General features: G+C 37.5%; 2 protein-coding genes across 2 annotated transcripts; both read right to left on the bottom strand.

The window, feature by feature from the left end:
* Positions 1–5,631: 5,631 nt before the first annotated feature.
* Positions 5,632–6,330, bottom strand: LOC143538903 (zinc finger protein ZAT11-like). The gene has a single exon (XM_077032345.1). It carries the CDS (start codon positions 6,233–6,235, stop codon positions 5,699–5,701), a length of 537 nt encoding a protein of 178 aa, XP_076888460.1. The 5' UTR covers positions 6,236–6,330; the 3' UTR covers positions 5,632–5,698.
* A 43,362-nt stretch (positions 6,331–49,692) lies between these two features.
* Positions 49,693–62,456, bottom strand: LOC143538912 (ABC transporter B family member 6-like). Its single transcript, XM_077032351.1, has 11 exons — positions 61,777–62,456; positions 58,727–58,781; positions 58,478–58,653; positions 56,710–56,910; positions 56,371–56,630; positions 55,204–55,514; positions 54,881–55,101; positions 53,790–54,130; positions 52,052–52,836; positions 51,727–51,968; positions 49,693–51,187 (listed from the first exon to the last, which is right to left on the bottom strand). The coding sequence occupies exons 1-11, from the start codon at positions 62,149–62,151 to the stop codon at positions 49,958–49,960; spliced, it is 4,197 nt and encodes a 1,398-aa protein (XP_076888466.1). The 5' UTR covers positions 62,152–62,456; the 3' UTR covers positions 49,693–49,957.
* Positions 62,457–72,089: the final 9,633 nt, after the last annotated feature.

Here is a 72,089-nt window from a genome sequence, read left to right as displayed (position 1 = left end):
GGGTGACCCTGGAAATATCGTCTTAACCTGCGTGAAGCGTGTATAAGTGCTAAGACTAATTTTTCGAGGGTAGAGTACCGGGCTTCTACGTCTGTTAGTACACGGCTAACATAATAGATTGGCATCTGGATGCCTTTTCGTTCTGTTAGCAGTACTGCCCCGGTTGCTCTATCTGTTGCGGAAAGGTATAGGATTAACTCCTCTCCCGCTTGTGGTGTTGTAAGTGTTGGGAGTTCGATCAGGCGTGACCGAATCTCCTGAAAAGCTGCTTCCGCTTCTGGTGTCCAGCGGAAGTGCGTTTTCTTTAAGCAGTTTCTTAATGTTGACACGAAAGGAAACGACTTATCTGCATGGTTTGCCAGAAAGCGATTAAGTGCGACTAGTCGTCCATTCAGTGTCTGAGCCTGTTTGATGGTGGTAGGTGATTCCATTTTAACAATGGCTTCGACCTTTTCAGGGTTCGCTCTGAAGCCATCTTTAGTAACAATGACTCCCAAGAACTTCCCTTCTTCCATCCCAAATGAACACTTGCTCGGGTTGAGCTTCATGTTTATTTTTCGGAGCGTGTTGAAAGTTTCTTCAATGTCTTTCAACATCGCTTCTGGCTCGGGGCTTTTGATGACCAAATCATCCATATAGACTTCCAAGTTTCTCCCGATTTGGGCATGAAACTCTTTGTCCATGAGGCGTTGGTACGTGGACCCTGCATTCTTAAGTCCGAAGGGCATCATTTTATAACAAAATGTACCATCGGGCGTCCGAAACGCGGTTTTGTCCTGGTCATCTACGGCCATGTGGATTTGGTGGTATCCCTTATACGCATCCAAGAAGCATTTAAGGCGAAATGGTGCCAACGAATCCACCTTAAGATCAATTTCTGGTAAAGGATAACAATCTTTGGGGCATGCTTTGTTCAAATCTTTGAAATCTATGCACATGCGCCATTGTTTGTCATTCTTCGGTACCATTACGGGATTTGCAACCCATGTTTGATATTTACTAACGCGTATGATGCCTGTGTCAAGGAGTTCCTTGACTTGGGTTCTACACGCATTAGTTTGTTCAGGCCCCATTACTCTGCGCTTTTGTACGACTGGCGTAACAGCCGGATCGCATTTGAGCTTATGCTCCGCCTTACCTCGGGGTACACCAGTCATGTCAGCTGGTGTCCACGCAAAGATGTCAGCGTTTTTCTGCAGTAGGCGTTTGAGTAAGGTGCGGGTGGGATCAACGATTGTTGGTCCAATGGTAACGGCCTGGTCGGGGTATTTGCCATTGAAGGCCCATTTTTCCGGTTCGGTAATGGTTGGTTTGGCCATTTTTGGTTTGGGTTTAGATGAGACAGATGCGATGCATACCTGGGGAATGCCAGTGATCATCGCTACACCCTCAGCTGTTGGCCATCCCATCATGCCGTGGACTGAAGATACCACGGCGTTGAATCTTGTCATCCCGTCTCTTCCGAATAGGATGTCGTACGTGTGGTGTGGCTTTCTCATCACGACAAAATCCACGTCTTCTGTGCGTGAATGATTCCCATCGGTAAGAGTAACGGGGAAAGATAGGATACCCAGGGGGGTTTCTGTGCTGCCATCAAACCCTTCCATTGAAGCGTAGACCGTTTCCAGGCGCTCTTTGTCTTCATCATCCAGCTTGTCAAAGAACTGCCTGTACATCACCGTCGACGAAGCGCCGTTGTCAACAAGAGTGCGGGAAGTGATGTAATGCCCCAGCTGGCTTTTGATGACGATGGGGCCTTCTTTGCTGGGGCCTCCTGGCACTCGCGGGAAGCGCACCTCAGCTTCCTTCCACGCACATGGTTCTGTCGCTCGTCTTTTTCTTCCTCCGACCTTGCCATGAACCATGTTGATGCTGATGTCGACGGGCTTTCGTCCGTTACCTCTGTACCGGTTGTCATTTCTTCCTCCCTTCCTGATTGATGCCACGAGATGTGCAAGTCTCCCATCCTTCACAAATGTCTCAACAATATCCTTCAGGGATGTGCACTCTTCAGTACCATGACCCTTTGTCCCGTGGAAATCACAGGATTTGCTCTGATCCGCATTAGGTTTCTGCCGGATCAATGGGGCTTTTGGCCATGGCAATTTTTCCGTGGCAAATATCTCCGTGACGCTCTTCGTGAGTGGCGTCCACCGATGTTTTCGGTTTGAAGGGTGTGTGTTATCCCTTCCGCCAACAAGAGGGCGAGAGCTGGATGAGGTGTCAAAGTTTACCCTTGACTGCCAAATACCTAGCCTCCTCTTTTTGTTCTGCCGGGCGATCCGGACATTGTTCTCTCTTGTCCTCTGCGTGTAGAGGTGTGTAATCTGGGGAAGATCCCTTCCCAGTTGCTTTTCCGTCTCGGCAAAGCGCTTTGTCGCCGTCATGATGGCATCCCAAGTTGATGGCATGCCATCCTTACCCGTCAATGTGCGGATAAGTTCTGGGTATTCGGCGCCTTGGATGAAGGCGGCGCGAACCAGATCCTCACTTATGTTGCCGAGACTAAGCTTTTTAGAGTTGAAGCGAGTGATGAAGTCCAGTAAAGATTCATCCTCTTCTCTCACGCAGTTGAGGATCGTCCACTGCTCTTCAGTGTACTTCCTCTGTTGGCTGAAGTGCTGGCTGAACTTGTTCTGAAAGTCCGCCCAGTCATATATGTGGTGGATCGGTAAACGATCGAACCATGCCCTGGCCGCTCCGACCAGAGTCATTTGGAACATGTAGCACCACGTGGGTTCCGTCCAGTTGCTGACGGTAGCCCCCGCAATGAACCTGTTCAAATGGTCGTCTGGGTCGGATAGACCATCATAAGTGCCAATGTTGGACATTTGCTTGGCACTTCTCGGGGCGATTGCTTCCGCAATGTCCCTTGCAAATTTTGACTTTCCTGCATTTGTAGCAGTTGGTCTAAAGGTCTTGGAGAAGTCACGCGGGTTTCTCTCCGCGATTGGTTTAAAAGCTTCCCCAAAATTCCTTTTTGGTTGGACGTCCGTTTCCTTACGCTTCCCTTTCGCCTTATGGCGAGGGTTCGCGTCGGTATCGGACTCCAACTCGTCTTCTGAGTACTCGCAGTCACTGCTCATATTGAGGTGTTGGCGAGTACTGCAGAATTCATCGGCCTGTTGAGCTGAACGCAAGCGTTCATCCAACTCGACTTGGAATTCTCTTTGTCGTGCTTCGGCCCACGCCTTCACTTGATCTAGTGTTTGGCGAGGGACCCTCGTTCGTTTTTCCAGCTGGGTATCGGTGAACCCCAGTGGAATATTTACTGCACTTGCCCCGGCTTGGGTAGTCGGGGTAGTGTTCGTAAGGATTGTATAACCGCCGGTGTTCCCCCCAGTTGCTGGGGTTGTTATCGGGGTTTCTTGGTCGGTTACAGGCCTTTGGACCGGAGTAACGTTAACCATTTCTTCAGAAATTGTGAAAAAACTAAAATAGTTCCAGCTTTTATGCACGGATGGCGCCAATGAAGAAACACTAAGTGACCCGGTACAGATTATAGATAATCTGGGGGTTAAGTAATGTTTCCCACGGATGAGATCTAGCTGAGAAGGCTGTTCTTCAGGAGACCTGCAAAACAAACACCGTAAGCTCGTCACTGAGAAGGGGGGGTTCCTCCTTGTGACCACCCTCCGGCGTGAGAATCAGACTAGGTTGCTCTGAATATAAGTGTATATTAAGAGATTGCTAGATAACTGGATAACAGATGATCTTACCATTCCAAGATGTTGGAGTATTTATAGCCGAAGGTAGGTTTCCTAGAAGGTACAGCCGGCTGAATAGTATTCCTGTTCTACCAACAGCGGACTATGCACAGACCATACTGGTTGGTGGATAGATTACGGCCAACAGTAACTATGTCGGCTGCACTATTCCTCCAACTGTAGATTATGCACGTCCTACCTACTGTGGATTATACGCAGGCCATGCTGGTTGGTGAATAGGTTACGGCCAACAGTAACACTATTTCACCAACTGTAGGCTGCGCACGCCCTGCAGTTAGGGTTGGTGAGTAGGCAGCGGCTAATAGTGACAAACAGTACTAGAGGGTGCTCCTCCTCGCACTGTTGTCGGTGAGCTGTCACCCTGTGATTGGCTCATGGGCTGTTCTGGTCAGATCGTCTGTCCTATCCATACCTTGGTAGGTATAGTACAAAAGATCTTTCAGAATCATACAGACTGGCTCATTTAGGCGGGATTGTTCCCGCCTTGCTCATTCCTTCATGTGACTACTGAAGTATCTATTGTCTTGTGCGTGTAGCCCTGCTGTCTGCGGGTAGCCTTCCCTGATGGCTTGTATCCGCAACTGCGGGAACAGGCGGGGTACTTCACCATTGGGAGGCTTTCCCTGCGTGTACAGCTTGCGTACTGCGCGTAAGGTTCTATGAGCATGGTGGGTCCTGCGGAAGCAGATGGCCTTTGCGCAGACGTCCCTGTTTAAGGTGAGTCTTGCGGGACCAACTGGGCTCTGCTGGGACTTACCTCTTCAACCGCCCTCATTTACACCATCAACAAATTTAATTTCACGAATAATAGTTTTTACACCATCAACAAATTTAATTTCACGAATAATAGTTTTTTACTTTGAGCGTAAGTAGGTCGATTTGGAAAAGTTGTGTCGATCGAAGTTGTCTTTATCATCTAATTATCTGTAACTACTATTCTACTTGACGCGTTGCGCCAGGGCAGGTGGGTAAAACTTGGGCGATGATAAAGCTAAGCCTTACCGATTTCGGGCGTTGAGGCGACAAGTCGATGCTAATTCAGTCGATTTCAGTTACGTGTGTTATTATACCGGAACTAAAATCCAAAAAAAATAATAATAAAATAAAAATTGAGGATGGTGTGACGTCAGTTGGTAAAACTTATACGCTTTGGTTGATTTTGTTAAGTTAGTTACGCTACCGGAGTTATAACAATATGCGATAAGTCAACACGAATTCGGTCGATTTCCGTCACGTTTGTTACAATACATAAACTAAAACAAACAAACAAAAAAACAAAATTGGCATTCAGCCTTTTTCGTTACGGCACCGGAAGTGAAAAAGAAAACAGAATAAAATAGAATAAAATGTGTGGACTAATACGGTGCCGTCAAGTGGCCCAATAGAGTCCTTGCGACGCCAAACTTATTAATATATATTATACTTATACTAATACTGATTACATGAGGCAACGGGGAAGGACATATAAAAGGTGGCAATTACATATTAACAATTAATCCTCATATCTTCAAGCTGTTGGCCGGATTATTAAAATATTTAGATTGAAGTACAACGCGACACTTAATAATCGCAAATCTTAGTCTTACAACATAGACTTAAATTATAATATAATACCACTCTCCTATAATTATAAAGAGTTGAATATTTTTAGTCAACATGATGGCTTATTAAAAAAATGCATGTGATTTAGTTCGCTTGCGCATGTATTCTGCCTCAACTACGTAATAAAGTTTTAAGATAAAATGTCCACATTATTAGCATTTGAAAGTCAACTTAAACCGTCAAGAAAAAATAAATTAAAAATAATAGTAATAAAAAAATAAGAAATAAAATCATCATCGGGTAAATAAATTATTGTATAGTAAATACTTCATAAAATCTACAAAATGTGTAATTAATCTACATATAAGAAAAGAAACATGAATAGGGAAATTTTCTATAGCATTAATAATTACATCTAAAATATTCCATCAAATAAATAATTCAATTGTGGTTGGAACCACCTTTCTGAAATGGAACTCCAAATCGTTCTCTAACGGTGTTAAATTTAAATCCAAACTTAAAACATTTTTAATGTTAACTTTATTCATCATCGAAGAAGACGAATCATCCGATACCGAAGACTGGTTCTCGTTGGTTAAAGCTGTTGCCCGATGCCTTCTCATGTGTCCTCCCAACGCTTGTCCTATCGAAAACTCTAGCCCGCATATCGAGCACTCATGTGACTTAGGCTTCGGAGGCACCAAGTTGGCACCCTGAGTCAAGTCACCATGCTCGGTATTGAGCCGTGGCTTCTTGTGGCTAGCCCTATGGCCACCTAGTGCTTGAAAAGACGTGAACTGACGGTTACATGTTTTACACTCGAAGACTCGACTTGGACCAGGTGTGTTGTCATACAACTCGGTGCTTGTTGGACCCCTTGAAAGTAGCATCAAGCAATTAGCCATGTTCGTTAGGGCTGTGTCTAGCTCGGCTTCTCGTGATCTCTTCATCGGTAGATACTTCATTTTTCTTAAACCAACAATGAAGACCTAGAAATATTACCTTAAAAAGATAAAGATTTGTGTGAAAACAAACAAACAATATTATTTATATTTTGTATGCAAATTGGAATAGAATGAAGTAAGAGTTGTGTTGAGGGGTGGGATATATATAGGTGACAAAGTGTTGACTTAATTAAGTTTGACCAAAGAGTGTGGATCACGAAAGTGACACGTAGTTTCTTGTGGGAATGGAAAAGGGATGTTAAACACGTACAAATGAGGGTAATAATAATAAATTAATAATAATAATAATAATAGTAAAGTAAAAGGTCAAAGGTTAGAAGCCGACTGAGCCGTCATGGACCACGTGTGCATGACAAAGAAAACGTAACTCATTGGGCCGCCGATAATTCAACGGATGCCTAAAGTAAGACTTTGTACGGATTCTAGAACAGTCACGCTTGGAAACATCAAACTGTTCCAACGTTTTTATCAACATTATCATTACCACTTGTCATTTAATAAAACACCTTACTAGTTTAGTATTGGTGGAGTCTAATTTCTTTTTTTTTAATGGCGCTATTAAATAAACGAAAAAGTAAACCAACTAGCTAAAGGTTTGAGGCAGAGTACAACACTACAACTTACACATTTACATAATTACATCATACCAATTATATGACTTTCACCTATATCAGTTTAAAAAATTAAATATTGATATCTAATTCAATCAAATAAATGATTCTTTCTTCGTCTCCTCAACTATTTTGAACATGAGGTTCTTTAGTTGTTGAAAACTGTTATTCATAATTTTCCAAAGCCTCCAAAAGAAACACTTTTATTACGCTATTTGGTACCGCTATGCTATAATTTTAATTTTTTATTGATAATAATTAATAAAGAATATATATATTCACACTTAAAAAAAGTTAACTTTAACATTCAAAATGACTCCAAAACAAAATTTTGAATAAGATTTACCTACCTATGAAGAGATGCGATATCAAACACGGGTCAGAGCTGAATCTGAATCAAACAACAAATGGAGGAAAAGCCAAAAGGGAACAACCCTTCTGAATGTGCACCCTCTATGTAGCTTCTGTTAGGGGTGGTGGGGTAGGTACAAGTCGATGGTTATAAGAGCATCTACAACAACAAACATCTACAAACCGCCACGTCAGTGTCACATCAGATTTCAAACTTTTCTCAAAAACCCTACTTTATTCTACAACAACAAACCTTCAAAAACTCATCATATAATATTAAAATATTAAGAAATATATATATATATACATGTTATATATATGTGTGTGGTTGAGAGAGTGGCCCCCACCTTTTGCCACCAATGAAGTTTGGATGAAGTTTGTAGTCACAAACTTTGTGAAGCAAACTTTTAACCCACAACAACAAAAGTTGGTGTCCCTCTTGTTTGAAGCCATCCACATCATTCAAACCTTGGTATCCACACCCCATTGTGGATGCTCTAGAACAACTCAATTATTAGGTAGATTTATATAGCAACAAACAAATTAATTTGTAAAAGAAGACCACGAGAGTTATATCTGTTAACAAATTGTAATAACTTTTAACTATTAATATATTATTTAAGAAAATTGTAAATGTTAAATTTAATGACAGTTTAGTTATGTTGACATTTTATACACATACAACTATAACCGAACCATAGCATTCATTAAAAGTAATAAATAAATTATTTGTTTCTTAATGAATTTATTATCATTTACATTTTTCCGGCATAGCTAAAGGTCCAAATGTGGACTGATGAATTAGATTTAAAATTTATACACCTATCTATCATGACGAAACAAGATGTAATAAATATATCAACACTTGAGATGAATTTAGGGTTACATCCTTTTGTATTAAAGCCTTTGGCTGTTCTTCCCTTTATGTTTCTAGTATTGACACTTTTAACCCCTAAGGCAGAGTATTTATATTTCACACGTTACTTCAATCAGTGTGAACATTAGGTAAGAGAACCGAAATTTCAACATTTTACTATCCTCTATTAATTATATGTAGCTTACGTAATCAAATAATGGAGTTGAACTTGATACAAATCAAGTTAGTAATGATTTGTTTACAATAAAAGTTCTTTTGTTAAATGTACGTTAGCCAATTCGTTTGTAAAGGCATGTATTTAGAATTTAGATGTTATCAAGGTTGGAGAGCCCGTTTAACATCGTTGAAAGATTTTTAAAAAAGACATATAATCTGGGTGACACGAGTGGATAAGTCCTACAGTTAGTACATATATATTATCTAGCAAGGCATGAAGTAAATCATTTTTGACATCTTGTTGGTAAATAGGTTAGGAGCAAGATACTATCAAACTAAGAACCATATTTGATGGCACTAGAAAAGGATTAGTTTAGGAAGAGAGTTTAAGGGATAAGAGACAATGCTTGGAGCAATTTTCTTTGATTAATTTTCAAATGAAAAACAAACTTGAAATTTAAACATGCTGGGAATGTAGGTCCACCACCCATATTCCTTATTTGATGCCACTACTTCCTATCATACAATAACTACCCTATCATGCATTCAAAAGCAATAACTAAAAAAAAACATGCAGTAACTAAACTAGTGCAAACGTGGGAACATTCAGCTTGAAGCTCAATCCTTGTATCTCACAGGCTTATGGATCTCTCTTCTGGGCCGGGCTTGTGTTATCGGGCTATGGACCCGTTGGGCTGCATCATCCCCTTCTTCTTCAGAATTTACATTGTCTTCAATGTAATCAAGATCTGGGAATTTCAACCTCAGTGAATTCAGATTTTCCCAAGTTGCTTCTTCCATGTTCCATTTCACCAAAACTTCCGGTTCTCCTTGTGAGTTGACACGTGAGTTAATGATGGTTTTCGGTAAGTAGGCCAAGTCTTCCTTTGGATCAAATTCAGCCAAATTACCTTTAGGATCATTAGCAGATCCATAACATGGTTTTAGCAGTGAAACGTGAAATACCGGGTGGATTTTCGACACCGTTGGTAGCTCCAACTTGTAGGCGACTTCTCCTATTCGCTCGATAACTTTGTAAGGGCCATAAAATCGTCTTGAAAGCTTCTGGTTGCCATGGTTATGGACTGAAGTTTGCATGTACTTGTGCAAGCGAAGATAAACAAACTCACCAATTGAAAAGTGTTTGTCAAGTCGTTTTTTGTTAGCTTGCTTCACCATTTTCTGCTTTGCCATCTCGATGGAATATTTTAAGGTAGTCATAATTCTTTGATGTTCGATTAAAGAATCTTCAATCGAACCTGTGGATGTTGACCCAGGTACATAGTCATGAATAGAAGTGACATCCCGACCATACAAGGCTTTGAAAGGGGGCATGTTGATTGATGAATGATGACTAGTGTTGTAATAGAATTCAGCCAAGTATAACAGACGTCCCCATGCTCTTGGTTCATCATAGACAAATGCACGTAGGTACATTTCAAGACAACGATTAACGACTTCGGTTTGACCATCCGTTTGAGGATGGTATGCACTAGAGTGTAGCAGTTTTGTGCCCATGAGTTTAAACAATTCCTTCCAAAACCGACTGAGAAATAACGGGTCTCTATCCGAGACAATAGTTTTTGGAAGGCCATGCAAACGTTAAATCTCATGCATAAAGATTGAAGCCAAAGTAACAGCAGTGAAATTTGGAGACAAAGGAATAAAGTGTGCATACTTGGATAGCCTATCAACGATAACCCAGATGCAGTTTTTCCCTTTTGCGGTTGGTAGATTGGTTATAAAGTCCATGGAAATATCATTCCGTGTTTGTAAAGGTGTTGGCAGTGGTTGAAGAAGGCCATATGGTTTATGATTGGGGTTCTTAATTGTTTGGCATACCTCACAACTCTTGACAAATTGTGTGACATCTTTTTTTAAGCCCAACCATGTGAAGGTACTCGAGAGTCGTTTGAAGGTTGCATGGATCGCCGCGTGACCCCCGATAAACGATGAGTGAAATTCTTTAAGTAATTGTTCTCGGATGCTCGATATTGGTGGTATAAACAACTTCCCATCAATAAGAACCAACCCGTCTCGAAATACATGGTTAGGGAAAACCGTTGGGTCAGCCGTTATACTGTTTGCAAATTCTTTGCCCGTTGGGTCGGTGCGATAGTTTGCTCGGAGGTCATCAAGCCAAGTTGTTGTGGGGTATGAGATGGCTAACATGGACGAAATATCTACCCTGCTAAGCGCATCAGCAACGGTATTTTCCTTGCCGGGCTTATATAAAACTTCAAAATCGTACCCCATAAGTTTTGTGACCCATTTTTGTTTCTCCGGCGTTTGAATCGTTTGCGTGAGGATGTGTTTTAGGCTATGGTGGTCTGTATAGATGCGAAACCGCCGACCCAAAAGATATTGACGCCACTTCTTAACTGCCTCGGTGATTGCATATAACTCTTTCGTATAAGTTGACTGACCTTGCATAGTTGGGCATAATTTCTTGCTGAAAAAAGCGATTGGTTTGTTTTCTTGTGAAAGGACCGCTCCGATAGCCATACCAGAAGCATCCGTTGTAACATCAAACGGTTTTGTGAAGTTTGGGAGAGCTAGTGTGACCAGCTGTAGCATGTGAGCTTTCAACTTTTTAAAGGTTGTATCAGCTTCTTCCTTCCATTTGAACTCTTTCATCTTCAAGATATCTGTTAAGGGTGCCGCTATTTGAGCATAATTCTAAACTGTAACATCCTAAAATTTCGTATTTAATAAAAGAAAGTCGTGTTTAAGTTATTGGGCCTAAATAATTAATTAGTATTATTAAAGATCATGGACTTGGACTAATTAAGATGGATCAAAGGGTAATGGGCCTTAGGTCCATGAGCTTTAAGGGATATAAATACCCCTTAAACCATCCTAAAACCCTAACTATCATTACCATCTTTCATAAATCTCTACACACTCCAAACACACACACCACCTCATACGGCCGCGAGGGAGAAAACGGGATTCGAGTCCAAAATCAAGCCAACCGTTATTAGATCTTCAATATACGAGCTAGATACGAGATAACCAAGCAAACCGCGACCACACCGAACGCATAAAGATATGCCTTTTACCTTAAAGTTTATGTTTTTAGGATCGGTTAGCTTTGAAACTTAAACCATAGAGTAAATCGGGTCTAAATGAAACGTAAAGTAGCAAACTTGACATTGGAAACGAACCTAATGAACCCGTAAGCACGAACGGCTCATTAAAATGGAACCCTAAGATATAGTTTTGAACGTTTTAGCTTAAAGGTCCAAACTTTACGCTTGTCCGGGTCAAGTCTTATCCGAAGTTGGCCATGGGAATGATTACAAGAATGGTTAAAAGGTGATTAGTGGGATTGAAACCAAACCAGTGGTCGTCGCTGGATAACTTCGCTGTAAGCAAGTTCGCAATAGGTAACTTCGCTGTAAGCAAGTTCACAATAGGTAACTTCGCTGTAAGCTAAGTTCGCTTAACGCTTAACTTCGCCAACATAAGTTCGCCCATTTGTAAACTTCGCTACATGCTAAGTTCGCTGGTGGCCAACTTCGCTAGTATAAGTACTCTTATAATTAAGTTCGCTTGTATATACTTCGTTGTATATAAGTTCGCTGATGTTAAGTTCGCTTGAAATAAGTTCGCCACTGACATGTTCGCTTAACAAATCAGATAGCGAATCAGACTTAATTCGTTAGGAGGAATAAGTTAACGAATTAGAAAATAAATTAAAATCCTAATGGAAAATGTGTTAAGACAGTTAATGTAAATAAAATTTTTCCAAGCTGACCTGGCAGCTCGACCCCAGCCAGGGCTCTGCCCCTTGGACCCTGCTAGGGGCTGCCGCTTCTAGACCCCGCTGCTAGGGGCGCTGCCTCCGGACCCCGTTCGTTGTGGGTAATAGCTAAGACTAAAAAGATGATATGAGTAGTGATAGTTAATTGATACGTGTAATTATTATACAGTCAGTCGTGCACAACTGAAAAAACGGATTACCATTAACGGTGAACATAACCACATTCAGGTGAGTTTCTAGCCCTACTTCTGTGCTATGTTTTCGGGGCTGTGTGCATACTCGATATGTTTGTTAATACACTTATCCTAAGTGATAAGTGTATGCCTTGTATGAATGATGTGAAATGTATGAATGATTGCTTGTTAGTACGTGAACGATCTTCGGATATTGCACGTACTGTCGGGTTGTAGTGTTATGTATAAGGTAAGTATAATGTATATGCTTATATGTATGAATGCGATAAAGCTAACAAACGAAGGAAAGACATGGTTGTATGGTAACGAAGAGGGACCATATCCTAATAATATCTGTGATGTTAGGGACCAGACCCTAATAATATCTGTGATGTTAGGGACCAGACCCTTATAATATCTGTGATGTTAGGGACCAGACCCTTATAATATCTGTGAGGTTATAGGGCGAAAGGCTCTTTAAAACGTATGATTATGTATGTAAAGAAAGTATGAAAGTAAGAATGAAAGTATATGCACTTATGTATGTATGAAAGAAAGTTAAGAAGGTTAAGTATGAAATGTAAGAATGTATTGTATGATTATGTGATTAACTAGAACTCACTCAGCTTAGCTGACTTTTAGTATGCACATAGGTGAGTAGAATGAGGCAGCTTGCATGAGGGGAAGCACATGGCATGATCTTGGAGAAACTGGCATCTCGAGAAATGTTATGTTATGTTATTTCAAAAGACAAAGTTTTATGTTTAAATAATTTGAATGCTCGATAAGACAAGAATTATGGTTATGGAATATAATGGTTTGAATGTTTTTAATGTTCCGCGAATGTTTTAACTAACTATGATATTTAGAACTGCGTTTATGAGTAAATCCAACACGAAAGTAGGGCTACCGGTAATGGGGCCTTACATGAACGAACCGCCGATAGTAGTCGATGAGTCCCAAAAAAGCACGAATGGTCGTGAACGAGGTTGGTTGTGGCCACTGTTGTATGGCTGCTATCTTCTCGGCTTCTGGTGCTACTCCCTGGCCCGAAATTCTGTGACCGAGAAATGAAATATCTGTGACTCCAAAAACGCATTTAGAAGCTTTTGCATGGAAGTGATTTTGCTGCAGTTTTTGGAATACATAGCGGAGATGTGAGTAATGTTCTTCTCGCGTGCCACTGTAGATAAGTATATCATCGAAAAAACAAGTACAAAGTGGCGAAGTACTGGACGAAAGAGATCGTTCATGGCTGATTGAAAGGTGGAAGGAGCATTTGTAAGGCTGAATGGCATTACTAGGAACTCGTAATGACCATCGGACGTTCGAAAAGCTGTCTTGTGAATATCCTCTTGAGCTACTCGGATTTGGTGATACCTGGAATGCAAATCAATTTTGGAAAATACTGTTGCACAGTGTAGTTCATCAAGAAGTTCATCAATTGTAGGGATCGGGAACCTATCTCTTATGGTGACCGTGTTTAAAGCGCGATAATCCACGCAAAAACGCCACGGCCCATCCTTTTTTTTCTAACAATACCGGGGACGAAAAAGGGCTTTGGCTAGGTCGAATAATACTGTCGTGTAACATTTCGATGATGAGTTGTGTCATGATTTGCTTTTGGAAATGAGGATAACGGTATGGCTTGACGTTGATTGGTTGGTTGTTGTTGAGTAAGGGAATATGGTGGTCATGGTATCTGTTTGGTGGAAGAGTGTGTGGTGCTTCAAAAATTGGTTGAAATAGGTCTAGGAGTGCAGTAATATTAGGGTCTGTTAAGGGTTGTGATTGGGGCTGCTTGGGTGGGTTTGGTTCCATGGTGAGGGTATGAATGGATGCAACGAACCCATGTTTAATCATGGTGGAAAACGAGCTCGAAGAAACTTGTTGAGTTCATGGTTCGCCTTGTAAGGTGCAAAGATGCCCATCTTTAATAAAAGAAATTTTTGGTACCGAAAATTCCGCTGTGATAGATTCGAGTGAACCTAACCATGAGACGCCTAAAACAACATCGAGACCCTCCACCGGTAACACAAAGAATGGAATTGTGAATTGAGTGTTCTGTAGTTGTAGTGTAACGTCTGGGCAGTAGCTTGAGAAATGAATGAATTGGCCATTTCCAACCATAACCTTAAATGGTTCAAGGGTATTGGAGGGTAGATTTAATTGTTTTGCGATCCGTGGTTGAACAATATTATGCGTGCTGCCACAGTCGATCAACACCGTAACTGGGCACGATTTGATGAAGCCTGTTATTCGTAAGGTTTAGGCTGAGGACATGCCAAATTAAGCAGCGGCGGAGAGGGACCAGAGTTGTGGTGTGGGTTGTTCTTCTTGAGAGGCGGTTACGTTGGGATAGTGCATGGAACTGTTGGGATCATGCATGGAACTATGTTCTTCGTTATCCACAATTAGGAGGAATTGTGGTGGTGAGCACTTATGTCCAGGTACGAACTTCTCTGGACAACGAAAGCACAGGCCATCTTTACGGCGTTGTTGGATAGCCTCTGGTGATAGTTTTGTGAATGGCAAGGGTTTGGGTGGCGAATGAAGGGTGGTCGGCGTAGGGTTTTGGTAGGATTTGTCGGTGTAGGTAAAGGGAGGGTTGTTTGTGTTGGTGGATGTACTAGATGTGGTTACAGTGTTATTTTGTTTAGCATAGAAAGGGAATTTGGGTTTAGAAGCAAGGCCCAGTTTGTCTTCAACGAGTTGGGCCAAGGCACACGCATCATGAAGTGTAGTGGGTTTAAGGATCGCTAATTCCGCTTGAATTTTTGGTTTAAGGCCTGATATAAAACAATTCTTAAGGGTTTGTGGAGATAAACCCGTGACGCGGTTACCGATTCTTTCAAATTCAGTTTGGTATGCTTTGACCGTTGTGGTTTGGCGTAGCTTTAGGAGGACTGCCTCATGATTTTCTTAGGTTGAAGGACCAAAACGAAGTTCGACTTCCCGTTTAAACTCGTCCCAGGTTCCCAAGAGGTTGTTGTTGTCTAAGTGTTGGTACCATGCGAGAGCATCACCAGTGAAATGGAATACTGTTAAAGATATGCGTTCCGCCTATGGAATCTTATAATAGGAAAAAAAATTTCCGCTTGGAATATCCACCCAAGTGGGTTTGTACCATCAAATGGTGGAAGTAATATTTTGGGTGGTTTGGGGGTTGTTGTGGTGGTAGTACGATGAAGATGATGAAGGGGTTTCATTGTGTTTTGGAATTTTTATAGATGGGGATTTAAAGGTGTCGGTGGTGTTATGATCCGAAAGGTTGGTAATGTGTGTGACCAAATTGGCGGTGGTGGCGGTTTGTGAATCGATCTTGGTGTTAATGGATTTTGTTGCTTCAAGTAGGGCGGTTAAATGGGCGGTGTTTTTGTCGGCGGCGGCGTTGGTGGCTGAGATGAGTTGGGTGATAAGGTCGGTAAGTGGTGGTTGATTATCATCACTCCCGGTTTCCCGGCGAGGCGGCATGGCGGTAGGTGAGTTGAGAATGAAAGCACCAAATGATGGCACTAGAGAAGGATTAGTTTAGGAACAGAGTTTAAGGGATAAGAGACAATGCTTGGAGCAATTTTCTTTGATTAATTTCCAAATGAAAAACAAACTTGAAATTTAAACATGCAGGGAATGTAGGTCCACCACCCATATTCCTTTTTTGATGCCACTACTTCCTATCATGCAATAACTACCCTATCATGCATTCAAAAGCAATAACTAAAAAAACATGCAGTAACTAAACTTGTGCAAACGTGGGAACATGCAGCTTGAAGCTCAATCCTTGTATCTCAAAGGCTTATGGATATCTCTTCTGGGTCGGGCTTGTGTTATCGGGCTATGGACCCGTTGGGCTGCATCAATATTGATGGTCGATTAGACAATTTGGATAAACGTCTCAACAAAGTCAAGAACTACTCGTTAGGTTTTCCCATTAGCAACCAGCCAAACCTTATCTAGAACTAAAGACCCATAAACGGGAATATTGTGTTTATATAACCATGTCAATCTAACCGATTTATCACATGAGAGTCTAAGGATGAAAATTCAAGTATCGGTTAAGAAAATTGTATTCATTATGCATTAAGGCATACCAATGTGGATCATATAATGTACGGGTAAGGGACCAAGTGGTAGAGAATGTGTTGACATGAAAGTTTAACTTTATTAATTGGGATAGTAATGTCGTATGATGCTCGAGTTACCATAGGATGAGCATGAGGTAGATGTCATGGCTAGGGGGTGATGTATTTATTACCCTAGCTGATTGGGATGACAAGTTAGATGGTTGAGTTGGTGGAGGGTTTTGGACATGGAACCGAATAATGCCACCCCAAAGTAGATAGTTTAAGAAGACGCGACCTGAGAAGGTTCTGAGGTCAGCGAAAGGATCAAATGGAGAATCTAAAAAGTCATTGATGTAGTATGGGAAAACGAGGCAAATGATACCAAATACTTATAACATGATATGAAATGACAATTTTTTTAATATGGTAATATCTAGATATCAATAGTCACGATGATAAGAAAGATAATCAATGAAGACACAGGGGATGGATTGCTTTCTATTACTAATCTGCTTAATTGTTAGTTGTTAACTAGAATTTGCAATGACTTTGAATATTAGGTTGACACTGACTTCATTGGTCATGGAGTCGTTTATTGATCAAGCATGGATGTATCAAAGGACCAATCGTGATGGATCAAGTGGTTAGACTTTGTCTACTCCAAAGAATCAATTTTGGATCGAAGGGTGACTAATCGTCGTAAAATAGTAATTGATATCAAATGTCCTTGTTTAAGATGTCAAAATGGCATCTACATAAATTGATAAACCGTTCAAGAACACTTGTTTAGGGTTTCATGCCTCATTATTACCCAAGGTGTGAACATGGTAAAACTTCCAGCTGCGAGGTAGGACAATCGTCTACTACTAGAAAAGTTTTTAGTAATGATGAGGGTTGTAGACGCTTGGAGTTGGTATTCAAGTGGTTATGATCCAACAACACATTCAAATCTAGATTCAAATACTTTTGAAGGAGATATACCGATTTCATGCGCAATGAAATTCTATGACATGTTCTTACAAGTTGTTGATGGGCCTGTGTGGGAGGAGAAAATGCCACAGATTGTTCAAAGTTACAATCGCCACAAGTTTTTGAATTGGAAATCACTTTATAACACATCTACCGTATGTTACAACCACAACATTTCCATGGTAAACTTTTACGATACAAAGAAGAGTTTAGAAAAGCTTGTCTTTCTTTAAAAAAAGGAAGTGAGGTTTGCCAAAAATCATTGCATGCTATTCTATAAGCAAGACAACATATTGACAAATGTAAATGGTGCGGGGATCATGTTACAAGATTGGGAAGAAAAAAAGGTACCTCATTTGGTGATGACATACATGCCGATTTGGTCCCAGACTTAAGAAGTTGTATGATATGACTTGGCACCATGATCATAAAAACGAACGGTAGCATGGCACATCCAAGTGTTGGTAAGGCTTGGAAGCATTTTGACTCGAAGAATCCTAGCGTTGCAACTGAGATTAGTAATGTTTGTCTTGGGTTACGCACTGATGGCTTTAACCCAAATAACACAAACTCAAGCTCTTATTAACTATGCCATGTCTTTCTTATATTCTATAACTTACTTCCATGGATGTGTTCAAAGACTCATTTGTTTGGTTATTCCTAGGCAAAAGAGTCGGAGTCAAAACTTAGATGTGTTTCTAAGGCCGCTAATAGACGCGCCGGAAGAGTTGTACGAGGAACGCATTAAAGTTTATGACGTTTATCATAAAGAAAATTTCACTTTTAAATATATTCTTTGATGGAAGGCCAATGACTTCTCAACGTATGCAATGTTATCTGGCTACATGTGTGCTCACACTTTATGAAAGATACATAAGCTTTATGGTTGCATGATGGAGGGAAACCAAGCTGATTTGGCTATCATCGGAGATTTTTACCTGATCGCACCATTTTCTTAGAGATAGAGATGGAGCTCAGGCTAATAAATCTATACCATCATTTGGACATCCATTTGATTTAAATGGTTGGAAAATATATGAACAAGTATGTGATATTCCTGTTAAAAATATAGTCTCGTTTCAATTTAATTTCAAACATATTATTAATATAACTCTATGTTTGTTTGGTTTCATATTTCTTACTTTGGGCTTCTCTTTGGCTCAATGGACTATCAAGATCTTGCCTTGTTCAAGGCCCTTTTTATATTTGTCCAAGCTCTTGTCCAGCCTTCTCTCCGCCTCCTTTCTTCTAGAAGTTACCAGTGATATCCCAAGATTTGCACTCAATCTCCAGGCTGTCAAAGATTAATGGTGATTCCCTTGATTAAGGGTGATTGATCTCTTTCCTTGTTTGCTTCTTGTGGATGGCTATATAAACAAGCCTTGGCTGCTGCTCCAGAATATAGAACATACAATAGTTCACTTTATTATATCTTGTATTTCAAATCATTGGGTTATTGTTCTTATCAATCATTCGATCGGTTGTTCTTGTATGCTTTTAATCATTCAATAAAAGTATTTTATTCATCTGATATGGTATCAAGAGCCGATTAAATTGGTCTCTGGTTATAAACCCAATTCGAGTTCCTATCCCAATCAAGGTTCTGATAATCAGATTTCGTTTCTCAAATCAAACCCTGGCGGCTTCCTGTAAGAAGTGATCTAGGCTTGAAATATTCCGAGTTGAAGTTTTGGGCTGCAAGATTAGGGCTTTTATCTCCGCTGCATTTCCGGTAACCCGGTTCTCATCTCTGCTTGTTGGTACTTGGTAGGTACAACTTAAATTTTTTGTCAACCCTATTCTTGCTCTTGGTTACTGTAAGTTCATATCATCTCTTATTTTCTGTTTTATATATTATACCTGTTACTTTAGTTAATATTTAAAAAGGCCTCCATCAATTTTCTTTTTCAAACATTAGCGTTGGTAAAGATTTTCTCAAATAAAAATCAATTTAATTTTGTTTCTCTTGAATAATCTTCGGTAAGGTTTTTTATAATATTTATGTAAGATTTTTGGTAATAACCATACTAAGGATTCTTTCCAAGAGAGTTTTTTTTCCTTATGGGTTCTCATGTTAATAACGAGACTTCGATAAACAAACTTGATGCCAGCGATCCGCTATTCTTACATGCTAGTGACTCTAGTAATTTAACTATCATTAGCATCAAGTTGAACGGGTCTGAAAACTACACTGTTTAGTCAAATGCCATGAAATTGGCTCTTCAAGTAAAAAACAAAATTGGCTTTATTGATGGAACCTGTTTAAAATCTACTAGTAATAATGTTTTGGCAAACCAATGGGACAGATTTAACTCAATTTTCCTTACGTGGATTCTTAATTCAATTTCTGAGGAGTTATATATGGGTCAAGTCTTTTCTAAATTTGCTTCTGAAGTATGGCAAGACCTAAAAGAAACATATGATAAAATAGATGGTTCTGTCATTTTTGGTCTTCATCAAAAAATTAATTCTTTGAGTCAAAATGGAACCTCTGTGTCTGAATATTATCATAACCTTAATACTATGTGGAAGCAATTTGATCAAATGGTTCAACTTCCGTCTTGTACTTGTCAAGCTTCAAAAGATTTTAATGACTTTAATCATATGATAAAATTGATGCAATTTCTTATGGGTCTTGACGATGTGTACCAACCAATTAGGACAAATCTTTTAACTAGTGATCCTCTTCCCTCGGTAAAATCTGCTTACTCAATCATTTGTAGGGAAGAGTCTCATAGAAACTCAAAAAACATTTCTAAAGGACAAAATCTAAATATGGGGTTTGTTTCAAAAAGTAATCAATCTTTTGAAAATAAGAACAAATTTTGGGGTCCTAATCCTAACCTAAAATGTACACATTGCAACAAGTTGGGGCACACGGTGGACAGATGTTATGAAATTGGTTGCTATCCACAGAACTCTAAGTCAAGAGGAAATCAGGTTGGTAATCATGGTACCAGGCCGGTCGCCTCTAATAATTATGTTTCAAACAACGCGGATTCTTCCTCCGCCTCTATTGCACCCGCTCTAACTACTGAGCAAGTTTCAAGGCTGTTAGGTCTTCTAAATGAAAGAACGGGTGAAAGCTCGCAAAATTCTAACATGGGAGGTAATGTTTTTGATCCTTTTTGTGCTAATAATTACTGCAAACGTATCTTTGGTTTCTCAAGCAGTATTTCTGAACCCAACATTATCAATTGGGTAGTAGATTCTGGTGCAAACCAACACATGGTCATGTCAGAAAAAGGGATTTTTAATAAAATTGATGTGTCTGAATTCAACATTAAAGTTAAACACCCAAATGGTTCTAATGCCACTGTCACAAAAATTGGCAGTTATAAATTAAGTGATAATGTGATTTTGTCTGATGTGTTTGTAGTACCAGAATACTACGTAAATCTTATGTCTGTTTATAAACTTGCTAAAGATAATAAACTAAAGGTGCCATTTGATGACGATAACTGTTATATTCAGGATTCACACACAAAGAACATCCTGGTGACTGGTAATCAAGTTGATGGTTTATATTTTTGTGGAGACACATCAAAAAATATGAAGGTGTGCTTTAATAGTCACGACACTCTAAACTTATGGCACTCTAGACTAGGACACCCGTCAGACCCTGTCCTAAGTGTTTTAAAAGACACTTTAAATTTAAAAAACGTGACAAATAATTTTCCATGCGAAGTTTGTCATAAAGCCAAACAACATAGGGTTCCTTTCCCTTTAAGTGATCACAAGTCCTTCTCATTGGGGGTTCTTATTCACCTTGATGTCTGGGACCCTACAGGGTTCAAAGTAAAGAAGGTTATAGGTATTTTTTATCAGTTGTGGATGATTATTCAAGAGCTGTGTGGGTATACTTAATGAAAAGCAAAAATGAAGTTTTTGAGAACATCAAAAGTTTTCATAGCATGATTAAAACTCATTTTGAGAAAACCATTAAAGTTTTTAGAAGCGATAATGGTAGCGAATTTGTAAATGGTCAAATGAAAATTTTTATTCTAAACAATGGTATTAATCATCAAACCCCGTGTCCGTATACCTCACAACAAAATGGAATTGTTGAAAGAAAGCAAAGACATCTCTTGAATATTGCCAGGTCTCTTTTATTTCAAGGAGGGATTCCTCTTCATTTTTGGTCTGAATGCGTTCTAACTGCCTCTTATCTTGTTAACAAGACACCATCTTCTATTCTAAATGGTAAGTCTCCATATGAACTGGTTCATGGTTTTAAACTCTTCCTTAAACATCTTCGTAACTTTGGTTGTCTTTGTTTCAGCACTGTTTTAAATAACTTGGATAAATTCGGGAGTCATGCTGAAAAGTGTGCCTTCCTAGGTTATTCAAATAAAAAAAGGGATATAAACTATGGAGTTTTGACAAAAAAACAAGTCATTTTTTCTAGAGATGTATGATTTTATGAAAATGTTTTTCCTTTTAAAGACAACAAAACTTTATATAAATCTGATCCAATACTTGACAACTCTATAAATCATTCAAATTTTTTTGATTTTTTTGATGAAACCGAAACTTATGAAGATGTTAATATTCCCAATGATGAAGGAGGGGTACAAAATAACTCTACTAGTAGTAATCAGCAGCCGAATATTACCATTGAAACTACAGGCGAGGCTAATGAACAACAGCCTAGCAAAAGTGGCAGTACCGGCGAGGCTGAAATTACTGGTAGGAATCTTGATGAAACAATAACTCCTGAGGGAACTAGTGAACCTCCTGTCATAAGGAAATCCACTAGAAACGCCAAACTTCCAAAAAGCCTTCAAGATTTCATAATAGAAGGAAAAGTTAAATACGGTCTTGAAAAACTTTTAAACTACTCTAACTTGCCTCATGAAAGTATGTGCTTTACTACCATGTTAAATAAAAGTGTTGAACCCAGTTCATATAGAGACGCTACCTCCGATCACAATTGGGTTCGGGCTATGAATGAGGAGATGGAGGCTGTAGAAACCTTTCACGGATCTAGCCGCTATGATACATCGATTATACAATACGAATCAAAGATACGTTAAATACATAGTTTATTGATAAATATGGAGAGAATACATTATGGTGGATAAATACATAACTTAGAGAGAATATAACTTAGATCTAGGACCTCACACCTCTCATATGTGTGATCTCACATAATTATGAATGGAAGCATCCTATATATAGGCTGCACACTCCCATTCGTTAACATAAGCCTAATTCGCTATGTTTAGGCTAATCACTTAACGAACCAGTTCTCATTCGTTATGCTACCATAACGAATGAGCTTATACCTTAACGAACTAGCCTAGCATATAACGAATGGACCTCATTCGCTATACAAACCATAGCGAATGGGCCATTTACAATAAATAAACAATCTAGACTATGTATAACTTATTCGAATGCTACGGACAACCATTTCGTGCACTAACAGAGGCTCTTCATAGAAACAATACATGGCAGTTGGTTGATTTACCTATAGGAAGGAAAACTATAGGATGTAAATGGGTTTTTAAAATCTAATATGTGGCTAATGGTGAAATTGAAAGGTATAAAGCTAGACTTGTCGCAAAAGGCTATAGTAAAAAAGAAGGAATCGATTTTGAAGAAACCTTTTCCCCTGTGGCAAAGATGGTCACGGTAAGATTTATTATAAGTTTGGCCGTAGAAGAAACTTGGCCACTTTATCAATTAGAAATCAACAATGCTTTTCTGTATGGTGACTTAAAAGAGGAAGTTTATATGGATCTACCAGAAGGTTTTTTCTCAAAAAACGAGTCTAAAGTTTGCAAGCTAGTTAAATCCTTATATAGTCTAAAACAAGCTCAACGTATGTGGAATGAGAAACTGGTCAGTACCCTCCTTGACTTTGGCTTTATACAAAGTAAGTGTGACTACTCCTTATTTATTAAATCTACACATTCTTCATTTCTTGTCCTTTTAGTTTATGCCGATGATATAGTCTTGACAGGTAGTGACGTGTTTGAAATAAATAAGGTAAAAAAAATGTTACAATCAAAATTCTTAATCAAAGATTTGGGTCTTTTAAAATATTTTCTTGGGATTGAAGTTATCAGATCAACACAAGGCATATGTCTGTCCCAACGAAAGTATTGTTTGGATCTGTTAGCTGAATTTGGTCTTACAGCTTGCAAACCAGACAACACCCCTATTGAGAAAAACTAATCTCAGTCATGTCATTTTGCAAACAAAACAATGATTATCTGTTTGATATAACTGTTTATTAAAAACTCATAGGAAAACTCATTTATTTGTCACACACTAGACCAGATATATCATATTCTATCCAGTTTTTGAGTCAATTCATGCATAAGCCTGCTAAATCACATTTCCAACTTGCCTTGAGGCTCCTACAATACCTAAAGAAATCTCCAGGTAAAGGAATTATGTTTGAGAAAGGCACATCTTTTAACTTGACTGCATATGCGGATTCAGACTGAGGAAAGTGTTTAGACACAAGAAGGTCAGTTACTGGTTTTTGCATGGAAAAGCAAGAAGCAAGAAGCAAAGTACCGTTTCACGGTCCTCTGCTGAAGCTGAGTATCGAGCTATGTGCTCTGCTACTGATGAAGTTATATGGTTGGTAAATATTCTTAGGGAATTGAACGTAAAAATAAAATTACCAATTTCCTTGTTTTGTGACAACTCTGCTGCCATATCGATAGCAGCAAATCCAGTTTTTCATGATAGACCTAAACATTTTGAAATGGACTTGTTTACTCTAAGAGAAAGAATTGCTTCTGGCTTTATTAAAATTATAAAAATTGAATCAAAAGATCAGTTAGCAGACATGTTTACCAAAGGACTTATAGTAAACCATCATGAGAGCATTTGCAATCTCCTTAATATGTTTGACATGTTTGCATATTAAATTGAGGGGGGTGTTAAAAATATAGTCTCGTTTCAATTTAATTTCAAACATATTATTAATATAACTCTATGTTTGTTTGGTTTCATATTTCTTACTTTGGGCTTCTCTTTGGCTCAATGGACTATCAAGATCTTGCCTTGTTCAAGGCCCTTTTTATATTTGTCCAAGCTCTTGTCCAGCCTTCTCTCCGCCTCCTTTCTTCTAGAAGTTACCAGTGATATCCCAAGATTTGCACTCAATCTCCAGGCTGTCAAAGATTAATGGTGATTCCCTTGATTAAGGGTGATTGATCTCTTTCCTTGTTTGCTTCTTGTGGATGGCTATATAAACAAGCCTTGGCTGCTGCTCCAGAATATAGAACATACAATAGTTCACTTTATTATATCTTGTATTTCAAATCATTGGGTTATTGTTCTTACCAATCATTCGATCGGTTGTTCTTGTATGCTTTTAATCATTCAATAAAAGTATTTTATTATTCTGATAATTCCAAGTGTCTATGAGGGTGTCACGCATAACCCAAAGAATAAAAAACTTGAATTTGGTAAAACCCATAATTGGTTAAAGAGAAACATTTTTTAGAAGCTTGAAAATAGGCTCATGTTGTTAGTCCAAAACAACCTTGATGTAATTCACATTGAGAAAAATGTTTTTGAGAATCTAATTTAAACAATTAAGGATACTCAAAAAACAAAAGATTAAATCAAGGTAGGGGTGGATTTAAAAGAAATTTGCACTCGACCATCATTGCATACTTGTGACGAAGACAATATTAAATATATTCTTTGATGGAAGGCCAGTGCCTTCTCAGCGTATGCAATGTTATCTGGCTACATGTGTGCTCACACTTTATGAAAGATACATAAGCTTTATGGTTGCATGATGGAGGGAAACCAAGCTGATTTGGCTATCATCGGAGATTTTCACCTCGATCGCAGCATTTTCTTAGAGATAGAGATGTAGCTCAATCTATACCATCATTTGGACATCCATTTGATTTAAATGGTTGGAAAATATATGAACAAGTATGTGATATTCCAAGTGTCTATGAGGGTGTCACGCATAACCCAAAGAATAAAAAACTTGAATCTGGTAAAGCCCATAATTGGTTAAAGAGAAACATTTTTTAGAAGCTTGAAAATAGGCTCATGTTGTTAGTCCAAAACAACCTTGATGTAATTCACATTGAGAAAAATGTTTTTGAGAATCTAATTTAAACAATTAAGGATACTCAAAAAACAAAAGATTAAATCAAGGTAGGGGTGGATTTAAAAGAAATTTGCAATCGACCATCATTGCATACTTGTGACGAAGACAATACTAAACACAAGAAACCAAAAGCATAATACCCGTATGGAACTTTTTTGTTTTCAACCATGTACAACCTTTGTTTACTTGATGTTATTGGCTCCCACCCAAGTTTGCAATGATGGTCAACTGTAAACTTCTTTTATATCCATCCTTGCCTTGATATTATCTTTTGTTTTTTGAGTATCCATGATTGTTTGATATAGATTCTTAAAAACATTTTTCGCAATGCGCATTTCATCAAGGTTGTGACGGATTAAGAACGTGGCCAATATTCAAGCTTCCAAAAAAGCTTCTCTTTACCCAATTATGGGTTTTACCAAATTCTAAAACTTTATTCTTTGGATTATGTGTTACACATTCATGAACACTTTAAATGTAACATACTTGTTTAAGTAGTTGCCAACAATCTAACTGAAGTGTAGGTCCAAATGATGACAATATAGATTAATCAGCACAAATTCATCTCAACAAAACGAAATGGGTCTATTGAGGTAAAATCTCTTATGACAGTCAAACAAACTTGGTTTGCCTCAGGCATGCATCCAAAAAGCTTCTATGTCTCCCAGATAATGTGGGCAATCCACGCGACCATGCTTGCTCCAGCCAGATGACATTGCATAGGTGGGGAAGTCCTTGATCGTCCATAAAAGAATATCTTTCATAATGATAATTTCTTTACAATAAGCGTTACAAACTTTATTGTTTTCCTCGTATAACACTTTCAGCTCGTCTACTAGTTTCCTTAGAAGCACATCTAGCTTTTAACTCGGGCTCTTTCGCCTAGGAATAACCAAACACAATTTAACAAATGTGTCTTTCAAACACATCCACAAAGGTAGGTTATAGATTGAAAGAAAGAAAAGTCATAATGAGTACGAGCATGATTTTGTGATATTTGGGTTAAAACCATCGGTGCATAACCCAAAACGAACATTACGAATCTCATTCGCAAAACCAGGATTCTCCGAGTGAAAACACTTCCAAGCCATACCATTACTTAGATGTGTTATGCTATCGTCTTTTTTGTGTGATCATGGTGCCAAGTAATATCTTTTGCACTCCTTTACTTATATACAACTACTTAAGTCTAGGACCAATCGACATGTTTATTATCACCAAATGAGTTACATATTTTGTCAAATCTTGTAACAAGATTCCCCGCACCATTTACATTTTGTCAATGTCTTGACTTGCTTATGGAATAGGATGCAGTGATTTTTGCAACATCAATCCTTTTTTAAGAAGACCAAGTTTTCATAAACTCTTCTTTGTATCTTAAATTTTTCGGATAGCTTGTTCCCTTCGAGCAACAATGCCTTCATGGAAATCTTGTGGTTGTAACATGCATTAGATACAATGTAAAGTGGGATCTAATTCAAAAACATTGTGGCAGATTATAACTTTGAACAACCTATGACCTTCTTTCCCTCCCACGAAGGCTCATCAGCAACTTGTAACATATCATAGAATTTCATTGTTTCTAAACTCGATACATCTCCTTCAAATGTATTTGAATCTAGATTTGAGTGTGTTGTTGGATTAAAATAAGACGAATACAGATTATCCAACACGGTGCGTCTACATCCATCTTCATTATCATAACTAACAACTTCCCTAATAGTAGACGATTGTACTACCTGGCGGGCGGAAGTTTCACCATGTTCACACCATATGTCGTAACGAGGCATCATGGATGCCTCTGAGAATCCTTTAAAATTTCGAAACCCGTGACGAGTAATAGCAAGGACCACTAAAATTACGTATTTAATTATGTGACAAATAATCTAATAATTTTATCAATTGTGTTACATTTTCAAAGCCTAATACAGACCAAAGAAAATAATAATAATAATACTAATAATAATAATAATAATGGTCCACTAAAACACAAAAGAAATTTTTTTTTTAATAAGAAAAAACAACACCACTCATGAAAATTAAACCCATAACATTTGATTGCATGGATTAGCACTTTTTTCATTGTAGCATGAAGTCTTTTATAAGTTTTTGTTTTAAAAGAAAATTATATATAAAATTTTTTTTAATAATTACAGGCCTTTCAAGAGACTGGGTCTTGATCATTCACCTATGTTGCATGGGAACTGGTACGGGAAACGGCAAAACTCAAAAAATCAAGAAACTGGTACGGTACGGGTACGGCAATAAATACATATAAAAAATAAATATATATTACATAGGTAATTAATTATTAGTAACAAATAAATAAATATATAATTTTTATTTATATAATGTCATTTAAACATTTTATGTATAAATTTATAAGTTGAGGACCAAATGTAAGCTAGTCTAAATAGTGAGGGGTTAAATGTTAAAATGCATAACCTAATTTAATACTATTTATGTAAATATTAACAAAGTTTAGGGACTAAATGCAAACAACTAACATATCAAGGGGTTTATTGTTTAAACCCTAAACTTATATTAATAAAACAGCCGCCTTCTTCTTCCTTCATCTTCTTCATCCGTTTTCCGGCGTCGGAAACTGTATGTGGCGCCGGAAACGTTTAAAAATCGTCCCCAAAGTCCTGGAAACGTATCGAAACACTATTGGAATTTTTGAAACGGTCAATGGCCGTCCCCAACATTACAGAAACGGTCAAGAAACGTTTCCTGCCGTCCCAACGGCGTTTCCGTCCACGGCGAATTTCCGGGACGGGATACGGCACCTAGGTCGTGTTTCCGTGCATCAGAGTCATTCACCCTCCCTTTGAGTCGGCCCTGTGAGGCATGAACCCCTTCGTAAGCAAGTGTTCTTAAACGGTTTGTTTATCTATATTGTAGATGCCATTTATACAAGAACATTGGATGTCAAGTACCATTTTACAATAAGTTATAGTATTCCAAATCAGAAGATTCATCACTATTAATTCTTTTATAGATAAGTATGCCACTCCATGACCAATAAAGTCAGTTGAAAAATTTAGTTTACAACACATAAACTAAAAGAAGAAGCATACATAAACTAATTGTCAGTATTTAATTGGTAATAGTTGATTAATTATCTTGAAGGTCTACCCCTGGTGGTATTCCTTGTCATGGTTGGGTTGACCCACCACAGTTTAAGCTCCTTGAACCAGCTTATCAATAACTAATTATTAAGCTATTAATACGTTTATTAACTCAAGGACCTAACCAATAAGTAAGGTAACACATAATACAAGTAAAATTTAAACTTATTTGAAACATACCTGGTAAGCACAATGCATCAAATATGGTTTCTTTATACTTCGTACTATCAAGTAGCTTCTAGAGCTTGCTCCCTGTTACTTCATTAAAACTTGTCTTTCACAATTAACATATAGTAAAACTGTTATATGTGAATCAGTGAGAAAATGGCCAGAAGCATCCTGTAAACAAAAACCATTCATGATGTCACGTAACCATTAACCATCTTAGAAAAGACAAAATGAGCATGTTAAAAGAACAAAAGACAAAATAAAGACATGTATTATCTATCTATATTTTTTAGCGGTCAAACCATCGTATATTTCATTAAAAAGTAGTGTTTACAACGCAATCGGGCAGCAAACTGCTCCGCTAGCCTTTTTGAATAGCAAAATTAAGTCATTTAAAAATAATACGTAGATCATGGGGCCACAACATTACTATTCATGACATGTTAGACACGGCTACGTAGCTCTACAGCCTCATACGCAAGGAAACCAAAAGTATCAAAAGCGTAGGGAATAGGGTATAAACACGTGTTGACTGTAACCAAAAGAAGATGAAAAGAATGAAACTATGATCCTTTCCTCACACTACTAGAAAATGAGTCATTTTTCTACAACGAATTTCGTTAGAAATTTGTTGGAAAACCCACTTTCTCACAATTTTCCAACAAAAAAGTTTCGTGGGAAAAACACATGCTTGAAAATCATTTTCAACCATTTTCCAACAACTTTTCTTACAAAGTTCCTACAAAAGTATGTTGTTGCAAACTTCCTACGACTTTCCTACAAAAGCTATTTTTTGATTTGCAACACAGTTTCCAACAAATTTCCAACGAATACTTGTATTTATTTCTTTTTATTTCCAACAAACTTCCAACAAAAACTAAATTTAAACAAAAAAAATAAAAATTAAATTCCAAAATTTGCATAAAAATTCAAAAAATGACCTGAAATATGCAGAAAAAGATCATAACAAACCTGGAATATGCAAAAATTTTCAGAAAGAATCTAAAACACGTAGAAAAGGTTCCAATATAAGTATGCTTTACAAACCCAACACACTTCGATAAAGGATCACCAAACTACAATTAAGTATCGGGACTATTTAATTTCCTCATAATATCTTCTATTTGTTTTTGCATTCGTTGCTCCCTTTCTTCACACACGACCTACTCACGTTGCTCCCTTTCTTCACGATCGACCTTCTCGCGTTCCAATTGTTGCAATCGATTTTCCAACTCTTGTCGTTCCTTTTTAAATCGAGTTTACGTCTTGGACCTAAACATTTGTTAAAACATATATAATTACACAATACATACACAAAACACACAAATAGTTGGCATTGTGAGCAAGTTGCCTTAACCGAACCATAATCGACATAAACGAACCGAACTTCTAAATTGCAACATAACTTTTTTATAATGATGATGAAGATCATAATAGTAACGCTAATAATAATAACAACGATACCTCTGCGACTGTTGGGGATCAAGATATGAGCTAGACCCGCAAGTAGTAGATGGTTTTCCGCCCACTACAAAATGTGGATCAGGAGATCCTATCCCAAACATCCGACCAACACGATTGTTGGGCTGCACACTCTCCCATACATCAAGATCATCCGTTGGATGCTGACTGGGGTCCGAGTCATACAACCTTGCAAGTTTTTTCTTGTACGCTACCTATCATTTTATCAAAACAACATGATTATTATTACACTAAAAGTTAATACGATAATTATATATAAACAATAAAGATAACTTACATATGATTTTCTTGTTCGTTCCGTACAAAACTCTAACTCCTTCAGGTCATTAACATCAATTTCCCGAGCTGATAGTCTTTCTTTACACTCCTTGGTGGCGTGGTATCAACAAAGACAAAACTGAAGCCGTTTTTTCCTTTTTTTTCCTACATTAAAAAACTGAGTAATTATGAAATATAAAACAGAGACATTATGATATGATAATGGGTGCCATTTCGTCTACTTCTAATAGTTGTTTTATTTAAAATGTGACAAGTTTTGTAAGTAACCAACTGAAATAAAGATAAAATTTTAGTTATGATTTGGGCCCCTGACTGCACATTTACACTGTGTTTCAAATAAACGCAGTCAAAGTTACCATGAACTCAGTTTAATTGATATATGTTACATCATGAGTTTTACGCAAAGAAACCTCTACTAAAATTTGTAAATGAAAAAAATTCAGAATATAAGAAAGAAATAAGTAAAGAAAAGTGAATTATTAAGGATCAATTCAAAGATAATTTGTCATTACAAAAGTATAAGTTTCCCATAGACCCGCCTGCATGACGGGGTAGATAACCCTGTACTTTGTCCTTGCGGTTGTTTTTCATAACTTTAGACTTTTTTAGCCATCCAGGGGTGTTCTAATACTATTTTCAACTGAAATATATGTATACTTAATAGAATATTGAAATAATTTTTAAAATAAAACATTAATGTATTAACTCGTATACCTTACACATTTCTTTCCATGTTTCAAGAGGCACAACATTGGGTGGATATTTGCAAGTGATTCTCAAATTTTTTTCATCATTCTTAATAACATAACCATCCATCTTGGCTTTTTGTTTAGATTGTATTCTCCACTCACCCATGATGTTTCTATAATGATCCTTTAACACGCTAATAAATCCTTCATATATGCTTTTGTCATCTTGCGGATCCCATCTCCACATGGTCTGTAAAAACAAAAAGTAAAAGTTAAAAATACAAAATTAAAACAAAATATCATAAGATATATAAATAACATTATTTGTATTTAGTACCCTAAAGCAACCAAACATACTATCCAATTAGTATATCTTTTGTGACCTTTCTAAATGTAACCCAGGGTCCATCAAAATGTCGCTCTAGTACTCATGTGAACCGTACCATTCCCAAACCTACAATATTGAAATAACCAAATTAGTATATTATTTACAACATTAATAAACAAAATAACTTAGAATGTTGAAAATTAGAAACATACTTTTTACCAAAACGTGCAATCCATTTCCTATGAAATGTGTCACGAGGCTCCACTGATTCACTTGTAGAGGGATCATCTTCATCAAAATCATCACTGGAGTCATCGTCATCCAACTCATTATCATCATCGTCACAAACCCGTGTGTGAAGAAACACCCCAACTCAAGAATGTCGCATCTCGCTGAAGTAAGAGTTTGCCCGGCAACGCTAGAATCACTAGGAAGACCGAACACATCGGCACTACTAGGAGGCCTGGACTCCCGGGATCCCCCACCGCGAGGAACGTCACGCCTCTGCTTAGTAAGACTCGGTCCAGTAACATAAGCATTACTAGCATTATTAGCAGGACCGGACTCCCGTGATCCCCCAGCGCGAGGAATGTCGTGTCTCTGTTTAGAAATACTCGGTCCAGTAACATCATCATTACTAGCAGGACCAAACTCCCGGGATGCCCCACCGTGAAGAATGTCGCGTCTCACTGAACTAAGAGTTTGGCCAGCATTTCCGGCACCACTATGAAGACCGGACTGTTGGGATCCCCCATCACGACGACCATGTCTACCTGTAGGTGCACGTCCGCCAAGAGTTATAGGACGATTGCGTTGACTACCAGACATGATGTATATACCCTGCATTTAATAGAACAAGTTACTTTAAAACAAAAGTTCAATGCATTTATAAGACAAAGCTTAAAGAATTAAGCACATAAGCAAATTTAATAGAATACTAATGTAATGTAAAATAGTTTTTTCAACTCTTACAAGGAGAAACTTAACAAAATATAGAGTGCAAATAAAAGAGCTTCAATAAAGCATGACATATAACGATTAAACTATTGAAAATAACATTTTCCGGTTTCAGAAACTATTATACAATAAAATGTTCATCAACAATACAAAAATATTCTAAAATGACAATACAAATTAACGAATATACTAAATTTTTTAATTTTTGTTGGAAATTAATTTTCAACTGTTTCAAGGAGAAAATTAACAAAATGTAGGTGCCATTACTAGTGGTTCTCATCGTGCACATCCATTCTCTATTCGGCAATATTTTTATCCATCGATTGAACAAACTGTCAACATTTTTATACAACAAATCATACAATAAAGTTTAATAACTATAGTTTGATAAAATTTAATAAGCTAAAATTCAAATTCACACTGACTCATCAAGTTAAACAGCCATGCCAATTTTGAAATTTGAACCAACATCAACCTTAAATCATTTCGACTACAGTTTGATAACTCTACAACGCATCAATAGATGTTGGTGGACCTAGCACAAAAATTCCAGATTAATTTTTCATTTAATAAAAAAACAGCAAAGGAGCGTCTTAATACTACTACTACTACTACTTCATTAGCATCATCCATACGTGCATACCGAAAACAGAGGCTTTGTTTTCTCCAAGCAACTTAGGGTGTGTTTAATCTTTATTCATCTTAACAAATTGAACATAACACTAGTTGTAAACAACGAGCAATTCAATCTCATTAATAGACAACGACGTTAGGTAAACCAATAGTCAAAATCAGATAAAATAGAATCAATGTATGAGCTCACTCACTCTGCTTTTGGTCAACAATGGAGTCTGGAAAGAACACTTTGCTAAAATTCAAATTCACACTAACTCATCAACTAACATTAAAAGAATTGGGATAAAAACTTTTCATAGGCATTTTATCAAACAGGTGGAGTGCATCACATATAATCAATAATCAGTAACCTAACGCCATAAGAACAACTCCAGATTAGATTAATCCAATCAAATAACAGTTGAAACTAACAAATATCCTAAATTAACCTAAATTACCTTTGGTAAAACCGACCGCCACGCCCGCGAAATAGCACGACAGCGAGGAGCCGGTAAAACCGGGTGATATCAGGACTCGAACCATGGCAAACCAAGGTCATCGCTCATATCTCCCATATAAATTGGTGGTAGTGAGGTTTGAACTCCCCTGCCTCTCACTAGTAAAGTGAGTGCTCTACCATTGAACCAAAACCAATTTATTTCAGTGCATATTAACTATTATAATATATTCCAACAATTTTCAACAATAATAATATATAAAATTGATAAATATATTTTTTTTTTGGAATTTTGTTGGAAAGTTAGCAACATTTTTCCAACCAAAAAAACATATTGTCACTATTTTGTTGATGATTCGTTTGAAATTTGTTGGAACTACTTTTTGTAGAAAATTTGTAGAAAATTTTCATAGGAAGTTGTAACAATTTTCCAACAAAAAAACATATTGTTAGTATTTCGTTGATGATTTGTTAGAAATCTGTTGGAATCTTTTGTTTTAGGAAATTTGTAGGAAATTTTCGTGAGAATATGACTTGTTTTCTAGTAGTGTCAATCAAGAGAGCCACTTTTACAAGATACAGGTATTATGTTTTGTTATTATTTTCTGTTTCTCTCAAGTATAATCGACCTTGAGCGCAAACCACTGGTTGGTTTCAGATAGTGACAAACGGAGTAAACAACACGATAGTGGCTCGGTGATGGTGATGACTACGAGTGGTACATCCAGCAGGCGGTGGCAGGAAGAAAATAGAGAATTAGGGTTTGTGATGAAAAGATGGTTTGTATTTAAACACAAATTAATCTTTGGTACAAAAAGTTCCTTTTTTATAGGAGACGGAAACGTAGTATTGCGTGTTTCAAATTCAATTTTAAGATATGTCATCTATTAACCTACTTCAAAGTAAATTTAAATATTTACACCGTCGACCTTTAGGTTTAATAGGTAACCAACTATCCACTGGACTTATTATGATTATACAACTATATGTCAAGTAATATATCCATTATGAAAAAATGTTCGGTTTTCTATCGGTTAAACAAGGTATTACATCTCCGAATATACGCCATTTATAACTATAGTTGGAACATGGATGATGATGTATGTAGACTTTCTAGTTAAGACAGTATGGTTCTATATTGACCAGATGACTCTTCTAAATGGAGATAGGGCTATACTATTAGGAATCTATTCACTGCTAGGGAGGTTAACCTCTTTGCTTGGTGGATCTTATTAGATTGTCTTACAACTCGGTTAAATCTAGCGAATAGAAGTATTGATGCTTGTTTTGTTTTTCTCCATTCAATATGAGACGATGGAACACTTGTTTTGTTCCTGTGAGGACTTGGAATGTGGTTGCTAGAGAAGCGAATTTGGTTCTTCGGCCTTCTAAGAACACGAGAGATATTATGACAGGCCAGAGTCGATCTACTTAAAACTACAAAGAAATCGGTATATCAAAATTGCATTGTTAAAATATGTCGGGGAAACTTATAGATATTTTTCGTTCGATTTTTAATTTCACATATTGTGGTTTGTAAATAGAAATAGTAAGGTTAACATTAACAGGGTGGCCGGTTTGGTCACAAAACCCACTCATGTTTGTAACTTTGTTGATTCTCGGCTAGTTTCTTGTTAGTCGGTGTCATATAATTTCCAAACAAGAAAAAATATGGTGACTATAATAGAATAAACTCATGACCTCCACATATCATCATCATCATCATCATCATCATCATCGTACTCAGTATATCCCACCAATAGCAAAACTATGGTAGGGTCTGAGGAGGGTAAGATGTAGACAGCCTTACCTCTACCCCATAGGGATAGAGAGGCTGCTTCCGGTGAGACCCCCGGCTCGATAGTAGTTTTGCATCAAGCCTTGGACATAAAGCACATAGCACTCAATCATCGGGATACCGGCTGATTGGTGCATGTACCCTCGTCTTTCGGCTATCAACGCCACCACATGATGCCTGATTAACCTTCCGCCACTTTTAACGTTATTTTCACGAGATTAGTAAAATAACGTCAAAATTAGTGCAATTGGTGCATGACCTCCTGTAGGTTCCCTGGACGGATCACACGAGATATCGCGGTCTACTCAGGTGCGGAATCCCTGCGTAGATCGTTACGAGTGTAGAAAGCAAATCAAACAAACACGATACGATAAACGAACACGTTATATTGATAACCGAACACGTGATACGATATCACTATTACAGACTCACGTTACCGAACAAACTCGTTAACCAAAACTGCTAACAACTATCAACTCGATTCCCACTATCAAGCCGTAACATCTAATATAAATACACGACAACTTCGCCTGATATGTTCAGGCGAAGTTGTCCATAACTTCGCTTGTTCAACAAGTTCGCCTAGGCGAACTTGTTAACAACTTCGCTTAAACAAAAACATAAATAACATTACAGACTCGATTACAGACACTAGACTATGAACTACTGACATTTATGTACCAACAGACTCCCCCTTGGCAGTAGCTTCATATCTTGATCTTTAAGCTCTTGTCTTGTAATCCTGTATCTTCACGCATGCACTCCTTCTCTAACACAAACTGACACGACTCTTTGATACTTCCAAGCAGGAATATAAAAGATTTTCTTCTCATTAAGCACCTTCAGATCAGCTTGCGATAAGTTTACCAAATGCATCGGATCGTAAACTCTAATGAGCTCTTGTTCATCCTCGTCTTCCATCACCGCCTCTGCTGTCTCACAAATCACGTATCACCACTTTAGGTCTTTAAGCACATCCTTGGGCATTAGCTTCATCGGTACTTCTTTCAGGCACCGGATCGGTTTATACTTCATTACCATCCAAGGTTTTCCATCAGTTCTTAGACCTCTATCCTTGTCCTCAACAAGTTTTCCCTTTTGTGGCTTCAACAGCTCAAACTTCTTCTCTTTTAAACTCTCTCTCCAAACAATTTTCTCAATGACTCTAGCCATATTATCGTCACTTCGATTGATTAACCCCAATCTGGCTAAGTCTTTCACTTCACATTCCGGCAATGTATTCAACGACCTTAACATTCTTTTAAAATACTGAACGCCGTCATACCGTTTGAGCACAAAGAGCTTCAACTGCTCATCATAGATCCAGCAAATAATCCCTTTCTTCGCTTCAGCATAGCCTTTGATATTATAATTCTTCTTGAACATGGTTGGAACAGCAGGCTTTTTAGTCTTAATAAACCAATGAGCATATCCTTCTTTCCACCTAGGCTGCTCCTCCCACTCAGTCTCATCATTTTCCATCTCAGTACCCATATCGGCTTTCTCAACATCTGGGATCTCATGTTCAACATTTTCTTCAATTATTTCACTTTCTTCAATCTCATCTTCAATCACAATCTGTGCTCCAATCTTCTCAATCTCCTCAATAGGCAGCACATCATCATCAAACATCACATCATCTTCTAGCATATCATCATCCAATTCTTTCAACGCATCGATCACATCATCATCATCATCATCATCAACCATCACCACCTCATCACCACCAACTACACCCGCAGACTCCCCCTGAGCTGTGGAAGTCCCAAGAACTTGAGTAGTTCTTGGCAACTCACCACCTGCACCTTTCGGTGCATTGGGATCATCGTCTCTGTCATTTCTCTTCTTCGTCCTTAACTCGTCGCCTCTACAGCCTGTCTCCCCCTGAGATGCCAAGAACTCATTCATAGCATCTATAATTCGCCCATGTTCAACCAGGAGGGACGACTGTAGTTGATTCTCTGCTACAAGGCGCTGAATAGCCTGGGTCTGGATAAAGTTTATCCTCGATTGCTCTGCCACGACCCGCTCAAGTGCAGCTATTCTCTCCGAGTCTGAGAGGGTTGCATCGAAATCAAACCTCATGTTAGATGTGTCATGAGTATACTGAGGAGGGATCTCGAATGTAACCGGGACTTCAGAAGCAGTTGTGGACGTAACCGCAGGTGGTATCGTGACCGACAACCCTGCAGTTGCAACAACGGTAGACTCTACAAATTGTGCCACCACCTCTGAAGGAGTAAGCGTTGGAGGTGGTAACGACACGATCTCCGGAGTCATCGTCTGTAGAGTGATGGATGGGATGCCGACAGCTGATGTAGCCACCACGGAAACATCTGCGGCGCTTGTAACCTGTACAGAAGTAGGAACAATTGACATACCTGACAGTGCGGATGGAGCAAAACGTATAACTCGTGAAGTCTCTCCAGCTCCCATACCAGCACCTGTCCTTTCACGTCTTGATCGTCTGATCAACTTGTGTATATCCTCCTCTTCTTCTTCTGACTCACTATCATCCACTGTCCTCTTCCTCTTCCCCAACGTCCTCTCTCTAGTCACCAACATCCTCCTCGCCTCATCCATAACATCGTCAAGATCTGAGTCAGCCACCGTCGTAGCTGCTCTAGTTACACTCACTTCCCTAACTTGTGCAGCAGAGACCTGCACTTCTTCATGTGGATCAAAACGATCCATGTCGAAGAATCCTTGGCCGCCAAATGCAGCATCAAGGTCTACATCCTCCTCAGCCGCCACCACAGGCACAGTAGGTACATCTCGAGTTGCTCCTGCCTGTTGTGGTTGAGGGTCTCTGAACTCATCCCCCCGAGCTGGCACATACCCTGGGTTTATTAAGAACCCAAAGAGTGGAGTATGCCTTGGATGGAGTTCAGGCTTGCTCCTCGCACTCGAAGTACGGCATTGAGCAAAGATACGTTTGCTCACACTCTCCACGTATCTTATCGGGCGTCGTTGAGGCAAATTCGGAGCCACATGGTTCAAGATCATCTGGATGAATCTTGGATACATTATGAACCGCTCACGAGCTATCGCCCTCCTTTGTCTGTCGATCTCATAAAAGACCATCTGACTAAAGCTATAACGTTTGTTATAAGTCAGAGCAGTCATTGCTGACTGCATGGTCGCACCCATACCATCAGTGCCCGCCTTCCTCCCAGACATGCATACTATCATAATGTGCATGAGGAAGCGCCACTGATCAAGTAGGAACCCTTTCCGTCTCTGGGTATCGCCCAAGGGACCAGAATATCCCATTCGTAGGAATGCTCCATCACGAAACGGAGCCACAAAGTCAGTCGGGTCGTCCCGAGTCTCCTCTCCAAAACGTAACGCCACCCGTATCTGTTCAGACGAGGACTGAACTTCCTGGTTATTGACTGTTGCCCTCATAACCGGGGGCTCAACACGACAATCGTACTCCACCGTCTGCCAGAAGTCCTCGATATTGGGTAAGGATATCGGCAGTGTCGTCGTGATTGCGTGGAATATCCTCGAGCGTAGGAGGAATGTGATTATCTCGCGATAATTCTCCACACCACTTGCTTCCGGGTCTAAGGTGATGAACATGTTGTGACCCGGGAAGAATTGCCTCTGATTATCTCCTCCGTCATCTCCTCCAGCACCTCCAGCACCGGCAACAGCAGCCATCTCTGCAAAAAACGAACCAAGTTAGATAAACATTAAGACATAACACAAGTTCGCTTGTTACCATGAGCGAAGTTGTGATAAAAACTGTATAGGCGAAGTTAAAGTTGGGGCGAAGTTGGGAACAACTTCGCTTCATCTTTAAGTTCGTCTAATAATTGTTAAGTTAAAAGGATCCAGGCGAAGTTAATGATAACTTCGTCTCACCACAACATCGCCTCAGGCGAATTTAAGCTTCAGGCGAAGTTGAGCATCAGGCGAAGTTACGGATAACTTCGCCTAAACCTTAAGTTCGCCTGAATATGAATCGGCGAAAATGAGTTTGATTCAAACTCGAAAATCTGGTGTTTCGGCCAATTTTGACGATTTAGGAGACTAAAACACATGGTATTAAGGCAGTCCGGACGATCAGTTTGTTCATGAGCACGTAAAACAAGTTTTGAAATCGGGTATAGGTTTCGAACGTCCGAAGTTTTTTAGCGGGTGTCGAAACAACCTAGGATTAACAACATCGAACATCGAGTATAAGATATAGAATCCAAACACACCTTGAATACTAACTGAAATCGAAAAAAGATAAGTGGATGTAAATCGGATAAGTTCGCTGAGATTATCGAGAATAAGTTCGCTGAGAATTCAAATAATGAACTGATGACCTTTGAAAATCCTTATATAGGGGCGAAGTTATACAGGCGAAGTTACGGTTAACTTCGCCTTGGCGAAGTTATTCACAAGTTCGCCTGTTTAACAACATCGCCTATATTTACAAAATCAACCCTTATAATTTGAACATTTTGCAATTAACGTTTAAAACTTCCCTTTAAGAATTAACTAACATGATCAAGTCCAAGTAACCTTTTATAAAAGCATACAACTACATAAAAAGAAAATTTTTAACAATTAAAGTATAAGGGATCAAATTTCAGTCTCGATAGGGACTGCTACGTTTTAGAAAAGATCCGAACAGGAATCATACTAACAACGTGACTGTCACATAGATCCGTGTTTAGCTGTATTATGACATAAGGAAACAGGGTGTAAGCAGGTAATATACTTAAGATGGTTTTCATCGTTTCTGTGATACGAGTTAGATTCAATTATGCCTCAAAATTTAAGTGGGCAATAACTCAAAGATTATGATGCCTCCTATCTATTCTCAAAGCGTATTTGGCTTTCCCCAAGTCACCCCGAATTGACTTCGACCCTTAGTGTCTGATTAAGTTTGTAGTTACTCTTCATCTGCTTCCCGTTCTCTTTCTTACTCCATGATTAAGAAGTCTTGATATGTTGAACTCTAGAATGTTTCAATAACTCATAAGTTTTTTTTTTTATTTTTTTTTATTTTTTTATGATAAACATTTACATAGACTTCAGAGTAGTGACCAACTGCAAGTCCCGAATCTGGATCACTGCAGTTTCTTGAAACGCTATCTTCACGGGAATCAGAACACTTACGGGCTCGTGTATGACTGGGTAATCGCTTTTCTGCCTATCATTCGGAAAGATATATATGAAGACATGCAAAACTCGTAAGGAGTTTCCACGTAAAATCAAGTAGTTTTAGTGTGTATCACATCTACTTTTACGCACCATAAAAAGTTACCATGACATACAATGACTGTCCTAAAGCCTTGTAAGCCTAATAACTTCACTAGTTAAGCACACAGAATCAGTATATCTATCATTTTCCAAGGTTGGATCAATTTTCTGTTAAACATAGCTAACGAACTTCTTACGAAGTAGTAGACTTGAAAAATAATTTCATTTCCCTTAAAAATTTTTGACTTCAATCGCCCCGATCAAATCAAGTCTTCAGGTGAACGGCTATCCCGAAGATCCAATGGATCAGCTGGACCGACCACATACAAGTATGTGTCCTTCTAACTAAGTATGATCGACTAATTTTAAACGAAAGAAAGAAAACTCATCATAAACCGCCCCGGTCACTTTCAGTCATCTGGTTAATAGCTATCCTCATATTCTACAAGTAGAAATGAGGACCAAACATATCCTAAGACATGTCCTTCAAACTGTGGTAACCGACATAATTTTAAGCGATAGTGACGCCTTTTTTTTTTTTAAATATAACATGAAAAGCATGGCTACTCGGGATTGATCATCCCATTAAACTCGATAAGGTTTTGAAATCTTGTTTTGTCAAACGCTTTAGTATATAAATCAGCGAAATTATCAAGCGTATCCACCTTTTCAAGCAAAATCAGTTTCTTCTCAGCACAATCCCGTATAAAATGATGACGTATGTCAATATGTTTAGTTTTACTGTGCTTCATGGGATTGTTAGTTACTGAGATAGCAGCTGTGTTATCAATGCAAATAGGTCTAAGTAAGAAATTCAGACCATAGTCGCGCAACTGTTGTTGAATCCAAAGAACCTGGGAGCAGCAGTTGGATGCTACCATGTATTCTGCTTCACAGGTTGAAATTGCGACCGAAGTCTGTTTCTTGCATTGCCACGACACCAATCTACCACCAAGAAACTGACATCCTCCAGTTGTTGACTTCCGACTCTGATTGCACCCTCCATAATCAGAATCTGTGTAAGCGACTAGCTCCAAGTCTCCTCCTCTCGGGTACCACAACCCCAGCTTCGGTTTGCCCTTGAGATACCGCAAGATCCTCTTCACACCCTTCATGTGAGATTCCTTTGGGTTTGCCTGAAAACGAGCACAAAGACAAACAGCAAACATTATATCAGGCCTAGAAGCAGTTAAGTACATTAAAGAACCTATAATAGCCCGATACTGAGTTGGGTCCACATCTGCATCACCGTCTGACTCAGCACCCAATTTGTGATTGACGCAGATTAGAGTGTCGAATGGAGTGCTGTCCTCCATCTTGAATCGTTTGAGAACATCATGGACATACTTCGTCTGATGAATGAACATCCCATCCTTCTTTTGATCAACCTGCAATCCTAAAAAGAAAGTTAGTTCACCCATAGCACTCATTTCAAACCTTTTCTTCATGACATCCTCAAACTCCTGACACATGGAGACTTTTGATGCAGCAAAGATAATGTCATCCACGTAGACTTGCACCAGCAGGAAGTCGCTTCCTTCTCTCTTAACGAACAACGTGCTATCAATTTTTCCTCTTTCAAACCCATTTTCAAGCAAATAATCTGATAAAGTTGAATACCAGGCACGAGGTGCCTGATGTAGTCCATACAATGCCTTGCTCAACTTGTACACGTGATCAGGAATGTCTGGGTCAGGAAAACCCGGAGGTTGCTCAACATACACTACCTCATCAACTTTCCCATTCAGAAACGCACTCTTCACATCCAACTGAAATACCTTCATCTTTTTATAAGCAGCGAACGCCAAAAACAATCTAATGGCTTCCAACCTTGCCACCGGAGCGAACACTTCATTATAATCAATACCCTCTTGTTGATTAAATCCTTTCACAACTAGCCTCGCCTTGTTTCTTATGATAATCCCTTTCTCGTCTCTCTTGCACTTAAACACCCATTTTGTGCCTATCGCATGCACATGCTTTGGTTTTTCAACCAAATCCCAAACTTCCATTTTCTTGAACTGAGCCAACTCTTCTTGCATGGCTTCGACCCACGAGCTGTCCTTGAGAGCCATTTGATAATTTTTCGGCTCAATCTGGCTGATAAAGCAGGTGTACAAGCATTCGTTGATTATCCCTGTCTCCTTAATGCTTGTGTAAACACAGGTGTGCTCATTCAAGCTACGTCTTGTTTGTACACCCGAGGACACATCACCAATCACATTCTCCAAAGGGTGATCTTTATGAATTCTCGTGGTCGGAACAGAACCGACATGCAAATTGTCTTCCAAGTTAGAAGAGAGCTCGTCTATGGTTGTTTCATGCTGAGAGTGAAAAGGATTGAAAAATTCTTCTTCAGTCGAGGCAGCAGGGGTATTGACAGCATTTGATGAGGAAGGTTGACATTTATCGATCAGCTGTCTTTGCAATAGATTCTCTTCCTCATCAAGGATCATCTTCGTAGCAATTCTCTCTTCTTCTTCAGAAATATCCAAATACGGTATGTTAAAAGACTTAAAAAGTTTAACATAGTCGAAAAACTCCGCAGGTCCGTTGCTTGGTTTTGGCGGTTGGTAGCTTGTGATATCGGTGTTACACACCACCTCAACCTTGCTGGTCGATGTATTGAAGACACGTCTGTTGGGAGTCCCAACAACATAACCGACTAAGATTCCTTTATCGGCTACTTCACCAAATTTAGAATTTGTCTTCAAAATCGAACAAGGGGACCCGAATGGTTCAAGACCACTCAAGTTGGGCTTTCTCCCATGCATAAGCTCATAACACGTTTTACCAAGTCTTTTAACAGTTAAGACTCTATTCAGAACATAACAAGCTGTAGCAACAGCTTCAGCCCAAAACACCACAGGAAGCTTCGAATCAGCCAGCATAGTTCTGGCTCCTTCAATTAACGTTCTGTTCTTCCTTTCAGCCACTCCATTCTGTTGCGGTGTATACGGAGCGCTGTATTGGTGTTCAATCCCTCTCTGAAGGCAGAAGATCTCCATATCAAAATTCTTGAACTCCGTTCCATTGTCACTCCTGATGAACTTAACCCTTTTATCCATAACGTTCTCAACTTTGGTAATCAAATTCTTCACCATCTGAGCTGTTTCGTCTTTTGATTTCAGGAAATACACCCACGAATATCGTGAGTAGTCATCAGTGATCACTAAGCAATAAGAAGTTCCTCCAAGACTTTTTGCATTCACAGGACCGAAGAGATCCATGTGAAGCAACTCCAGAGTACTGGCAATTGAATTGACTTTCTTGGTGAGATGGGATTTCTTGTGCTGCTTTCCCTTCTTGCACGCTATACATTTATCTTCAAAATTGAAATTCTTCAAGGGAACGCCCAGCACAAGTCCATTCTGACAATGTGGTTCATCTTCCGAAGATGAATGTGCCCCATTCTCCTATGCCACAATTCGGACTCTGATTCACTTGCTTTTGTCATAAGGCATGATTCTGCCGTGGCCATTTCAGTTGATCTCATATCCATAATATATGTATTTCTTTCACGTGGAGCCTTCATCACAATCCACTCCTCTGGTATCTGAAAACCTGGTTTCAACACAATCGCCTCGTTCTTTGTAAAATGAACGGTGTACTCCTTATCACAAATCTGCGACACACTCAGCAGATTGTGCTTCAATTCTTCTACAAAGTTAACATTTTCCAATGTCATCTTTCCGTTCGACACCGTTCCCCTTCCAGTAATATTGCCTCCACTTTCTCCGGCAAAGCTTACTCTCCCTCCTTGAGCAGGTTTCAAATCGTGTAACAAGTATTTGTTACCCGTCATGTGCCGGGAACAGCCGCTATCTACAACCCAACGATTGTTGGCAGCCCTGTTCAACTGTTCCTGCACAATAAAGCAAAATATTAGAATTTAGGGACCCAAGACCAATTGGTCTTGGATCTAAACATCCCAAACTTTGGCTTTCCAAAGTTAGTGTCTCGATAATTCCTGTAAGTCCTATTAGGATACCTCCTTGAAGATTGATAGTGAGGCCTACCAAACCTTTGTGAATTGAAAGAATTATAGCTTGTGGTTTGGTTATAAGCAGTGTAAAACTGAGATTTGTTTCTATGAAAACCTGAATTAGTCACATTTTTGAATTTTAAGTGGTTTTCATTTTTAGCAGCATGATAATTACTATTAGGTTTATTCTCAGCTTTAGTAGGCCTTACACCTCTGAATCGCTGCTTCAGAGGGCAATCTGCAACTAGGTGCCCTAATTGATTACACCTAAAACAACACCTATGTTCAACCTTTTTATCAACAGGTGTTTTAGATGTCGAGGGTACATTACCGCCCGTTCGTCTCACATATGGTGGGACGTACGGGTTTAGTGGAGTACTCCTTTTATTTGTTTTATCTTTTTCTCCACTCTTGGGTAACACAACCTCCTCTTTTGCCTTACCAGACTCGGATGACTTATCCGAAACTGACGAGACTGGACTTTGATCAGAAATTTCAACACTAGAAACAGGCGAACTTGTTTCGCCTCTACTAACATTTGGTTCTTTAACAGTTACTTTAATTGGCACTGTCTGAGCAACCTCAAAGTCAACAGATTTCTGAACACTAGGGTTAAAAGTGTAATTGTGATTGTACGGTGGTGGAACCTCATGATAACCGATTCCTCCCCTCTTGACAGAGAAACCTTGATCACTAACAAGGTGATCAAGTATAGCAGAGGAATTTCTGAACTGCTCCAGTTTTCGATTCAGTTCCACCACTTTCACCTGGTGGTCAGCAATCTGTTTTTCTCTCTCAGCAATTAGTTTGGTCTTTTCTTCCAAAACTTCATAACTTAAATCAATCACTTCAATTTTTTCAGCAAGTTTTGTTTTTAGACTTTTAACATCTTTTTCACAAGCTTTTATTTTGACTTTATAACTATTTTCTCTTGCTTTTGTAAAATGATGGTCTTCTTTTAAGGTTTTAAATTCAGCATCCAACCTAACATATACTGATCGGTTATAGTTGCTAATTGCTCAGACAAGTTTTCACATTTTGAACATGTAGGTTTAGAACATACCTCGGAGAGCTGGTCATTGACATCTGCCATAAGAGCTTTTTCTTCTTTGGTAACCTTCTTACTTTCTTCAGTGTCAACCTTCGCCAGATTTGCCTGCTCAAAAGTTTCTGTAGAATGCAGGTTCCAGTTGTATTCTCCATCTCCTCTGGAAATCATGGCACTATAATCTTTAGAACCTCCACTTTGCTGTGTAGACCTGCCCTGACTTCGTTCCACACGCTCATTCCTGCATTCCTTTGCAAAGTGACCGTTTTGTTGACAATTGTAGCACCTTACCTTTGACTTGTCGAACCCTGGTCTTCCTCCGACAAACTTTCTACCGGTCTTATTCATAAACCTTTTCACCCTCCTCACAATCATGGCCATCTGCCATTGTAGATCCATTTCTTCCATATCTTCAGCATCAATCTGATCGTAATCTTCATCCAACATAGCTGGATCAACAATCTTCCCTTGAATATAGTTCTCATATGAAGCAATAAAAAAAGCATAGAGACCAAACTGCTCTTCAGCAGACTTGACACTCATAGGCATCTTGGAGTAGTTGTTGCTGGGAACACTTGAAGAGCAACTACTCTTGCTTACCTGGGATTGAGAACCACTCGATCCAGCTGCTACATAGCAAACATCACCATTTGTGTTGACTGACACATGACCCTCATGTGATGAGTTTGCGACCGACTCTCCCTTCGAGTAGTAGGCAGCCGATTCAGTCTTCGATCCTGAGCTAGTGTTGACTTTAGCTCCATACATACCTGGATCTTGAACCTGATCCATAGGTGTCTCTTTTCTGACCATGTTAAGCTCAAAGGTTCTGAGCTTGTTGACTGCCGTTTCTAGATCATATGTGGGAAAGTCTTTGTCTTCCCTCATCAGCACAGTGTACATCTCCCATTTTGGTGGGAGAGCATCTAGAAGCTTCTCAACTATTTCTTCTTCTCGGTAGGAAATGGAATAGTTGCTCAATTCAGTCATCAGATGGTAGTATCGAGTGATAATATCATCTAAAGATTCATTCTTCAAATACTTGAAGACTGAAAACTGGGTTTTGAGCAATTTTATTTTTGAAGCCCGGATTCCTACATTCCCTTCAAATCTGCTCTCAAGAGCTTCCCAAAGCTCTCTTGCTGATGTGTACTTTCTAAACGTATGAAGGATCTCTTGTGGAAGAGCCATAGTAATAGCAGCATGAGCCTTGCTCTCAGCCTCATACATCTTTTTCTCTTCTTCTTCCATTTTACTATACTTCTTGATTTGGTCACGACCTTCATACTCCATAATTGGTGGAATATAACCATCCTGGATGCATACCCACATCTTCGCATCCTGGTATTTGACGTACTGTATGAACCGATCCTTCCATGCAACGAAATCGGTTCCCTTCAGCAATCTTGGGGCCTTAGTAGCTGACCCTGCTTCAACTTCCATCTTCACTAACTCAGAGATGTTGATCGACGACATCTTTCCCGAAAAGTAAGAAACCTGAAAAGTTAAATTTTTTTTTTTTTTTTAAAGTACTGTAGGCGAAGTTACGGATAACTTCGCTTGAAGTAGGCGAAGTTGTAGAGAACTTCGCTGAAGAACTTCGCTGATAACACTGCTGATTAACTTCGCTGATTCTTAACTTCGCTTGAGGTAAGCGAACTTAAGAGGTAGGCGAAGTTGTTGAGAACTTCGCTTGAATTAGGCGAACTTGAGAAGGTAGGCGAAGTTGTGGATAACTTCGCTTAACCTTATATCTTCGCCGAAACCCTACGCACAGTGACGGCAACTTCGCCTGATGAACACGAAGTTTCTGCAGATCTGTAAATCGGATTTTAACGAGGTTTTTGACGGTGTAAAGGCTTGAACACGATGGTAGGAGGTAAGAATGATCAAAAACACAGAAAACACGTCCCGCAAATAGTCGAAACGGGACGATTTCTACACCCGCGTGAATATCCCGAACCACACAATCGAGAAAATGCTCTGATACCAATTGTAGGTTCCCTGGACGGATCACACGAGATATCGCGGTCTACTCAGGTGCGGAATCCCTGCGTAGATCGTTACGAGTGTAGAAAGCAAATCAAACAAACACGATACGATAAACGAACACGTTATATTGATAACCGAACACGTGATACGATATCACTATTACAGACTCACGTTACCGAACAAACTCGTTAACCAAAACTGCTAACAACTATCAACTCGATTCCCACTATCAAGCCGTAACATCTAATATAAATACACGACAACTTCGCCTGATATGTTCAGGCGAAGTTGTCCATAACTTCGCTTGTTCAACAAGTTCGCCTAGGTGAACTTGTTAACAACTTCGCTTAAACAAAAACATAAATAACATTACAGACTCGATTACAGACACTAGACTATGAACTACTGACATTTATGCACCAACACCTCCACATACATAAACCAAAAACATGATTCAACAAGATAATACTACAAATAGCTAAAGAACAAAAACCAAGTAACACCTTATTTAATCCTCTAAAATCAATTGAAAATCCTTAAACCTAACTTCCAAAAATTGCATAATCATGAACCAAACAATTAATTAATAATCCGTTACCGGAAGCTGATCGTGTTCACCGATGAATATATTGTCATATATAAGGGTTGCAATGGCAGCACCAATAAACGGACCAACCCAGTACACCCAATGGTGTGTCCATATGCCACTCACCACGGCTGGACCGAAGCAGACCGCCGGGTTCATTGATGCACCATCAAATGCACCACCTACTAAAATGTTGGCACCCACGATCAAACCGATTGCCAAGGGTGCAATAATCCCGATATTGCCCTTCTGTGGGTCCACTGCGGTGGCATACACCGTGTACACTAAACCAAATGTCATCACAATCTCAAATACAAGTGCGTTTCCGATGGTAACGTCTGTTGATAACCCGAATGCTGCGGTTTCCTGCAATTATACAAGTTATAAATCAACAGCTTTAAGATATTATTTTTCATACCATCAGGGGATGTGAATTTCTTACATAACACAAACACGACAATATCTAATACAAAATCTATGGTTTAGTTAGGTTTGGTTCGTAGGTTGACCCATTTAACCCCTTTATTTATTTTTATAAGTTGCATCTTATGTCATGGTTAGGTAATTATGCAATTTAAATTGACAAGTTTTATATTTAAACAAATTTTTTTATGCACTTTATGATTTTGTTATAAGTTTCTTTTTAAGTATAAATCAAAAGAAATACAAAATAATAACAATCGGGTAAAGCCAGTCGCCTTCGGTCAACCCGCAAACACATATGTCATGTTCAGTTCTTATTTCGAACATGATATATGTGTCTAACACGACACGTTTGGCGCCCTTAATTAGTTAAGAAAATATTACCATGCTAGTGGCGTATTGTAGGAGCATACATGCAACAACGGCCCCGACTAATTGTCCGATCCAATACACAATAGCACTAAGGAACGAGATATTGCCACCTATGAACGATGCAAATGTGACAGCCGGATTTACATGACCACCAGAAATATTTGCACCGATCGACACCGCCACAAACAAGGCGAATGCATGCGATAGTGATGCCGCTATTAATCCTGAAGGAGTGCCGGGTGCATCATAGGTCAGCTTATCTGATCCAAAAATATAACAAAACTGTTGATATTGTATATGACTTTATATTTTATAGTGAAAGATTTAGTGACATTAACAATATAACATACTGTAAGCCATCCCGGATCCTTGGCCGGCGAATACGAAAATGAAGGTGGAAATGAACTCGGATAGGCCGGCTTTGAGCGTGTCCGGGTGGCTGGCCTCCCCCGGAGTTCCGATGGTGATTCTGTAAAGAGGCATGTTTTGGATATCACAGAAATTAATCAGTTTTGTTAGCTGAGTGAGTTGGTGTATATATTTGTTGAAAGAGTGTTGTGTTTATAAATGACAGACGTAATGGCCCAGGAACCGGTATTACATGTGGCCGGTAGATTAGGAAGCCCGGTTAAGAAGCAGCCCAATGGAGTCAGGTGAAGACACGTGTATGGTTGATATTAGTTGAGGTAGTGGTGATTTGGATTTAGATATAAATAAAATGTAAAACTGATTTAAAATATAATTTTTAGTCACTTCATATTTTTCTTCTTTTATTTTTTCCTATTTTTTAGTTTTTTAACAAAACACAGCATGATGAAATAAGCAATACTAATAATATGTTATTTTATTTTAACTAATATGTATTTTTTTTCTCCTACAATAACTAGAAAATCTTTTAATTTAATTAATCAGAATATACAAAAGTAAAAGCATGTACAAATCTACAAACTTGTCAACATAGTAAAGAGAAAAACAAACAGAAAGAAAAAGAAAAAAAAGTAAAAAGAAAACCACATTACCAACTATGATTCTACAACCAACAAAACAATTATATTATGAAGGCTTAGATCCAATCCTTTGCCTCCAAAAGAATATGCAATCTACAAACCTATTTCTCACCTCACCACAACCACAGCGGCCACCGCCTATAAAAGCCTATGTTGACGTAAACCCTTTCCAAAATGCGGTTGCATTAACCGAACATACAAACCGTTTTTCGACATTAACGAGTCATGCGACCCTTCCTCAACAATCCGACCTCCGTTAAGAACAACAATATTGTCAACATGTCTCATCATGGCGGCCCTATGAGCTATAAGAATAGTCGTCTTGTTCCCCATTATTAACGTATCAAGCGCCTCCTGAACCACCCGACTAGACTCCGACTCAATCGATGAACTCGCCTCATCCAGTAACAAGATTGGTGCGTTCTTTAACACCACCCGAGCTATAGCTATCCGTTGCTTTTGGCCCGGGGTTAAGTCAACACCCCTCATTCCCACATGAGTTTCATACCCATGAGGTAAGTTACTAATAAAGTGATGAGCATTTGCTATTCTTGCAGCCTCTTTAACTTCAGCTTCACTCGCATTATGCCTCGCGTATATTATGTTTTCACGTATGGTGGTCGAAAATATTATCGGTTCTTGTTGAACGACACCAAGGTGATTCCTTAACCACCTCAAATTGAAAAGTTTTAAATCCTTACCGTCTAAATTCACCTGCCCGGCAACCGGGTCGTAAAACCGCTCAATCAGTGATATTATTGTGCTTTTTCCAGATCCCGAAACGCCGACTACTGCAACGGTTTGACCACCGTTGACTTTAAGGCTGAAATTGCTTAGTACAAGAATCTCAGGACGGGTCGGGTAAGAAAAGTCGACATGTTTCAGCTCGATACTTCCGTAAACATTTGGTGGTTTTAATGCTGTTATGTCATCCGGGTCAATCTTCGGGACACGGTTGATTATTTCAAAAACCGAGATTAAAGATTTTCGTCTTTTGAGAATGTATGGAGCTAAACCGAAAGGCTCAACGAGGGCAAAAGTGACAAAAGAGAAAACCATGTATTCTGTAATGGCTGTATGGAGTTCAACGTGTCGTTTCTTAATCGCGAGGGCTGTGTACCATAATAGAAGAGCATTGCAGGCGAATAAAAGAAACTGTGAAGACCCGAACGCGAACCCAATCGCCATCCCATGCAAGAAGCTTTTTGTAAATATTTTGTGTAACTGTAATCTGTAAAGCTCCGTTACTTTGTTACCAGCACAAAACGATACAATGGTGTATATATTTCTAACTGAATCTTCAAGGACTAATGATGCTTTTCTGTGCATTTCTTGTATTCCCTTTGAAAATCCAGCTAGCCATAGCTTCTGCAAAATGAAAAGTTGGAAACATATATTTATTTAACTTTAAGTCTTTAACCAAACAAACGGTCAAACACGAACAATTAAACGAACAGGGTTTTCTAGTTTGTGTTTGTTCGTTAAGAAAATGAATGTGGCCGTGTTTGTTTATGTTTGTTTGTATAGTATAAACAAACAATCCACAAACGTAAACGAACACAAACGCACACACATAATTCAACATAAATGAACGAACACAAATGAGCGAAAACCACATAAAAGTAAACTTGAACATCAATATGTTGCCACGTTGGGACTAAAAAAATTAACTAGGAAAAGGTAATACTTTAATTTCATAAACTAAGCTAAATTTTAAGAAGCATGAATATTTTAAATGAATATATACACGAACGTAAACAAATAAACAAACATAAATGAACAAACAAGTTATGCGTTCATATCCATTTGTTAACTAGATCATTATTGAAATAATTATTATTGTTCACATACTAAATGTTTATAAAGAGAATATTATGAAGCAATAGACAGTGTTCTGGTCAACCTACCTGAGCAATGGCAGAAATGGTAAGAACCGGAAGTGTAGCCAAAGCCACGAGTGCGACCCGCCACTGAAGAAGCATACCTATAAGCAACGCCACAAGTACAGCTGTACTATCTTGTATAAATATAGAAAGTCGGTTACTAAAAGCAGCTCTCACAAATGTTGCATCATTTGCTAACCGCATGGATAATGTATCAGCACTGTTTTCTTCTTCATCAAACCAACCAACTTCATTTCGAAGCATTGCTGTAACAAGAATAAAAACATAAAACTAACTAAAAAGAAACAGGTCAATCGGTAAAACAGTCAAACAAGATGAAATTACTAACCGGAGAACATCATTCTTCTAACTCGCTCAGTCATTTTCTCACCCATAATACCAAAGTAAAAGTGCTGCAAGAAATTTGCAATAACGGTAACGATACCCATGCAGGCGATTATTAAGCACCATTTCTCCACTTCATTTCTCATATGATGATTACTATCTTTTTTATAATATTCTGTCACGATTAACGCAATCACATACGCGAGAAGCGGGTTAAACGAACCAAAGATTGCAGCACCCGTACTTCCTAGAACCGCATAAAGCCATTCAGCAAAGCTAAGCTCTACAAGCCGCCACATCGGTGGCTCTTTCCGTTTCTCTTTCACCGGTTTGACTTTCACCGGTTCGTCACCGAAGTGAGAATTAGGCCGACTAAACGTTTGTGAGTGTGACCGCTCATTATTTGGGTCAGATGTTAAAAGTGGTGAAATGGGAGATTCCGGGTCCGACTCGTGGGATGTTTGTCTTTGAATCGCAACCACATCGATTTTCGGTAACTCAGGAAGTCGCATCTCAAAACTGTCTTGTCTTTTTATGGACGGTTGATTGTTGGGGGCATCTAAGTGGGACCCGTTTTCAGTTCTTTCGGGTGGTGGGCTCGGGTTTCTTGGAGACTCATGTGAGTTGTAAGCGGAGTCAGGGGACCAGGCTGATGCGTGTAGGTTGGTAGCTCTTTGAAGTGATGGTGATTTGGCAAATTTTGGAGATGATGATTCTTGATAACTGTGACTTGCAGAAGAATCTTTTTCAATTTGGAAAGTTCCAGTCTCGTATGTTCTCGCAGGCATCCTAAAATGATATGAAACAGATATCAAATCACAGGTCGATTTGTCGATTTGGGTCGTATTTTATCTCAAACGAGTCAAATTATGATATTTAGATAAAAGAGGAACAGTCAAATAGTTGAAAATTCCCTAAGCCTACTTTTGATGTATAAATCCTCCAAATATCATTTTATTCAGATTTAGATTATTATTATTATAACAATGTTTTTTTAACCATAAGTATGCAAATAATTATTCATGAGTTAACTGACAAAAAGGGTTTCACCAGTGACCCAGCCTGCTCTAGTCGCCATCTTTAGGCCTGTAAACGAACCAAACAAACATGAGCCGGGTGTGTTCGTGTTCTTTCGTCTAACTATAATCAGGCAAACGAACGAACACAAACACTTAAAACAAACAGAATTTCTTGTTCACGTTCGTTCATTGAGAAAATAGAAGTGTTCGTGTTTGTGTTCGTTTAACTTTAACCAAACAAACGAACAAACAGAATTACTTGTTCATGTCCGTTTGTTATGACAATGTACGTGTTGGTGTACGTTCGTTTAAGTTAATCAAACGGACGAACACGAACACTTAAACGAAAGGAATTTCAGGTTTATGCTTGTTTGTTAAAAAATGAAGAAGTTTGTGTTCGTTTGTTAATTTTATAAACAAACGGTTCACGAAAATAAACAAATGAAAACCTACCAAAAGAAAGTAAAAAGTGCTCTCAAGTTAAAGTCTAAAATACCATGATCAACATATCCAAAAGTTTAAAAGTAAACAGATATATCATAATAAAGGTTTTTCATATACAGAATTCAAATTAATATTAGTGATAAGTATTTTAGAACCAATATTTAAACCAACGAACATGAATGAATGGATATAAACAGACATAACCAAACGTAAATAATCATAATTACTCATTTGGTCCATTTGGATGAAAAATTAAAGCAATTGTGAAACTCATTTTACCTTCTTGGGAGTTTAGCTGCTTCTTCGCATCTAAGAAGCTCTGCATACAACCCATCAGAAGCTATTAACTCATCATGGGCCCCGATCTCCATGAGTTGACCTTCTTCCATGACAGCTATGAAATCAGCATTTCTAATTAATGACAGTCGCCTAGCAATTATGATGGTTGAACAACCTAACATTAAAAGATCTAAAGCCTCTTGAACTGATTTTTCAGCTTCAAAGTCAAGTCCGCCGTTGACCTCATCAAGAAGAAGGATAGACAGGTTGGATAGCACAGCCCTAGCAACAGAAAGTCTTATTTTCTGTTCTTCTGTTAAAGATAAACCTGCCCTCCCTACCTGAAATTACACAGTTTTTATTAATTATATTGCATTATTCCAATAGTAATCTTAGTTTTGAATTAATAGATTTATAAAAGGTTTTAGGCATAAAATATTACTCCTTTTGACCCATAAAATAACACGAGCCAACCGATTTATAAGTAAGTAGGTCAAAATTGCCACATGTAGTAAGAACATATTCCTATGATTTGTACCTGGGCTTGTAAACGAACCCAACAAAAAAATGGGGCATATTCGTATTCGTTTATTTAATTTAACTTTAACTAAACAAAAAATCTAACAATTAAACGAACAGAGTTTTCTTGTACATGTACATTTGTTAAGAAAATGATCATGTTCGTTTATTTAACTTTAACTGAACAAATGATCAAACACGAACAATTAAACTAACGGGTTTCTTGCTCTTGTTCATTTGTTAAGAAAAAGAACGGTTCACGAACAAACAGAACTGAGCATAGATAAGCGAACATAATTGAGCGAACACCTATTAGAAGTGAACTGAATATCAATATAATGACCTAAAAAATTAATAAAACTTCACTGAATTGTAATACTAAATATCTTAATTTCATTAAGTAGACTCAACTATAATGGGCTTAAATAAAGTAGATATAAACGAACATTCATGTTCTCTCATTTAACGAAATTAACAAAAAAATGTGTTCATGTTCGTTCGTTTATTAAATAAACGAACCTTCCGCCGAACGGTTTCCTTAACGTTCGGTTCATTTACAGGCCTATTTGTACCTGTGTATCATATCCTTTCTCAAGTGAGCTAATAAATGTATGTGCATGAGCAATTTTAGCAGCATCTTCAATTTGAAGTAAAGTGGCATCTCTTCCATACGCAATATTGTCTCTGATACTCAAGCTTAACAAAGCAGGTTCTTGAGTAACTAAACCTATTTGGCTCCTTAACCATTCCAGTTTCAGGCTCTTAATGTTCTCTCCATCCAAAAGAACTTCCCCTGAAAAAAATATAATATTAAAAAAAATACATCATAGTTATATAATAGTAATGCTTAGTAAAATAAGATAGAATGTGATTGAAATTTTAAAATGTTGAATACCTAATGTAGGATCATAAAACCGTTCCATAAGTGGTATAATGCTACTTTTGCCAGATCCGTTTCTTCCAACAAGTGCAACGGTTTTCTTTGCGGGGACAGTGAGGTAAAACCCGCTTAAGATTGGGATTTCAGGACGAGACAAGTAACTGAAGTACACATTTCTGAACTCGATGTTTCCTTGTACGGAATCAAGAATGTTTCCATCGTGATTAACGGTTGCGGATGAACGGCTAATCATCTCAAAAAGTCTATATGCAGCAATCCTTCCTTGCTCAAATGAGTAGAAGTTGGTGGCTGCTTGATTCAACCCACTATATAACACAAATAGAATTTGATAAATTAATATATCAGCAAAGAAGCATCATGTACAGCTGACAAAAATGAACGGTTAGGCCTGTAAACGAACCGAACGTTCAGCAGCAAGTTCATTTATTTAATAAACAAAAAAGTATGAACAAAAACTTGTGTTCATATAGCTAAACACAAAAACAAACATGAACACGTCTCATTCAATCATTTATGTTCATGAAAGTTCTTTACATTTGTTCACTTTATTCTATTATGTTCGTTCATTTACGTCTACTTATGTTCGTTAGTTTACAGTTTAAGTTTATTCATTTACTTGCCTATGCTAATATATTAAATTAATTGAAGGCCCGTTACAATTTAGTATAGTTTAATAACTTTTTAGGCCCAACACATTGTTGTTCATATTCAGTTCTGGTTGGTTTTAACTCAGTTATGTTCATTCGTCTGTGTTGACTTATGTTCATTCATTTATATTGTTAGCGAACACAAACAAGTTCATTTTCTCAAAGAACGAACGCGAACATCCTCCGTTGTGACAGTTCGGCTCATTTACCTAGTAAAAAGTGCCATTAGTTTCGACTTAGCATGCCAAATATAATTGCAAAAATCATATCATTTAAAAAAATCCAAATTTTTGAATAATAATGATTCACAAGGTTATATCACTATGCATTATAAGTACACTTAGGACAAAGTTCAAAACCCATTCAACTCAGCTGACCCGTTGCCTTTTTAGCCATTAAAAAAAACACTACTACCCACTTCCATAACCCATTAGATATAATATAATATATAGCCAGACCAGCCAATCTTAAAGTAAATAGATTAAAAAAGAAAAAGTGAACAGAAGATGCTTACAGGCCACTTAAAATAACAGCAAAAAGAGCCGTTACAATTTCTCCACCTTTAGCGTGTCCATGTGTAACCAAAACTCTTCCAACATAAAGCTGCAAAGCACAAGAGCATATTGCAAGCCCATATGTGAACCCAAGGCCGAGTCCTTGTACAAGACTTATCAGTATACCATATCTCAATGTAGCTTGTAGAGAGGCTGCATATGAATATTTTGCTAATGTTTCATTTGTGAATGCATACAACGTCCTAATGTATGAAATAGCCTGTAAAGGTAAAAAAAGATATTATTTTAATATAAGCAAGCGGTAAATATATTAAAATTATGAGGGGGCATGTAATGACTTGTTCAGCAATACTAGCAGCTTCGGCATAAGCATCTTGAATATTCTCAGCAAGTCGGTGGAGAAATATATTTGATATTCCTCCTGCAGCTACAATAAACGGGCCAGTGGCTAAAGTTATGAGAGCAATCTGCCAACAGTTGATAAATCCAATTGCAAGCCCACTGAAGAATGTAGCCATGTTATGAATATAATTACCAACCTGCACCAATAATAATGACAAATATAACACGACTTTACATAAATATTTCAATAAGCAAAAACTGGTCAGACGAAACTTTGCGGGTAATGGTGGCTAACTGGGTGGGTCGGATTGGTTTGACGTGCAAATACGTTTTTTGCCAGTTCTATTTATTTTCACATGAGTAATTAATGTGAATAGTATGACTAATAACAATTGTAATCTTTGAAAAAATGAAGCCGTTATATTTTTATGTTCGTCAGTGTCTGTTTAAATTCATTTGTTTTAACTCGTTTATGTTAGTTCATTTGGTTTACATTTTTTCAAGTTTAGGTTTAAACTGTAAGGCCCATTACAACATAGTCTAGTCAGGGGCGGATCTACGTAATAGATTACGGGTTCACGGAACCCACTAAGCTTCGGATTTTTAGTGGAATGCCTATATAAAAATGATGAGTGAACCCATAAGTAAATTAAAGAGTGAACTAATACGAAGAAGGAATAAGAGCCGAATGGTTAAGAACCTGCTTTGTAACCAAGAGAGCCCAGGTTCAAATCTCTCTTCCAGCTTGTTTTTTTGAATTTTTTTAGGATTTCACTTTTTTCACAATTAACAGCAGTTTTGAGCCTCATCGACTAGCCCTTCTTTGTGAGTGGATGCAGCCTCAAGAGGTTGAAATACATTTAATTTGTTTATCCTCAACCCTTAAGAAAGAATGTTTTGGTATATATTTTTTTAGGTGGAACATGTTCTATCCATAAGATGTGATATAAATCATATAATTTACTTGTTAGTTTGGTGCATGTATAGTTTGTTTTAGCACCTTGCTGAGTTTATCAAAGTTCCTTTAAACATACTTGTGTAGTTGTATATTTCATTCATTAGGTATGATACAAAATTTGGTTTCTTATACTAAGGACATAGTTGATTAAACCAAGTTAACTTCACCGTAATCCTAGTTTTCGGAACAAAATATTGTTTCTATTTTTAAGGAAAAGGCCGTGGTTCTATTACCTGTTTTAGGTTTCCGAAAAGTTTGAGTCGGCCCTATCCGACCCGACCAGAAAATTTTTATGCCTGGTCTTATGAAATTGAAGCATTTAAAAACAGTGAACCCATTGAAAATAATTCCTGGATCCGCCACTGAGTCTAGTTTTAATAGCTTCTTAGGCCTAATGCATTGTTGTTCACATTTACTTTCGATTGGTTTTTAACTCAGTTATGTTCATTTATACTATAATAAACGAACATAAATGAACACAGACAAGTTCATATTTCAACGAACAAACACAAACAAGAAAACCATGTATATTTATTAGTTCGTGTTTGATAGGTTAAAGTTAAACGAACGACCACGATCAGGCTTTGTTCGTGCCCGTTCAGTTTGTTTACAAGCCTAAAAAGATCTAAAAGGCTATATTTTGGCGGCTTTCAACCTACTTGATCCATACCCATTTGACCTGTTCCACTTTAAGCTAAATAGTTTTATTTGATCTATTTGACTTGTTTGGGTAAACGATACCAAAATAGACCCATTTATGTAAACGGGTTAAAATTTATATATATGCTAGTGGAAACTAAACTTACTTTTTCACTAAGAGCGGACTGAATGAGCAATACATCACTCAATACTTGACTCACAATGTCTCCATTGTTACCATAGGTATCAAAGAAACTCATATCTTGATTTAGAAGTACTTGGACATAACTAGACCTAATAACAGCAGTTTGCCTTTCTCCGGTAAGAATCCAACATGAAACCTCTGAAAGCAAGAATGATTAGATATAATAACTGAAATAAACATTGTATAATAAAAGATAAGCAAGAATATTTACCTATCCAACCAGCAGCAAAAACGCCACCAGCAATATAAACAAGGGTCAGAGCAAGCTGCGGAAGTCATTATAATTCATCAATTTTTCTAATAGAAGTACAGAAGCTGTTTGAAGTTTATCATGAATTTGTAAACAAGCAATACATTAGATGTGTAACTGTATTCATAGTTAACCAAAAGTGTTATTTAAAGTATGTTGTGCATCAGATCACACATGTATCAATTCTTTTGATAAGATATATCAGAGCAGAATATTATTGGATATTTTATTAAAATTATATTTCATTTTTTATGATATGTACCGTAGGAGTGGGAAGAACAAATGTGAGTTTACGCATTAGCTACTTGATAATGATAACATGAATTCTACTCTAAATCATCTCTGCCTACGATTTCTATTCTTTCTACACCCCCTATATTTGTTTACATATTGAAACAGGAAACGTTCTGTTTTTTTCTTATCTGCTAAAACAAGAGTTAGCGAATAGTTTCCAAAAGCGTGTGATCTCCTTTTGATCTAACTAACAATTAAACTCATGATGCAAATGATTATGAATCTCATTACGAGATCCCGATGCATCACCTAGTTGACCCGTCTACCGATATTTCTAACCCTATTTACTTGATTTCTTGAGATTGCTTAGGTCAGAATTTATTGATCAGACTGGTATTTGCTCCAGTTGTAATAAGCAACAGATGGACAAAGAGTGGATCGGGTAATAGGTCAAATCCATCAAGTTTTCACAGGTCCAAGTGGCTAAGTGGTCATAATTAAAGAGAATAATTGCACCCAATTGGACCCCTGAAGATATAACTTCTGCCCAAACAACTACCAAAAATACTCACATGGAGCTGATATATGATTGGGTCAATATTGCCACTTCTAGTTATAATAATTGTCATATCACAAGATGCTTGAGTAATAATTGTCATGACAAGTAACAAGAAGCATAGTAATGAAAAGCGCAGCGCTTTGGCGCCTAGGCGCAAATTTAGGGCGGGGCATTCATTTGGCGCCTACTTTGATTTTATTTGATCTATCTCTTAAAACAATTTACCTAAATTAATGGGATGAACAAAATTAACTCTATTAGCTCTTTTATAATGAACGACCTTTGTTTATTGCTATCACATAGCAATAAAACGATTACAGGGGCTACTAGAAGAAAAGAGGTTAGTAATATCTATTTAGTTTTTAATTTTGTTTTCGATTATGTTGTTATATGAAGAAGATGCTTTGTCAGGCTTGCTAAAGTTATATTTATTACTTTATGAATTTTTTGCTTTTGAGTATGAACAATTTGGTTATTTTGAATTTTCATATGATTTTGGTAACTATGGTTGAAGATTATGCTTTTGAAATGATTCTGTATTTAAATAAACTGTTGTTTTCTATTACAAATTTTGTTTGCGATATTTTTATTTAAGTGCGCCTTTTTTTCTCAAGCCCACGCTTTTTTTGCGCCTAGCGCCTAGAAGATGCCTATGCGCCTTAAGTGCGCCTATCGCGTTTAATAACTATGACAAGAAGCAAGATATTTTCATTGCTAAGGTCATACTTCTGGCTTATTCAAGTAAAGCTTTGTATCCCTCTATCTAACTTTCTCAATTGATTCAGCAATTTTAGACAACCATGTGTTGGCATGTTGCTAATAAATTGAGGATGCATTTATTTTCATTTTCCATTGTAGTCATACAAATAATTAACAGTCGTGTCATACGTGGACAGAATTGTAACTATGACTCCCTATCCATATGGCTTCAACTTATTAACACTATAACTATAAGCGATATATGAATATCTACATTAGATACACCTTCTAAATTGTGTTGCACGCGATGTACTAAAACTATTGCTAAGAATGGTATATCTACTAGTTCAATGCTGTTAACTTTCAACCAATCATAAATGTGCGTATACCATAAATTATTGGTAATCTGAAGAATATACAAATTATTGGTAATCTGAAGAATATACAACGCTGTTAACTTTCAATTAAAAGCAGCAGAAGTTCACATTACTTATGATTCACAATCAAAACCCTTAACTTCTAATAACAATAAATTTAATTAAATTAAGTTAAACTCAAACTACCTCTTTGAACCTATCAAACAGCACATTGTGCGTAAGTACTTAGGTAAACCATAATTCAACTAAATGACAAATTATAGGATGAAAGAACTTGTGTCCACCATGGCACATTTTTCACATGGAAAGGCACAAAAGAACAAGATAGCTACAATAGTTACTTAGTTGGCCAAAAAAAAAGCTACAGTAGTTGCTTAAATCTCCACCAATACCAAATACTATAAATTTGTCACATGATTTAACATACTGTTGAAACTTTATTTGTCAACTTCAGTCACTGCAAATAATAGAAAATAATCATTACTACAAGCTAAAGAATACAAGAAACCTAAAGTTGCATGTCTTATATTGACTCCTTATACCGCGTTTAAACATCATAGATTCATAATATTAGTTAAGATCTTGTCTATATTCCATAAATATCCATATGCTCACTAACATCCAAAAACGTAAAGCTCCGAGAAACAAATTTCTAGTGGGTGCTAGAAAGGTGAAATCTAACACTAAACACCATGCTAGCTTCTCAACAAATGTATAGACTCAAGCTTACTAGTATATTCAAATAGATAGTCAATGCCAAAAAGTAAAATCTAATCCTCTCTATAAGTGTATAACTATTAAATTAGACATGTTTATATGTGTGTGTGTGTGTGCATGAGTTCGTAAACTATATGATTTTGAAGTTTAATCCTACATAAAATTAAGTTAAAAAGCCTATTATGTTACTCAGAAATTGAGAAACAAATCTTCACCAATTGATCAGAATCATTTTGATTACCAAATTAAATGCAGAGTAACTTGATAATTTTCAGAGGTGAAAAACTAAATCTATTAAAGCTTCTGAAGTTACTCAACAGCAGCAGCAGCTCAAGTCACATTACTTATGATTCAGAATCAAAAACCTAAAATTCTAATAAGAAATAAACAATTAATCAAACTAAATCAAATTAAACTTAAGCTACCTCTTTAAACCTATCAAACAGCACATCCGGATCCTCATTTTGATGACTAAGCAACTGAATAATCTTCGCAAAATAATGCAGGTAAACCACAAGCGCGGTCCCATGCACTGCAGCCGCAACCGATCCAACGACCATAAGCGCCCAATCGAGCCTATCAGCACACGCAAACAGCCTCGAAAACGGCACGGCTTCCGGCGGCGACTCGATCTCCTCCATCTCCTCCACGTCATCCTCCACATCCGGCGCCACCGCGTCCGCCGTGGCGTCCATGTACGGCGACGGCGACTCCGGCGGCTCAGACACCTCGGACACCGGCGTCAACGGCTGCTGCCGCGGCGGCGACCAGCCGAATAAGCCGCCTCTAGATACCATCATGTTTAGTTATTTACAGCTTTGCAAAACCCTAAGGTACCAGTAAGTTGTTAGTAACGGAAATTGGAAGGATTAAGAGGCTAAGAGTTGTGAAATTGGGAAGTTGAATTCATTGATCCAGTGATTATTATTATTATTATTATTATTATTATTATTATTATTATTATTATTATTATTATTATTGTTGTTGTAATTGGTGAGATTTAAGTGTGTGAAGGAAGAGAGAAGGCTGTATCGGAAACTGAAGTTTGTTTGATTCCTTTGAAGGTGTCTGCGGAATATGGTGCTAAACGACGTCGTTGTAAGCGTCGTGGATTCTAGGCAATTTGGCCGGTTGCCGTTTATTGGAGAATGATATGACTGCAGAATAGGTCCTTTAGATTTGGGTTAGTGGCAGTATTTGTCATGGATCTTCTTGTATAGTTTTTTTTTTTGAAAGGCCAAAATATATTAAAACCAAAAGGGAACATTCAAGCAAGAAGCAACAACCCCTAACTTAGACCTTTCATAGTGGGAACATTATGGTGGCGTTAACAACGCCCCCAAGGCATTATGGATGGCGTTTTGGTGTGCAACGTTATGTACATAACGTTGTAATGGCTTACATTTTGAGAGTTTTGTAAGAGAGGAGGAGAGAGGCGTTTGGGGCATTTTCTCACTACGCCCACTTTTTACAAAATGCTCAAAAGCTTACTAGGCGCAAAATGCTCGGTTGTGCCTAGTTTTGACTACTCATGGTCTTACAAGAAAAAATAAAATACGAAAAAACGGAGTAAACGAATTACAATAGAAAATTAACATAATTGATCCTACACATTTTCACTTATTCTAAACCTACCCACGTTTTTTGAACTTCTCCTCTTCTCTTTATACTATAGGAAAGTAAATTCAATTTAAGTTGATTATCTCCTCTTCCTCCTAAATAAGGGCACAGAGTTGGTCTTCATGACCTGTAACCCTAAAACTAAGGAGTTCCCCAACATCATTATTGTGAACTTCCTGTTCACTATCCTCTTTTAAGTGAGTTTTCCATCAAAATTTTTGTGACCTAGATTCCACCTGATCATTCAAATCTTCAAAATTCAGTCCAATTACCAGTCTTATAGTTGATGTAACTTTGAATTGTCCTAAGGTATCTTTGAGTATTAACAGGAGGTTTGAATTTTATTTTTTTTTTTTTGCTCTAAGGTCCCCGCGCCTTCTTTGCTTTATTCTTGGAGTGGTAAAATATTAAAACGATGTCGTTTTAACGTGTATGAATCTAAATATTATTATACATATACATATATATGTATATGTACTTTTTATCGTAATATGTATAAGTTTTCAAAAAGTTAATAAGTCACAACATTGTGTCTTATTAATTTAACCTCTCACAACATAAGCAATTTAAAACAACTTTTAACTTTTCAAATAATAAATAAGTATAAGTTGGTTAAATAAGCAATCCCGAACACCCCGTTAGTATCAACCAATTTCGTTTTCTTAAGGTTTTTTCCTTCATTTTTTTTACGTAAACACTATTAACTATGATGTTAAAAGATAAAATGTTGGTTTGATATATATATATATCATAAGAGAACTTTTTAAAATTGAGAATTATTTTGAACCACTTAAAAACTCCATTTTAAAAAAATATTAAAAGAACAACGAAAAATTTGAAAAAGTCAAAAAAAAAATCAAAATGTTTATCTATCATCTCAGTTTCACAAAAAAAACATATAATTTAATCTCTAGGTGCATAATATAAACATATGTACATTATTATTTATCTAATTGTACTTATGTGTATAAAGAAATACATGTATAAAATTGAAAAATAAATATAATACATATATGTATAATTTAGCTAAACCAATTATTTTATGAAACCGGAATTTTTGGCTTTATGAATTTTTATTTTTTAAGTGATTTTTATGGTCCAAAATGATTCTCAATGTTTTCAATTTTTAAAAGGTTCTCACACGATCCCAATCATATATATATATATATATATATATACATATATATAGGTATTGGATCATTTCAGAAGTTTTTTTACTGTGAGAAGTGAAGGTGTAACTCCATTAATCCCTAATTTCACTCTCTTTCTTATGTGTAGGTGCGTTGTGTAGGTACATATGTATGTGTGTAGGTACGTGTGTTTGTATATGTGTATGTATATTTGTATGTGTGTAGATACATAGATTTGAATGTGGCTCGGTACATTTATATGTTTGTAGGTAAGTTTGAATGTGTAATTAAGACATAAATACAACCAACCAACATATATGTATGGAACATCATATGAAATGGAGTGAAATTAAGGATTAATGGAGTTATACCTTCATTTCTCGCATTTCTCGCTGTAATATCACTTCTCGTAAGATCCATTATATATATATATATATATATATATATATATATATATATATATATATACCAGTTATTGGCCCCCATGTTACGGGGGGTTTATTTATGTCTTTGTTTTTAATTATTTTGCTATTTTATTTTTTGTTGTGACTTGTTTTATTTCGTTTTAAATTAGTACAATTAGTTTGTAATGTTTATTATATTTTAATGTTTGAGCTATTTCAATTGTGAGGCATAGTTTTTTTAGATTTTTAACAAACATAAACGAACACGAACACGTCCATTTATAATTGAACAAACATGAACACAAATATTTGTGTTATAAAATGTATGTATCGTCTTTGTCCTTAATCACATGTTTTATCATTCGTTTATTAACATAAACGATTTGGTGTCACATAATGAGTTGGAAGAGGTGGAGATCATTCCTGAGGTCTTCCCCAGGGTTAAAACTTGGAAAAGCCCCCTTTATGCACTGCACGACAGCTCACGACAGTTCCTGAGGTCTTCCCCAAGTTTAAGCACGTTTCAGCACTTAATCAGATTGTTTATCAGCAGCTAACAAACCGAATACCATACCCATCTAGATCGAGGAAGAACAAAGTGAATATTAATCGATAACCCTATGTTCAGATCTTCAGATCGATTACTGGAGAAGAGATGCCATTTAGAATGTTGAACAAACATGTTTTTTCGATTATTAAATGAACAAAAAAAATTATTCATGTGCGTTCGTTTATTTTCCTAACAGTTTATTGTATAAAAAATACCTTTATTCTAAAAATTAAAATTATTATTGAAATAATATAAATCTCACATTCATTTTTCAAATTAGGTCTTTATAGAGAACTTAAAATCGATTTTCAATCGCTCATAAACTGAATTGCAATTGTCAGTTCACATCAAATTATACCTTATAAATCAGATTCAATAGCAAATTAGAACCCATGGATGGGCCTAAACAGAATATACATTTGTCTTATGTGTTAAACGAACATAAACGACATATAAATAAATGAACATAAACAAAGAAACGAAACAAACAAAATATGGTTGTAAATGTGCAAGGAAACTGAGTATAACAACCATTACCCAATATGCACTTATTTTAAGTTTATCAATTTTGAAATCGTAATAAAGCGTAAACTACTAAGAGCATTTTTTTGAAAATAGTATTGGGGAAGAATCAATACTAATCACACGAAAACTGCAAACTACAGTATAGCAACAATAAAAAAGAAAAACATCAAATATTATAAAGTGTCATAAAACTCGAAATGTAATACATGGTTCGAACTTGCATACGATATGCAAAGCAAAAAAAACTAAAATCATTCATTTCTTATTTGGTCCTTACATCTCCTAAAATAATACTAATGTGCCTTTGGTGGTGTCCATTAATCCGTTATTATACATCTATGGTTTTGTATTACATAAAATGTTAGGTTTTTCTTCGTTTCGGCTCATTTGTGTTTTTTAGTCAACCAACAAACTTTAAACAACTTCAGAATTTGAACGATTACAAACCACAGCTTGTTAATAGCAAATTTAGCAAACTCAGTGCAAAAAATAGCATGTTTCAACACATTTATCAGTTCATTACAACAGTTCGGTACGTTTCAGCACGTTAATCAGCTTGTTTCAGCGACTTTTAGCAGAAAAATAGTGTATTTCAGCACTTTTAAACATGTTTCAACACTTAAAACTGCTCGTTTCAGCACGTTTTCACACAGTTCAGCATGTTTATCATCAAAAACATCTGTTTCGGCACGTTTTCAGCTCCTTTCAGCAAGAAAACAGTTCTTTTATCAGCACTTCATCGCTTAACCAGTGCATTGCAGCCGTTTCAACAGCAAATCAACAACGAATCAGCAGGTTTTGGCAAGTTTCAACTCGTTTCAGCGTGTTTTTGACCAGTTTTACTGCAATTAAGCATGTTTTGGTTCGTCTCAACAAATTATTAGCAACAAACTAACAAAACAGATCTGAACCAAACTTAACTCGAATTTTAACTTTCACTTTGACTTTAAAACTCGTCTCTTTTAAATGGCAAAACTACCCTTGGCCTCCAAGTAATTTCTACAAATGTGTGGACCAAAATACCCCTGTGAACAAAATTAATCTCCATAAATTTTTGGGTAAAACTGCCCCTGCACTTGAAATTTCCCAAATATGCAGCAGATTAAATGTAGCAAATGATGTGCAATTGTGAGTTATATGCAGCGAATGAACAAACAATCCAGCGTTTGAGCTAAAATAATCGCGCGCATGCGGAATCAAACTCAAATCTGAACCGTAAACAACATCAAACACTAAACGCGAACTCGAATCACATGTACAGAACTTGAACCTGGATAACGAAACACAATTCAGAATGCTGAATCAGAACACACAGTTAAAAACAAATCAGATTATGCGGGCACAAAATCACACCACGTGGAACTCGAACTGGAAACTGACAGCAAGACGATATGATTAACCCTAAACACGAAATAATATTATATATCTGTAACATCCTACTTTCGGTTATATTTATAAAATAAAGTTCGTTTATTTTATATCGGGTCGTTATCGGTTTAGTTGAATAGAATACGAGATGGACTTGTGTTGGGTAAATGGATATGGGTTATGGACTTGGGTTATGGAGGAATGAAGGAAAGACCATGGGCTTAAGCCCATGATCAAAAATATATATACCATTAATCCTCTATTTAATTCATTTACACATATCCCTTACACCATCCAAAACACACACTTAAGATTCTCTTTCTAGTTCTCTCTCTCTCTAAACCGATATCAAGAAGAAAACCGAGAACCGACGCGAGGTAATGATAGTATTTTATTGTTTGAGCTTAAATCCGTTAGATATAATCATGCAACGACGAGCCGACACCGTTAAACCGTTTAAGTCACGAGATCCAGGTGGATTCGGGTATAAACCGAACCTATGAGGAGCTTAGGAGTCACCCTAGCTCAGATCTGGATTGAACGGGACGAAAAACGGTGAAAAACGAGCTAAAACCCGTTTTTCCGGCGAAATCGCGTTTTTTCGGCGGCTTTCCGGCAATGACGCCGCCGGAAAGGCGGCGCCGAAAAGTGGTACGAGGTTAAGGGGGAATGTCAGGGAATGTTCTGACATTCCTGACCTAACCCTAGTTCGCTACAAGAATATAGCGAATTAAAGGTGATTCGCTAGCTAGTTCGTCCATGGGAACATAGCGAACTGATTACAGTTCGTGTTCAATTCGTTAAGGGAAAGGGGTGACGAATCACCCTTGATTCGTTATGACCAGTTCGTTAAAGTAGATAACGAATTAGAAGGTCCAATTCGCTACTTGGACTGGTTCGCTACATGGACTGATTCTTTAAGAGTCCAGTTCGTTAAAGGTTCCAATTCGTTACAAGAACCAGTTCGTCATTGTAAGTCAGTTCGTTAAGGATAAGTAACGAATTAGAAGTTTAACAAAATGACATAATGGTCCCTAAACTTAGAAAAGAATGATTTAATTACAAATAAACCCTTGAACTTTTAAGTAGCATATTATTCAATGATTCAAAATGCTAATGGAAAATGTGATAAGACAGTTAATGAAATTAAAATTTTTCCAAGATGACCTCGCAGCTTAACCCCAGCTAGGGGCTCTGCCCCTTGGACCCCGCTAGGGGCTGCCGCCCCTAGAACCCCGCTGCCAGGGGCGCTGCCCCCGGACCCCCGTTCGTTGAGGGTAATGATTAAACTAGAAAGGCGATATGTGTAGTGATAGTTTACTGAAACGTATAATTATTATACAGTTAGTCGTGCACAGCTCAAGAAGGGAATAACCGTAAACGGTGAACGCAACCGCATTGAGGTGAGTTTCTAGCCCCACTTCCTTGTTATGTTTTCGGGGCTGTGTGCATACTCGATGTGATAGTTAATACACTTATCTTAAGTGGTAAGTCTATGCCTTGTATGATTTATGTGTGATGATTGTTTGACGGTGCGTGAACGATCTTCGGATATTGCATGTACCGTCAGGTGGTAGTTAAGATATGATTGATAAGTATGATGAAAGATAGGATGTATGTATGAATATATGATGTATGCATAATGTATGTATGTTATGATGATGGTACGTGAACGCTCTTCGGAGATTGCACGTATTGTCAAGGAAAGTATGTATGAACAGGTACGGTACAGTTACACGAAACAAAGGGACCAGACCCTAATAATATCTGTGATGTTAGGGACCAGACCCTAATAATATCTGTGATGTTAGGGACCAGACCCTTATAATCTGTGAGGTTATAGGGCGAAAGGCTCTTTAAAACGTATGATTATGTATGTAAAGGAAGTATGAAGGTAAGAATGAAAGTATATGCACTTACGTGTGTATGTAAGAAAGTTAATAGGTTAAGTATGAAATGTAAGAAGGTATTGTATGATTATGTGATTAACTAGAACTCACTCAGCGTAGCTGACTTTTAGTATGCACGCAGGTGAGTAGGATGAGGCAGCTCGCTTGAGGAGACACATGGCACTGAATAAGGGGCTGGCATCGGAAGACTCAAGACGTTTAAGTTTAATGTTTTGTTTATTTTGAAAGACAAGATGTTGTTTTAAGACAAGAGGTGTTTTGTTATGAAATGTTTTATGAAAGCTTTTATATTCCGCGAATGTTTTAATTAACTATGATATTTAGAACTGCGTTTATGAGTAAATCCAACACGAAAGTAGGGCTACCGGTAACGGGGCCTTACAATATCCATTATCTAACTCATATCATAATCTATATGTAATTATTGAAAAAATCTGAAAGAATCCATAGCCCCTAAAAACTATCGAATAAAAAAATGCATGTTTTCTGCATTCAGAGGTTCAAGGTTGGAGATTTAGGGTTTAGAAACCCGATTGAAAAATTACCATCATACTCTATAGTTATGATCAGTTCCAAAGTTCAATTAATACTAGGTTATTGATCCGTGTTCCACACGAGTGGAAATATAAAAATCAGTTTAACTAATATATACTTTTCAACAACAATAAATTTTTTTAATTTATATTTTGAGATGACAACATGATTTCTAATTACAATTAATATTTATATGGAAAGTAAGTAATAAAAGACAAGGTTACAAAACACGACGTTATGTAGTAGAATGTTTACAAAGAAAATTTAAAAGTTTAAAATATAATCTTCATAAGCTATCAAGTATTTCCTTATAAACCATATTTGTTATTTTGTTGGTAAATGTACCTTGTCTATCTAAAATAATAAAAATCATTTTTAAACATATTAATAAATATGATCTATGAAATTTTAAAAATCAATTTAACATGTAAACAAGTAATTCAAATGAATAGGTTTGAACATGTGTCGGTTGTTGAACAAACAAAACAATATCCAATGAGTATCTCCATATATATTAATATACCATGCCATAAGCTTATCAATTGTGATGACAAAGTCATTTTTATGGTCCTAAAATATTAAAAGATGAAACCTGTGTTTATTAAAGAAGTTACAAGTTGCCTTCTAGTAATTACATTGTAACTATAATTTCGAAACGATAATATTGGGACAATATTATTTAAACCAAGTCTATTCATAAACGAAACCGTTGGCTTTGGGATCACTTTAGAACGAAGGTTTGCTGACCGCTCAAGCGTAGCTTATGAAAATCTGGTGCCTATAAAAGAAGTGACTGTAAAAAGTCAAGCAACTGCAGTGTAACTGTAACAATAACTATATTAAAATAATGTACAAAATAATCAAGCAAAGATATAAAATATACCAAATTTCTCAAGGAATCAAATGGATAACATATAAAGTTCCTCAATAAATTAAAGATGAAAGAACGAAAACAATGTCTTTCACTTCCTTTTATAGTTCCCGATCTTGATTTTCTATCAACCCAGAAACATACTTATGTCACATTTGAAACTCATAACATTTTCATACACAACCTCCACAATAATTAGTTATTTCGACACATTATCAAGTTTAAATAGAAAAAAAAATTTAGAAATTTCACTTGTTTTGATCGCTTAAGACTAATAGAACAATTTTTTCACAAGTTTTCACAAAATCCAAATTAACAGAGGTTTAAAGAACGTTTACATAAAATAATTTTAAAATAAAAAAATGGGTCAATTCAGGTTTATGTTTAACTCCAAACTATTAAATGTTTTAACAACTATACAAACTTGGTAAATGCTTAAAGTTGTTGAGCTGTTATAGTTTAAGGTATCCTTGCCAGTGTATTTCAAAGTAGGATCAAAAGTATGCACTGGACAAAGTGGAATGACTATCGACATATCCAGCCACAAATATATTGTCATAATTTTTTGACTTTGAGTGGTTGCAAAATAGATCTTTTGATGTAACAACGTGAAAATTTCGAGTTCAAAGTATTAACTTTTCAAAGTCTAGGGACTAAAATTGCCAAATTCCAAATTTGAGGGTTGAAAACGAAAAATCTGATTTTTGTCCTATCGCGCTACGCGATGGACAAAAGAATAAGCCCATCGCGTACCGCGATGGGGCTTCTGATAAGTTGTGACACGTGTGCCACGTGGCACACGGTGGCACCATGTGCTGCCACGTGTCACCACGTGGCAGGCCTATATTTGTGACTCGACAGACAGACCTATATCGCGGTACGCGATAGGTCTGTCCAGTGACCCATCGCGTACCGCGATGGGGTCCAAAATATTGCCTATAAATAGCGGCCAAGGGCATTCCATTTCTGCACACCAAAACAGCTCCTACATATCTCTACTCTCTCACTAGCTTACCTCGAAGTTCGTGCCTCGTTTTCTCGATAAGCGTGCCTCGAATCTTAAATGTGTATCATCGTTTTCTTGACCACCCTCCACCCTCATTCACCAAGAAGGTGTTGTTATAATGGCAATTAATCTCGATAAGCGTGTTGTCGAGAATTGAAGTTTGCCGTTATCAGTTGACGACCAAAGAGATCAAGCGGCGTTGGAGTGTTGCTCGAGTCCCTAGGATTTCGGTACGCCACTAAGGTTAGGCGTAATATCGATTTCAATATAATTTAATATTATATTCAAGGCTTAAGCCTTAAGTCGAGGTTATACTCGATGCCTCGATAAAAGAAAAGAAAAGAAAACATAACAAAGAAACAAATGAAAGTATGATTGTTGAATATTGTGATAACATATATATGTGTGTAAGTATATATGTATATATTCTTTGTTATGAGAATATTATTTAATGAATAAAGAGTATTCTTAAATAATAAAAGAAAAGATTACGTTTCTTGGAGAAGAAGAAACGTCGGGTTTTCAATATAAACTAAAGGTTTATAATTTACTTTTAAACTGGAAGTTTTTAAGTAAATAAAGAATTGAACTAAAGGTTTAATCGAGGATTGAGATATAAGACTAAAGGTCTTAAGCCGGATCGTGTATCCGACTAACAAATATTTATACTCGTACTATAGGTGCGAGATAAAGAAAGGGAAAGACCCTTGGACGGTGAGTGAAGCCTATCATAAAGAGAAAAGGTGAATACGCCCCCAAACTTTTAAACTTGTTTTCAAAATGAGTCAAACTTATTATGTGAAATTGTTTACAAGGAACT

This window comes from Bidens hawaiensis, unplaced genomic scaffold, assembly GCF_021521415.1.
Source record: "Bidens hawaiensis isolate Kalapana, Puna unplaced genomic scaffold, B.hawaiensis_p1.1 tig00011760_1, whole genome shotgun sequence".
Classification (NCBI taxonomy): domain Eukaryota; kingdom Viridiplantae; phylum Streptophyta; class Magnoliopsida; order Asterales; family Asteraceae; genus Bidens; species Bidens hawaiensis.
Note: the sequence above shows the minus strand (reverse complement) of the source record. Positions and strands in the feature narration are given on the sequence as shown.

Bases quoted from the DNA above. Each gene is read 5' to 3' on its own strand.
- LOC143538912 (XM_077032351.1), bottom strand. From the start codon at position 62,151: ATGATGGTATCTAGAGGCGGCTTATTCGGCTGGTCGCCGCCGCGGCAG. The intron at 58,782-61,776 runs GTAGCTTAAGTT...TGACTTCCGCAG, and splicing joins TGTTTGATAGGTTTAAAGAG to CTTGCTCTGACCCTTGTTTA. The intron at 52,837-53,789 runs GTAAAATGAGTT...ATATCATTTTAG, and splicing joins GCAGCTAAACTCCCAAGAAG to GATGCCTGCGAGAACATACG.
- LOC143538903 (XM_077032345.1), bottom strand. From the start codon at position 6,235: ATGAAGTATCTACCGATGAAGAGATCACGAGAAGCCGAGCTAGACACA.